Source organism: Anopheles marshallii, chromosome 2 (assembly GCF_943734725.1).
Source record: "Anopheles marshallii chromosome 2, idAnoMarsDA_429_01, whole genome shotgun sequence".
Classification (NCBI taxonomy): domain Eukaryota; kingdom Metazoa; phylum Arthropoda; class Insecta; order Diptera; family Culicidae; genus Anopheles; species Anopheles marshallii.
Window position 1 is genome coordinate 77,141,912 of NC_071326.1, and position 72,089 is coordinate 77,214,000.

Below are 72,089 nucleotides of genomic sequence, written 5' to 3' on the forward strand. Positions count from 1 at the left end.
ATTAAGAGCACTATCTTGCAAATCACTCCAACCGTTGGCTTATGCTTACAGGCAAAACAATCGGCCCGGGAGTGTCGTCTGGGCTTTCCGTAGGCATCTTTGTTGCTTGTTATGGGGCAGGTTTTGTTCGCTGTGTACATGTTGCCGTTGGAACGTGACGGTTGATCCGATTCCCGGTTGAAGTAAAGAGTCATCCTCCCTTTTGGCGTCATCTGTGCCACCTTCCGCTGGCATCCCGGGACGCGGTTGAATCTGATACACTTTGTTCCTTCCCTCCCGCTGTGCGTTAGTATCTCTTATCGCTTATCAATTCACCGGTTGGCCTAGTTTCGTCCTCTCCGGGGCTTTGTGAACGGGGCGGCTCTGATAAGGGAATCGCTTCGGGTGTACTTTATACATCGCCGGGAAGACTTGATTCCCATTTTTTTTTTTCGTTTCCCAGCCCGAAGGGCGAACGTGTGTGATTGTCTGTGCTTGCCCGTGCGCTGGGGGCGAGCGGTTGTTGATTACGGTGGGGCCCAACATCGAAATTAGACGGTTAGATTGTGGTCAGTCGAGCGTTCCCGAATGCGGACCAATTGAAACTTTAACCAAAACATTTACATTGTTGAACACACACGCGCTCGTTATTTATGTGACGCACCAGCCAGGAGCAACAGGTACCTCTCTGTGCAACAGGTACCTTTTGGGTCGATCGGTATCATTTAAAATGTTTCGCTCCAGTCTGTACGGTTCTCCACGCAGAGCTCTGCTTGCTTACCAGATTCACATACACCAAAAGCAACGAAACATAAAAAAAAGGTAGAACCAAATGCCAAATGCGAATAAGGCAAGAATCAGGATAATGAACGATGCCAGGGACGGGTACGTTCGAGAGCAGAATAAAAAAAAAAACAGCACTTTGAAGTAAAAGCAGGGCTAGCAATCGCTTCACCGATTAACCAGTGATACACCGGCGGCGACCGGAATCTTCGTTGCGACGTTCGACGAACCACGGCACGAAAGCGGAGGGCACAAAAATATCCTGTCGCTTTTGTGTCAGAAAAGTGAAGGGAAATTCCAACACACACATACACACACATACAATCATGCTGCAGCAGTACACCCCGCGGAGGGGTTTTGACGGGCGGGCGATCGTCGGCAGTGACCGTCCGGCAGTGGTGGTTCGAAATTCTGAGGCCACTTACACTTGTGCCAGCGGGGATACACACGCTGGGACACACAGGTTGCTCTTATGCGGAAAGCTCGCGCGCCAGGCAAATTATAGAATACCTGGCCACTCTAAGCTCCGGGGATACATTCAAACCCTGTCGGACGGTTCAAGACCGGTTTCCGGCAGGCCTCATTCCTTGGGGGTTGATTGAGACAACCAACTGGTATCGATGAGGAGCGAGAATAAGGGCACTGTAGAGCCTTCAGTGACATTCTTGGACGTCCCGAGTCATGGCCGCGATGGTTACAATGTTGTTTGAGGGGCTGCCTAAGCCTTGCTTTAGTCAGGGTTACAAGCTCAAGACACGGTTGTCAGACATTACTTGCGATATCCGTTTATTCCGAAAGTGATTTAGAATTATTAAGATGATCAATGTCATCTTAAAATAACTGTTCAAGCTTAAGAATTATAAGAAATCCCACATTCTCGATCGTCGTCTAAGAAAAAAACAACACATCAGCAGTTTATGGTTTGTGTACGCAGTGGCTACGAGCAATGAAGGTCGAACTTTAACTAACGAATTCTTACAATTATTTCTCTTTCCGTGTGTGTCCAACGGACTACTTGCGAATGCCTTACCCAACAGTATTAAAATAACCCTCTCCAGTGTGAAAAACCCAGTGAAACAGTCAGAGTGAAGAAGCGATCGCTTGCGATCACAGCAGCAGCAGCAGACTCTTTCGAGTGCACACCGTGTCCGGAAGGCACAGCATGAAACAGCTCGGGAACCACAGATACTATCCGTCAACAGCAGCAGCAGTAGTAGTACAACTTGCAAATAACCATACGGTGCAGCTGCCTCCAGGCTGGTCCGGAACGCCAGCGCGGTGCGATCAGTGACACCGTTCGTTTCGTGCGGTGATCCCTAACGTCCTCCAGCGTTCGAGAATATGGCCGCCACCGTGTGATGAAGTTGAAGAGTGACGCGCGCAAAACAGGCGATAGTGTGTGCGTTGTGCTACGGTCAGTAGGCTCTGGGATCTATTTCAGCAGTAGTGGAGCCGAGTGTAGGTTATTAACAACGAGCTATATCTCCAGTAATAGGCCTTTTGGGGTGAAGTTCTGGTGTTAGATCTTAAGAGTGCAAACAAAATAAAATCAGTGAAATCAACGAAGATTCTTATCGTAACGAGTTGATCACAGTGCGCAGAAGGTTATCCATTAGCATTCGGATATATTGGAAAGCAAGTGCATCGCGTCATCTTCACTACTCTTTGGCCTTCTGTGTTGCAGTTTGGGTAGAAGTTTTCCTGCCGGAGAACTCCTTCCACCGCTCAACCTCAACTTCTCGACCTCAATACAACAAAACCCCCCAAACGGTACAAACGCTTCACCTCCGTCGAAGTACCTCCAGAATACGGCTGTAGAGGATCCTCTGCAGGACACGGGATCCATTCGACAATCGATTCGATTCATTCGCACACCGTTAACCTCAGTTGTGGAGTTGGAATACCACAGCTAGTAGCGATTAAGCAGGCATTGATTTAGTTGGGTAAGGGGCGAGGAGAGTCACGCAAACCCGGTAAGCAACTCCCGACCCCACAGCAACAAGCCTTACAAGATGATGAAAAGACGATGGTCCAATAACGGGGGCTTTACCGCCCTGCGCATGCTGGACGAGAGCAGCTCCGAGGTGACGTCCTCCTCGGCCGCGCTGGTCATGTCGCCGGGCATGACGATGTCACCGACGTCGCTCGGCTCACCGGAGTACAACGATCTCGAGCTGTGGGGCGCATACGATGAGAACGCGTACAACGGTCACAGTGTCCTGTCGAACGGGAACAATAATCTCGGCGGCGGTGGCTGCGGTGCCGTCGCCGCCAACCAGCTGCTGATGAACGGCATCATGAACGGTGGCAACAACCTGAACGGTATGATGAACGGGATCGGTCTCGGGCCGGGTTCGGTCGGCCCGACTGGTGGTGCGCAGGCCAGCACCAACCAGATACAGCAGTTTGTCGGCAACCTGATCAACGGCATGAACCACTCGCAGACGATCATACCACCGCTGCCCTCGATCATACAGAACACGATCATGAACACACCGCGCAGCGAATCGGTCAACTCCATCTCGTCAGGTAAGTGTGGCCAGAAATGTGTTTTTTTTGCCATGAGTCATACATAAAAGGGGGGAACTTTGGGGGTTAAACGGATCTGCACCTTTAAAAAGGAGATCTTGTCCTTGAATGTGTGCGCTCATCATCACCCAGGTACGAAGATCATAATGGCCGGGGCTTCAGACACACACTCGGGGGGAATTCCTGACCACTGTTTTGCACCACCATCTCGAAGATTCTTACTTTCATTGACCTAGATCCGCTTGCGCGAGGGTGTGTGAGTGAGTAAAGGCTGCGTTTTTTTTTAAATGCTGTTACGGAGTCGGTTCATTGTCGTCATAAACATGAAGGCAACGCGTCATCTCCCCGATCAACCAATGGCAGGATGATTAAGCATCGTCCGTGTGTGTGTGTGTGTGTTTTTTTTTGCAACCTTGCTCACCGGAACTTTTACAGATAACAACAGCTGCTGCCAGTGTTGGTGTTACTCGTCCATAGATGAAAGCCATGTCATGTGGCAATTTCACGTCCATATTTTAATGATTCTATGAGCTATGTTTAATTTTGGGTGAGGAAATCAGGTGCGTAAAAAAAAGCACGCTCTTAACCGCTATGTGCTGCAATCAATCGAATCTCGTGTTGTTCTTCTATCTGCAGCCACCGGCAGTGTCAACTTTTATTGCCCGTAATAAATTATACTCTCACTTGTTTTGTGCGCCCCCTCGTGAATGGACTGTGTGCGGTGACATTTCAACAAGTCAGCCCGGCATGCACGGTGCTGTTGGCAGGTACCTCCTGCTTACTGTCAAGGTACATTACAGCCAAATACCCAATGCGAGTCTGTTATGAAAGCGGGGGGGGGGGGGGGGGGGGGGTCTCCATAAATATCTATCTCGCATCGGTTCTGATTTTGTTGCGCCTGTTGGGCGGTGGGGGGGTTGATAAATTGATCATAAATTATGCTACCAATGGTGGACGGCGCACACACACAGTAGCCGTTCTCCGGACCCATTTGACGAATCTGCTCTTGACCTCAATTTCGGCGAAGAACATCTTCACGCGTGGAAGATGGAGAGGTGAAGTTTTCGGGATGGTAGGTTGGTCAGATGGTAGTAGCGCGCGTATATTAAAAACAAACCTCCCTCGCCCAGTCCAGTTTGCAGCGGTGTACGGTGGTGAGCTATGTTTTGGTGGGTCCACCGTACTCTTTCTCTCTCGAGTCGCGGGACGGTTGTGTGCGTATTATTCTAATCTGTTACCGCCATAGAGCGGGGCCCTCTAATACACTCTGCGCACGCACTGCGTGGCCCGTGTTTGGGACGCGATGTGCGCCTGTGTGAAGCGACACTTGCGCGAGTTTATCAACGCGGTTTTCTAGGTCAGCAACCAACACAACACGGGTCAGTATTCGCATTCAAACATAGAGAGGTGGTGGGGGGGATGGGGGGGGGTGGATAGGACACTGTGTGTGTTTGTGTCCACACATGTGGAGGTTTTTTTTTCAACATTCAACCCCCATCAACACGATTGCCTTCCTCAAACCCCAAACCATCCTTCACTTTGGTCCAAGTTGCACGACCACTCACACACACACGCGCAAGTGATTATCACACAAAAAAAACCCACACGGAATGCTGCCCGCTATCGACGTTGGTTTTGGGTGGCGCTATGCTTTACAGAGGCATATTTTTCAGGGTCACCCGCTAGGCAAGATTACTTTTGATTGGTGTGATGTGAAAATTCGTTTCTAACACCAACGAAAAATGGGGGGGGAGAGATGTTTTTTAACCTGCGTCATTGCCACTTCACAGTGAATAACCCTTCGCTCCAAGTACACTGACGAGACTTTGCAATTCTTACCCGTGTTGCATGATTGTACAGGTTGCAATGACTAAAAGAATGTTTGAACCAATCGAATGTCACGCTTCAATTAAATATGCTACGAAAAATGCAATTGTTTGGAGTGATCCAAGAAATTCACTAACCTCACTTTCTCAGTGTCCTGCACAATTTGACCCCACGACCCCTAACTCTTGGGCAGATATTTCCATGAATAATCCAAGATTTATTGGCGATTGGTTGTGATTAAGAGGAGGGGTTCGAGTGGGCCCAGCAAGGTCTTCATTAGTTTGCCTTCGATTCTTCCCCTAGCAGTGGTTAGGAAGGACGATTAAGTAAACCCCACCGATAAGGTGCCGCACAGGGAATGTTTTTTTTGTTTCGCTGAGGGGCATTCTCTAATCCTAAGGTTAATCAATGTGATGGTTGGGTTGTGTTTTGTTTTGGTGCGAGCTTGCTCGCTGCTTTAGACAACGTATTCTTGCTTCGTACGTGAAGGAACTACCACAAACGCCGGAAGTACAATAACAATAGCCAATCAAACGCTTCACATGCATATTTATGCGAAACCTTTTATTCGTTGTGCAAACGAAGTGTTATCAGTGACATATGAATATGGAGGGTGTTATTTATTCATATTAGACCCAATTTCTAGAGTTTTTTTTTATTAAGAAGTTCCAGTTCCGTTGAGAGTTGGGTGAATCAGATTCATGAATCTGAATGAATGAACCTCCATTTCAAAGATTCATGAATCCTCAAGATTCAGTGCCACTAGCCTTAGCAGTTCTTGTGTTGACTTCATCAACATCGAGAAAGAATAAAAATAACCTTAAGATGATGTTTCTGGAGATGATTCCCCCAAGACTCATGAATCTTGAGGATTCACGAAGCTTTAGGGATCATGAATCTTGAGAGTTAATGAATCTTCAAGGTTCATGATTTTCCGCAGAGTCGACTCCTGATTTGGATGACTCCTCGTTAAAGATTTACAGGAATGATTCGTGTCAAAAGATTCATTAAGCACAACACTAGTTGCACACCGTAACCTCTCTTGTCTGTAAGAGACGCTTAAAGTCTTCCAGCCGGTTGGTTCCTCTTCGAACTTATCAATCAATTTGATAAAGCATCATTACACATACCCTACGGTGGCATCCTGGTGTGCGCCCGGACAGCCCCATTATCCCACCCATTCCCCCCCATCGCCGGCTAAACTGGAACGCCCGCCGTGTGTCTATTGTTGTTACCCATTGTCGTCCGTGGGGACACACGGCAGTGGTGATAATGGGGTAAAGGGAACGCATCTGAAATGAGGTTAGCTTTGAGCCAATTTGATTAAATGATTACCCTCATTTCTTTGCGTTCGGTTTCGTTGGGTATTGGTTTTTTTTTTTTTTGGTTGGTTGACTTCACACCGAGTTCTGGGAAGACTCCTGGGTGGTGAGATATTGTCATGTGCCTTTGTAGGTCAAGGAAGCAGGATTGGATGGGATGGCATTGAAGGCACTAAACTTATGCTCCAAGTGCGATGAAACAGTGAAAGTGCAAGCGAATGAAACACCCAGACGTGTAATGGGAATTCCTTGAGAATTTGTACCTATAATTGCCATGTTCAACACACATGACATTTTATTTCCTTCTGCCCTCCCTGTTGGCGCCTAACCATTCGTCCCCAACACATTCCAAAATGGTTCATATAAATACATTGTTTTGCTGTGGCTTTGTAATCCGTTATCAGGTGGTTGGTTTTTTTTTCACCCGCTTCGTTGCTGCTGTGTGCGTCTGCCGTGTTCACATTTCCCATTTCCTGTTCAGTGTATTTGTTTTGTGGCCCCCGTAATTGGCGATGGGCCACGGTCGTTAGTTTTGTTTTTATTCGCATTTTTCAAGGGCATCGACATAAAGCGCGTTGTAACGAATGGGGGGGGTTGCTACTTCACCTATCAACACCCACCCACACCGAACCGAATTTTAGCTTCCGATGGGTCGGTTTAGACATGCTGATAAAAAACTATACACACAATACTCCAGCACACACCGGTGCAAATGGTTGGTAAATAGAGCGGAACTCCTCCTTTCTAACGCCCGGTAGACGACGGCGTTCATCCATCGGCGCCCAGGTGTGGCCAGGAAAAGATATATAAAAACATAAAGGTTCTCATTGACATATTCACACACACACACACACGCTCATGCTCATCGTGAAGAAAACACCCCCGAAAAAAAACAACCCCTCGATTGAAAGAAGGAAATTGCATCGTTTAGTGCACCACCCGGCCACACTTCTCCTAACCGATCCTCACACACCCTGCTGCTTTTTATGTGTCAAGGTTCCACCATGCGAAGGTCCTCCTGCCCTTAATTTTTTCGGTACAGCTCTGTACGATTTTCCTCCTAACCCACCCACCCCCATTGGCTTGTTTAAAAATTCCGCAGCCTATACTGGCAAATTGCACACGATTGCATCATTTGGCGGGTGGCCAAATTTGCCTCCGAGTTTGTTGTGTTTTTTTTCACTTTCGCGTTTTTACCAAATTCTTCTCCCCGCCACGCGGTGGCCGTGCGCGTCCGGGGGAGGGTGACGGGGTGACGCATCATCAAAAAATACACGGGAAAAAAGAAGAAAACTAATACACACGCGATGCGAAGTAACTGGCAGGTATTTGGTCATCTTGGCACGGGTATGGGATGGTGATAAAGTTCAATGCCCATGCTGTACCACCGTTGGTTGCGGGATGTGTTTGTTTGTCGCGATCTTGCCGAAACCGAACCGTTTAGTAGTTTCTTGACCTTTAACCGGTACTGTTTGGTAGTTTGTATTTGCTCGTACACGGGTCTAAATTAGAACAAGAAACGAACTTTATAGTTTAAACGGCAATGAGCACTTTCGTAGATGAGTAAATAAACTCAGAATGAACTGGCACAACGCAAAGATTCATGATTCTCTAAAGATTAAAGAATCGCTAATCATTAATGTTTTTTTTAGAAAAAATAAAACGATGTCATTGTCATGAATCGAACGACTCTTCACGCTATTCAGGCTGTCAATGAATCTGTAAGTAGTCATGAATCATTTGAGACTCGACTCTAGATTCTAACGACTCTTCATCGATGATTCGTATTGGTTAACTTTTCTCCTAAGATTCATTAGATTCAAGATTCAAGTTAGCAAAATTCTTCACAGAGTCGGTGAAATGTCGGTCGGTGAATGAAAAAAATCATAATTTTCATTTAAGTTTCATTCGCGGAGTCGTGTGATTTAAAATAGTCTGTAAATCTATAAAATTCTGTAAAAAATATATTGAAGCCCCATTCATCCGTTGACTGCCAAAGAACGTTTGAAACGTTTAGGGCCTTTACACACTTTACACTTCAGTTTCAATTAATCATAAGAGCCTAGAATAGCTATAAGCGATTAGAATGGGGGCGTTGTGCCTTGAGGTTGTTGTGTCGATAAAGAAGAAGAAGAAGAATAGCTCTCTATGGCGAAATCGTTTTCTGGTAGAATTTAGGATGTCTTCTCTTACTCTCAAAATTCAGACCTCAGAAAGTCTTATCGCAATCAAGATATTCGCTGTCGAGTTGAGAGTTGCTCAGAATTGCTATGCATTGAATTCGGAATGTACGGTGTGTGTTTTTTTTTTGTCGTTAGAACGGCCTGGCCGTATCGACTTATTTTACCACGTAGCCGGATAGTCAGTCCTTGCTACGGGGGATTGGCCCGGATGGGATTTTGGTCCAGTCCGTTCGTGTGAAGACCGGCGCCGCTACCATCATGCCACCGGGCCGGACCAATGTACGGTGTGTTATGGCCCAATCATCCGAAAATGCGCACTCGCGATTTAAGCTGATGAATTGGATCACTATGGCACAATTTTAACCATCTCTCCACATAGTGCAACTGTAATTATTGCATAATGCTTTGAGTATTTACAAAAAAAAAAAACAAATCCTTAATCACTTGAGCCAACAAACCGTAAAAGAATGCAAAACATTTGTACTACTTTCTTCCGACCAATTGCATCTGTTGCCGTCAAACTGCGCATTTAAAAACCGAAAGTCCCACGGCTTGCAAATTCCACACCACGTACATCTCTCAAAAATCCGGAGCGATGCAACAATCGTCCGCTCCTCCGTTGGACCACACTAACCCAAAAAAGTTCGACGAACTTTGCTCGCCATCAAAAACAAAAAAAAACCCGAGCGTGCGCCTGTGTGTATATAAGTTGATTGTTTTATCTATTCACCGCAAGCTCTCTTATGGTAGCACCACATCATCACCCCCAACAGCTTCCGCGCACGCTAAGCGCTTACAGCACGGCAACTGCACACCGAACTGCTGGCGTCTTTTCTAATGCATCCGAGGACCGTGTTGTGTGCGATAAACACGGTGTGCAACAAAATATCAGCTCCATCCCGTGGGGGGGGGGTTAAAGTTTTTAAAAATACCATCCCCAATACCAACACAGAGGCACACCGCACCGGCGCGCGGCACATGTGTCTGCGGTGGCGCATCGTGGATCAGGGAGGATCGGTTCTGCAACGAACTGCAGTGATGCAACGAGGGGTGTGTGTTTTTTTATTGTTACTTTTTAATCCTTGCCCATAGTGCCCGGTTTTGTCCCCCCGGGGTGCGCCGGTGAAGAGGAGCGGAGGGCGAACCCGTCTTGAGGAACCGATACGGCCGTTTTTTTTTTCGGGGTCAAGTTCGGTACTCGTCGTGGGGTGGGTGATCATAATTCGCACAAAACAACGTATAGAAGACGACCTGTGTTACTACTACTAATGCCCGTGGGGAGTTTTTTTCTGCGTGCTACCCACTATCTCAAATTGCGCCAACCCCGCGTGCATCTTGTGGGAGGAGAAAGGACCCCGGGCCGGGAAGAGGGGGGGGTGGACACCGGTGGAAAGGAAAGGAATGAAATAAAACAGCATTTTTACGATGATAAACATTTGCGCCGATGAATTCCGTGGGGCCTCCGGGAACACGGACGGGGGCGCGCTGCTCTGTCGGAAGAGGTGACCATGGGTGGGGTGGAAGCATGGAGTGGAAGCATCGTGCAAGAAGGGGATGAAGGGTAGTGGGTTGGGGTTGGTGTTGCGTTTTGGGGTGCGCCCGATAGAATGTGAGACACGAGTCGGAGGGGGCGACCGGGTCCGTGTTTGGCCTTGAAACAATTTTGCCACACCGCACCACCCCTCTACATATTGCACCCCTCCTCACCGCATGCAACTCCCTTGCGGAACGCAGTGACGACGGGGTGGCCTAGTGTGCGATTATCATCATCGTCGTTGAATGTCGATTTTTTTTTGCGCTGTGTTCAATGCCGGGGTTTGTTGTGTTTTTTTCGGGGTGAGTTTGACACTCACACATCCCACCAATAGCGCGACACTAGAGTTCATTGAGTAGTGTTGGTTTATTTTTAAGCTGATCTGGTGTAAGTGTGTTTTTTTTTTCGAACACCCAATTTTTCATCTGGGTCGTTCTGCTGTAAGGTCATACGCGAGCCATAGACGAAAAGAGAGAGAGAGCGAGAGAGTGAGGGTTTTTTTTGTAGCACCAAGGGGGAAAAAACACACACATCATGCCCAGTGCGGTTCAAAAACCCAACTCCCCAATCTCCACGCGGGAAGAATCGATAGGCGGATGCGGGAACGACGACGAGCACCATTGTCTTATCGCAGCTTTCGGGGCTGATTGGTTTTTGTGCCCTTTCGATCGTCTCGCTGCAGCTCTCCAATATAATGTGAATGGGTGCTGTGTGTTGTTTGTGTGTGCCGTATACGACACCCGAGGTGCGTCAGGACTCAAGACTAGGTCACCTCATTTTTGCGCGCAGTTCTCGTACGAGTGGCAGAAATTGTTGTTTTTTCTCACCCAGTTTTTCGTTTGCTGTTTGATAACCGTTACAAGCAGTAATGGGTAAGCCCTCCGGGAACTGTGTAGAAGGCTGGAGAAACAGGCCTGAGAGAAAAAAAGATGACCCGTTTTTGTTTTATCAGTGACAATGCTGCCAAGCATTAATGACGGATGAAGATGGTTAAATATAAGATGACTAAGAGATGATCGTGTGTTTGAAGAAAGTTCTGGTGGTGTAATGTATTTTTGAATATTTGATAGAGTATTTAGACTTTTAGACTTAATTTCTCCATGAAAACCTAAAACTATACATTCGTTTTAATGGCTAATACCTTCATATATTATTTGAGCTGTATCTCAGCTGCATCTCAGCTGTAACGTTAGAAAGTGGTCGTGTTGGAAGGAAATTCACTTTTGTAGTTAAATTAAATTTCCTCATCTAAACACCCTAGCAGACGTTCAATTTTATCGTCATCCCATACTAATTGAGCTGTTACTTAGCTGCATCTAAGCTGTATCTTCACTGTAAAGCAAAAAGATCAAGTACACCCAATTATTGGTGGAGTGCTACCAAGTTGCGTTTAGAATTGGGGCATCAGGAATCCTATTTCGACACATCAAACGGACACCACACACATAACTTAACCCCAATGAACGAATAATCGAATGCGTTTCTCGGCTTGATTGATTTAATATCCCGCGTTAAAAATAGGTCAAGCCCTTTTTTAAAACGCAACACATCTACACAAACACCGCTCACACAGCCGAATGTGTTTCAAATGTTGTAGAATCAGACCCGACGTGTGCGTACAACGTGGTCCGTGCACGGGTTGTTACGCATGCGTAATTCTCAATCGCGGTTGTCAGTTAGCGGAGAGGAGATGGAACAGATACCACAACAACATAAAAAAAAACACTTCACAGTTGCACGGGAAAAGAAATGTATGCTACAACGTGAACCATCGTATATTCGGCCCACATATATGCCGTGAGCTGCTACCGCCAACGCCAACCATCATCATCATCTTCCCCCCATCGGGAAGATGCGGTCTATGGTCAGGAACCGCCGCATGGCAGCGGGAACATAAATCGGGCAGCAAACGCATAACGGAGGCAGCTTTGGTGCAATGCAACGTAACACACTGTTACTGCAACACTACGCGCCACTACCTCGGAGGCGGAAGATGGCGCTGACGAGCACAGCCGCCTGTGCGTGTGTGTGTGTGTGTGCTAATGGGATGAAGAAATCTGCTTTTTGTGGGGTGGTTCGTTTCGGATTCGTTCTAGAAAACCGTGCACTCTCTCGCAACATCCGCGATCTGAGCAGTGCGGATCTGTGAAGAAGTGCGCGAAAGAGATAGCGCCGGCAAGGGGGGTGAGGTGCGTAGAACGGGGACTGGGGACTGTGGTTTCTATTTTTGTGCTGTTTACTAACCGCCGGATGCGGTATGGAACGCTGACGGAAACTCGAAATCACGTCGGATCGAACCGACAACTGAAGCTTCCCCATCTTTTGCGGTGCATTAGTAATAGGAAGCGAAAGAGAAAGTGTGTGTGAGAGAGAGAGAGAGATGATCAGTTATATCTATAGCAAAAACCTTAAATATAGTTAAAGCATCTGTGAAGAATTCTTGAGTTATTCTCAAGAATTAATCAAAGATTTTCAAGAATTCCTTTGATAGTTTCAAGACTTATTCAGAGAATTTCAAGAATTCCTCAGAGGTTTTCAAGAATTCCTCAAGGATTTTCCAGAATTCTTCAAAGATTTTCAAGAATTCCTCAAAGATTTTCAAGAATTCTTCAGAGATTTTCAAGAATTCTTCAGAGATTTTCAAGAATTCCTCAAAGATTTTCAAGAATTCTTCAGAGATTTTCAAGAATTCTTCAGAGATTTTCAAGATTTTCTCAGAGATTTTCAAGAATTCCTCAAAGATTTTCAAGAATTCTTCAGCGATTCGCAATCAAAATCACCAAATAGACGTATCTGTCTTATTACTAGTGTCAACGGACAGGATGTATGGATCTGTTCCGCATCACCATCGCGTCCATCGCATTGGTGGTTTGAGGATCAGTTTTCCAAACTTTTCATCATCTTTTCTTTTCCGACGGAACAGAAATATCACCCCAGCTGCTGCACAGTAGCCATCATTCGGAGCGGGGCAGTCATTTTGCGGTTGTGCGGTGGCGGGCCATGCAGTGTGCAAGGACGTGCCCCACATTGGACAGGATCGAGTGATCGACACCACCATCCCCAAAGACGTACGAGGGGCGAGTTCTGTCGACTGTGTGGTTATAAGTATCGCGTGCATTAGAGAGTTCATTAAACCAAAAATACCGCTGTGTGTACTGTGCTGTATGTCGTTCACGTATGCGCTGCTTTGGCACAAATTGACAGGGCGTCTGTATGATGGAACAGCTCAGAACGGAGCTGATGATGGAAACGGTGTGCGGTGTTAGGTGACAACTAGTTTCGTGCGCGGGGAGATGTGTCAAGCTCAACGCGAAGCACTTGCACACACTACTTGCCAGTAGAGGTGGTAAATTTATCAACTAGACGATAAAAAGTAAACGCAAACGGCAAAATACAGGAAGTCATCTGGTTCGATAGAGCTTGGGTGGGATTATTTGGGGTTAGATTTCATCATCTCACCACTATCCGTGTAACGCGTACCTCTTCACTTCTCAAGATGCCTTCATGCAAACGTCATTTGGTAAAGTTACCATGTTGTTTGTTACAAAAACATGCCGATAAACTACGTCTCAATCCCTATATTTCCAACACACGAGCCTAGGGATTAACCGGATTGATGGATAGCTTCGATTTCAGCATGAAGTTATTTTGCTTTATTGACTTTCTTCCTTTTCGACGCAGGAAAGAAAATGAATCGCTGCTAGTCGATACATTTTTTGTTGTCGTCAGTTGCCGTTTTGCTGCTAAGTGTTTTTCGCGACCTCTATTGTGCTTGATTTACTACGGAACAACGCATTGAGGAGCGATATATCGCGGCCATATTACGTCATGTGATGTGCGTGTGATGTTATGGCTCTAACGTTAAGGAAGTGAATGGTGACCATCGTCCACACGCACTTGATGTGGGTTTTTTGGTGGATAATTTGTAGTAGATCTTGTGACAGAAAAAAAAACATTCACACATGAAACCACCATTTCGGCAGCAGGAAGGAAATCTATCCGTGGGCTCAGCCAAATCGGTAACCAACGATACCAACGCAGCTGCGTAGCCTACGCCGAAAGGAAATTTATAGCAAACCAACCATTCGGCCATTATAATGGGCACCAACACACTGTCGTTGCTAAGGAGTAAATTTTTCTCACCCAATTGCGGGAACCACCAGGTACTTTTGCCGGGAAGTCATTAATCATCCCGCAAATGAATGACACACTCACGAGAGCGCACCTCTAATCGGTTGCTCTTTTTTTTTGGGAGGTCTGATTTAGCCACCTTCTGCCACCCGAGGACATAACAACCTCCAAGATTCGATGTTTCTCATTGTCCCGAAAAGAATGTGTGTCGGATTAGCCTCTCGGCCTCCATTAGCGTCGTTCGCCCTGCTGCACGGACGGTGTTGCGTAATCGCCGAAAGGCAGTTCAAAGATGGTTTCGATCGATTTCGGCCAAAAACACATATGGGACGGATGTGGAAGATTTTTATTTTGTTTTCTCGATTGGTACTACTAGATTTTTTTGTGTTGGTGGCGAGAGGTAACTTCTCATCATTATACTATTTTTTTTCTTGGGGGGGTTCTATTTCCCATCCGTCGAGGAAACAGATGTTTTCGATGTTGCTTCGTGTCAACGTCAGGGTGGACAGTAAATTAGATAACCTTGGCATTGAGTTTACTGGTCTGACGTCTGTTTGTCTATTTTTTAGACCAAACATTAGACGAAAATCTTATTTGTTCAAGTAATTAATGTTGGTGTTTGTTCGTTAAAAAAAATGTCACTCCGATATAAAAATCATCTGCGTATTTCAAGACTCCGAAAGGAGAGAAAAACGGTGCTTGATGATTGAAATTGTACGCCTGTGTGTAAAAGGAACAACGCTCCATACGAATGTTGTCATCCTCGGTTAATGAAGAGATGCGACACTTTGGTGCGTGTCCCATGCAACGCGCTATTTCAGGTCATCTAGGCTCTGTCTGCCGGCCAACTTTGTCACATGTCCATCAACGGTGTCCATCCCCCCTTCTTTACCATACGCTTTGAGAACCGTTCCGTTCCGAACGCGTACAACGAATTCTTACATTGGCGAATATGTCCTCTTATACGCATCGAAATTGTACACACACACACACGCACACAGTCCTACTAAAACTGATCGTTGGCCTAAAAATCAATTACTAACCCCAAAAATAAAACCATCTCTGTGTGTGTGTGTTTTTTTAATGCGTAGACATTGGGAGACGCTTCGGAAGTTTCGTCCTTCTCGTACTACCCGCGAATATTCAGGTCGAATGCGTTAGGTGTCAAGATGTCTAGTGCTCTGCCCCATCGTTTGCGGGATTGACCGGCTTGAATGTGACTCTCACGCTCTCTAGTGATGGCTGTGGGCGAAGGCGACACGCTGATGAGGTTGGATTTTCTCTGCAGTGCGTGCAATTGACAATTGACAGCGGTTCGAGTGTGAAGAATTACAGCTGTGCTGTAACAGAAGGAAAGGAGATGGATATTATTGACGTATCGAAGTACTTTGTGTAGAGATCTACACTATTTCAGCTCTATTTCTTTTACGAATATGAATGAAAGCAATTCACTAATGTATTTTTTTTCCTTTTTGTATCATTACAGGTAAGCGGAGAACTCCATACAACAACCTCAGAGATACCTCAGACGCTCAGATCTCGGAAAGCTTAAGTACACCTTTTAAGACATTTTGGGCCGAATTCTAGATATAAGCAAATAGGAAGTTAAAAAAGAGGCCCCCGGTTTGTTGTCATTCGATGACACTTATCTGCAATCTTTTCTCCTCAACGTGTTCCCACAATGGGCGCAGGGTCGTCTAAGTGACGTCTGTTTGTTCTGCACCATTGGAGGAGGCGCGGGACGCGGTTGACAATTTCGTCTCAAGTTACCACGGCTAGGCGAAATCTATCCATCACAACTGCGGACGATCACTTAAGGCGTGCCTTTCATCCCTTTTCAACAACTCCACTCCACCCGGGAGGGGGGACACAGGGTCTGAATGGGATTGTTCGCGATTTCTTTGCACGCGAACACCGGGAATAGTGAAACCATCGCCGCCAACAGTTGCGCTGGCTGACACGGCGATAGGGTGACCCAATTACCGTGTTCGCGACATTGAACCACAAGTTTTTGCGGTACCGGTTTTGGATTTCACTTTCTTTGGGATGGTTAGGTCGTGGTGTGTTTTGGATCTTCGGCGTTCCTAAAGGTTTTTTTTTTTGTTCTGATGATACAAACCATATGGTCAATGCGACATCGGCTCATCAGTTTAAAGCTGTGATGATGAATATAAGGTCAGGGAAAGATCAATATAGAGCACGAAGATCTCGTTTTTGGACATCAACTAGCAGGTAGCGTTTGGGTACAGCATTCTTTTTTACTATTCGGATAAAGTTCCTAGTCAAGGTCATCTAGTATTGAGGTAGTTTTGGACATTAAAAAATGAAGAGCATGGAATTTGATATCGCCCGAAGCAACTATTATCAAAGAATACAGCCAAATAGATTCTACGAACAAAAGATGTTTCGACAAGATGTTGCCGTGAAGACTATTAAGGCATGGCATAATAGACAAGACACTAGGGGTGGTCCCATGGTTTCGGATAGGCTTCTATAGAGACGTTCTAGTGGGCACATGAAACTTGATACCCTCCGCCATAGACCATTAATTGGAAGGTGAAGTTTTCGTCGGACATTTTGTGTATCCATATCCCGGAAGGTACATCCAAAATCTCACTGATCAATTATTGTTACAGCTCAGTGACTTTTCTAGAAACTTTCCTCTCTTTTAGACTTGCGAGGTAGATGGGATATTCGAGGAGAATGTAAGGAGCTTTGCAGCTTGCAGATGGAAATTTTACACCCGATTAACGATCACCTATGTTCGCTAGCTATTGATGAACGGTTGTCGACAACAGGTTGCCCTAAAGCGATTTTCGTGGTGGAGCCAATTCCTCTCCATGCTCTCCAAAGATATGCGTGCCTTGGCGGACACTTCATGTTTGCCGAGTCGAATAGAAGAAGATGTTGAGCGATTCGCCGATTTTTATTTTCGCCTCTAGGGACCGCTTCTCCTCGGAATGGTCTTGCACTGATTTCAGCGTACTTTCCATTTTTATTCACCAAACGGCAGCGGGGACCCGTGTTTCGCGGTACTTGTCAGCGAAAGTGCGTGAGGGTCCATTTATTCAGGTTCCGGGAATAATAGAGAGCAACAGCGAAAAGAGCACCAACGGCCCAAAAGTAAACATCGGCAGAGAGCCAGGAGCCCCTCGTTGCCATTGGTGGTGTCAGAGTGAGCCTTCGGAAAGGTCCACCAAAGGCGGGCAGAAGGGGTCTGTTACCCCATTTGCGACTTTCCTTCCCTCTGTTGCTCGACCGGTTTCAGAATGCGGCCGCAATACCAGGTTTTTGGCCTTTTAGGACCTGGAGGGTATCTTGCTACGTCCGGCCAGTACCACATTTGGCAATAGGTTTGTGGTACCAACCGGGCTTCCACCAAAAAGGAGGACATTGCGAGGTGTGTGTATGTGTTTGTGTGCGTGTGGAACCGGTTGGCAGAGCGACCCTCGGGTGCTTCTCCGTGCAGGAGGGGGTGTTGTGTGCCCTGCAAATCCACCAAGCCCGCAGGGGTGTTTTTTTTTTTGCACGAAAGGGTTGCGGACGCCACTCTGCTATATCTTCCCGGAGGCGCACAACACTACTCACCCCATTTCACTTTCGACTTTTGATTTTATTTCTTCCACACCTTTCCTGTGTTTCCCTTTCGTTTGGCGGCAGCTTTCTCCTGCGCACGCACCCTCTAGCGGGCACCACTCGCTCTTCACTTTCGTTTGCCTCACACTTTCGGCCGTGGAAGCACTGCTTTCGGACGTCTAACTTTCGCCGTCGGCCGGTGTGCCGTCTGTGCGTGACATTTACGTTTGATTGAGCTTTCTTTGAGTAGGCTCCCCCCCCCAAAAAAAGACGACGCCAAAGATGAAAACCCCGTTGTAGTACACCACGTGAGAAATTTCGAAGGTAAATAATAGACGAGGCGCGCACAGTACGAGCGCGCGAGGTGTGCATAGTCGACGACGGTATCGATCGTCCAATTATCGGATCTACCTTCGAGCAGGCGTCGAATCGCTCCCATTGTGCGTGCAAGCGTTTATGGCCTACGAGGTGCAAGAGGAAAGATAATTAAAAGATTGATACGATGCTGCACGAGAGAGCCGTCGCACACACGGTGCCGTCCTAAAGATCTAGTCTCGCGCAGAGGAGTAGGCAAACGGAGGCAAAAAAAATAGATCTAGATCAGATAAACGAGACCACTCGCTAGCTAGCTCTCGTTCTTCCCACTGTTCCGCGTTGAATCCTAACCCTGAATGTGTGATGATCACGCGACGCGGTGTCAACCACAGCATTTAGCCCAGGCTTAGCGCTGGTAACTGGTGACACCCTTTCGTAACCGACCCGCGCCCGTAGATCGTCGCTCTTTTCGAAACCAACCTTCCCAACATGAATCATGAATGAGCGAGAGATTGCACGCCGTGGGGTTTTTGTGTTTGCTCCTTGCCCATTGCGTGGGGGAGGGGGGGGGGGAGAAGGTGGCTATAAGTTTGTGTTTGTGCTCACGTATTAAAAAAAAAAAACACACACACACATCGTGTACATCGTGCTCTCTATCTCTCGTCTGGTGTTGCGCGCTCACACTCTATGTTTTCTAAATCACCCGGGCTTGACCTACTTTTCCCGCACCCCAAGACCAAGCGCGCGCGCGCTACGATCAACCCTTCCCCGTTCGTCCGTTTGGTGTAGCATTAGCGAAAAAAAAATGACGGTGACGTAGGCCACCAACATCCAACCACCGCCTTCGCTTACAACCACCGGAGCATAAGTTTCACGATCACGATCACCGTTGCACACGAGCAGTAGCGAAAAATCGGGGCCATCGCGTTTGGCGAGTGAAAAGTGAAAGGTGTCGGGCGGACCCGAAGCGGGAAAGTGAGATTAGTTTTCGAAGCGAAGCGGGTGGGATCCGGTAGCAGAGAGAAAGAGAGAGGAGCAGAAAAAAAACTGCCCCCAAAAGGGCGGAATTGGCAAGCAGCTGAGACGTCGCGTCACGTGTATCTAAACCGTTTCACCCCCGTTGTGGGGTGTTTTTTTTTTTTTTTGTTGCAAACTTTTATTTTCACTTTCCTGCAGTCGCCAACTCGCCTCGTGGGCAACATAATGTGGTGAGCGGTGTGTGAGTGCAACAGGATGTTCCTTCGTTGGTTTTATCATCGCCGCTCCGCACGGGAGCCATCTTGAATGTGGCATTAGGGCTTAGGGCTAGTGGTAACTACTAATTTTAAAAACAGTCAATCACAGTTAATTGATCGAAACCCAAACCCTCGCAGAAGTGCCCTTGAACTACTTTTTAATCCTTACGGGGGCATATAGGTGGGGTGGATTTTTAATGCAGGGCTGAATATGACACTTGGTGGACGAGTGCGAATGCGAATTTTGGGCTGGGAAATGAGTGACATTTGCGTTCAGCATTACAGGCGGCTTTTGGGAAGAGGAGAACATACAAGTGTGCTTTATATCTTCCTTTACCAAGAGCTCTCTTTCCCAGGCGAAAACACAGCCTCAAGCTAAATAAACAATGTAGAAATAATTGCGATTTTTAGCCTCCAAGAAAAGGCCTCTGTACACGGAATAGATTTTCGTTGCGAATTGCGAGTGCATTTAAACAAATGATAGCCGAAAAAATTCACACGGATATACAGCTCGGTACAGTACCTTCGTGGGTTTTACCATTGTGAACACGCACCACCCAAATGACAATGAAGCGATAAAACCACCCCGGGACAACTTTTCCTTTCGTTAAATTTCGTGCCCATTGTCGCTGCCGCCACAAAATTGTTTTTTTTTTTGGGGGGGGCTGTGGAGCAACCCGCCGAATGGGGGGGGGGGGGGTCTAAGCAAACGAACTGCGCGGAGGTGAATCATTAATATTCCCTCTAGGCCTTCGGCGCTTTCCCAGACGAAAGGTACCACTTTCGTTTTCTGCGGCCGAAGCTTTACCGAAAACCGACGCCCCAGACGCTTTTGACGGATTCACCTTTCCAATGATGATGCTATTTTGCTTAAGCGCATTGTTGTTGTTGTTGTTTTTTTTTTCGTTGGTGGGGATGGAATAGGTCCGCTTGGATCGTACTTACTGTATACCATCATCATAAACCCATTGCATAAAGCCAGTCCTCCTCCCCTCCAGCCGAGGTGTATTTTTGGCTCTGCGCATTGTGCCCATATGACCTGGATAAAGCGCCGGTTCGCCGGTTGGCCTTTACTTGCGAGGCCTGACCTCGATTTGCAAACACTCCGGTGGAAGGGAGGTGCGTGCGTGCCGAGAGCGGGAATATGGAGAAGTGGGAGGACGGTATGGTGAGTTTTGGGCGCCATTGAAAGAGAGATTGAATGCTGCCGCCGTTGGGAGGAATTTTCTCCATAAATGGAGACGAGTGACGGGCGCGCACACATTTATGTGCCGCCGGTCCGAGTGCTGTTGATGGTAGACCTTCCAAACCCCCGTTCCTACCCTTGGGCCGGTTTTTGTTTCCGCAGAATAAACCACCCTTGCGTCCGTGCGACGGCTAAGTAGTAACAGTGCTTTAAGTCCTTTTTGGACCTTGCGAAGGTTAGGATTGAATGCGTTTTGCACATCTCATTACTGTTCAATTATCGCTGAACATTAAGGGGCGCAAGAAAAAGGAAGCCACACAACGGCGGGTTCCGACGTCATTCGATTCGAGATGGATGACGCAGCGTGACCATCGTGTCCTAGCGTTAAGCGTTGGATGTGACTGAATATATACGCAGAAGGATCTGCTCAGGACGTGCGGCGATGTGACAGCAATTAAATTGGGTAGTTGAGGAAGTGTCTAGCATTATCAAAAAAATGCATATTGATTGCATTATTATTCGACATTTAGACTTTTCGGAGCTGGCTTCGGTTGAACTACAAGCAGTTTGATAACGGAGATATTTCTCTCTTCTTGGCGTAACGACCTTCTAGGTCATACCTGCCATTTTTGGCTTACTAGATTTAATTTTTATCACATAGCCGGATAGTCGGTTCTTGCTACGGGGGATTGGCCCAGATGGGATTTTGAACAGGTCCTGTCGTGTGAAGACTGGCGTCACTACCAATACACAACCAGCCGCGCCCCTAAACGGGGAAATATCGAGTCCGTATTAAACCCCAGATTCGAATCTTGATTCAACTCCGAACTTTGAATTTGACTCTTGACTCATCTTCGAATTTGACTTTTGATTCATTTACGAATTTGACTCTTGGCTCTACTCTGGATTCGACTCTAGATTTATTGGGAAACAAGAGATAAATCCCCGATTCGGAACTGTTGATTCATCTCCGAATTTGACTCTTGATTCTCTGGATTCAACTCCGGATTCGATTCTTCTTTTCTCTTCAGATTCATCTACGGATTCGACTCCCTGATTCTACTTCGGATTCGACTCCGATTTCGACTTCGAGTTCGCCTTAGAGGTCGACTTTGAATTCGACTGCGGGTTCGACTCCAGATTCAACTTCAGATTAGGTTCTTGATTCTGCTCCATATTAGATTCCGGATTCAACTCTTGATTCGACTCCCAGCTCCACTCTGGTTGAAAAAGTAAAAAAAAAACAATAAGAAACAAAATGTACCTTTTAGCCATGTTGTCCCCTTACCCAACCAAGGTCGAATTCCAATCCGCACGAATAAACAATATCTTGGGTGAGGAATTTCTGTAACACGACTCTTCACCCCCAGAGGAAGTCCTTTTGTGAAGTCTTGGTTTATATTTAAATTTAGACATTAAGTAAATTATTTTTTAACACCTACTGCAGCCATTTTCAGACATAAGAAAGCCATCACCCCCTCGTTTGCGAAACGTTAATCACCTAAAAGGGTGGTAAAACGATTCACGCACAAAAAATAAACCCCCCTGCACAACACCATATGTGGGTTGTCCGACACAATGGCGCACACGGACAAAGAAAGGTCTTTCCTTTCTTGCTGCTGGACACTTGAGACGCGAACGGATGGAGACGTTGGTGCCCACGGGACTGCCAAATATAAAAATAATAAAAGTGAATATTCGCATCATGTTGTGGCCGGTGGGGTAGCCCCCGGTACCATCGTTGACACAGATTCCAATATCTTTGCCCACCGCACCCCCACCCCAGCACAACCAATCCGTTCGTGACCGGTACGTGTCTCTTTGTTGCAGTGTTTCCGTCAGTCAACGGGCATCTCTTAAACCGGATCTGTCTCTCTTTCCCTTTGCTACAACGGTACGACAGCAGTAGCAACCCAAAAAAAAAGGCCCCAAAGACCTTCGCAAACCCTCATGATTGGTGGATTGGTTCATCATTCGCCAGGGGTTTTTTTTTTTCGTTTTGCTCTTGCCTCTTGTTGCACTACTTGTTGCACTCATTAATATTATAATGCATCCACCCGCAACACCGATGGAAAGTTGTTTATGTTTATTTTCCTCCTACTGTGTTTACTGGCGTTTACTGTTACACTATACAGCCGATTACCGTTTTGATTGGGACCGTTCTTTTTTTTTCCTTTAAGCTTCGTGCTGCATTTTTGCATTCTCATTTGACTCTTTTTTGTGATGATTGGCGACAGGGGGTGTTGTTTTTTTTTTATTAAACATAAAAAGGCCTACAAGTCGAGTCACTGCAGTTTTGGATGACTGTTGTGATATTCAAGGTTTTTCTTTACAGTTATAAAATAATTGCGTTTAAAATCGCGTTTTGGGAAAGAAAACTGATGGCAATCCCAACCTACTTCGAATCTGCTAACTAGCGACCTAGCGGAAAACAATGGTGGTAGAGGGTGAGTGTGCATCAAGCTGTTTATCCTATAATTACCAACTTAAGCACAAACACACTTGCTGTCCTAAATTTGCCACAAAATGAGGATATCCGCAAAAAAAAGGTGCGTCCCTTTGTCTAAGAACAGTACTCTCCCGTCCGTTCAAGACGAAACACCGAGCGCTGTGAGTGTGTGTGTCGGTTTTACCTTTTTTCGCTTAAGAAACGGCATTTAGTACGCGTGTAGTGGGAACGCAATTGCACAAACACACCCCCCCCCCCCCCCCTTTTTTTTTTCCTCCCCCCTGTGTGTTGCGGTGGCGTTATCTTCCTGGAACATGGCCCGGTTCGTCTGCCGGGAAGCGAACGCAACATCTTCCGAATGTAGGTCAGCACGTTTATTTACACCCACCGCGCGCCGGCACTTGGAGCGATGTGCTGTCTGTATGTTCTACGGCAGCTCCCTCTCCAGAAGCTGTCCCAGTAGAACACACGCAGGTTGCTAGTAACGTCGGCGAGGAAGAGGGGGGGGGGTGTAATGTGATAGCACCTTGGTCCATGTTTTTCGGCACACACTGTTCCTCCCCCGCTGTACAAATATGGTGCTGGTCGCAATTTTGTTTTGTTGCCTCCCTTTGAGAACTATCTTTAGCAAAGCATCACTCTCGGGACCTCGCCCAATAGGGGCCCGATTAGTGTGTGATTTGCGGTAAAGACGCGAGTACCGAGCGAGAACACAATCCACCCCTTGACGCAGATCATGCGATAAGTGGCGGATGGCCGGTCATCGATGTTTGCGCGCCAGGTAAATGGCAAACAGTCAATAGTTTGGTGACTTCTCCATCACTTTGACGGTACCACACTTCACTGTATGTGGCCTCCGGTGAGTGTTAGTGGGAAGGTGCTAACAAAAAGGGGTAGGTCACCACAAAGTACGCCTCAAAACGACTAGAAAACACACATTTCCTTAAACTGTTTGATTGCTTTTCTGTTAAACAAAAAAAAAAAACATGCCCATTTTATAGCATCTTACGACAGGGGCGGGTTAGTAAATTAATGCCTGCCTTGGAGATCATTTCGGATGATTAATAGTGTTCGCCGGTGGGAAAATGACTCACGCGGACCGTTGCGAACCGGTGTACTCCCGGTGAAAATCAATATGGAAATTAATGCGCTGTCCCCTCCTTGGCTGACCCGCAAGATCCCGCAGTGAGCAATTAATTTTAATTATTATTACAGCACGCATGAAGATGAAGAGGGTCGTCTATTTTCAACAGCCGAATTGTTGCCAGTGGGGATATGTATTTATCACAGACCTCTCGTTTCGCGTTTGTTTAAAGTAGTTCTTTAGGTTCGGAAGATTTTTTAAACATCTAAAAGCAATGTCGGAAGTCATTTTAGAGTAATTTCACGCTGGCAAACTTCTGCATGTCGAGCTTAATGTTAATTCTTCATAAATTCAAACCGTCCGTATGTTAGCATTGCTGCAAGTAAATGTGCGTTAATGTATTATGTATTTCCTCGGCGAAAGGATTTCTGCTTCTTCACACAGATGTCACGGAGCCCACGATGTCACGGAGCCCACGTTGGGCAGCATGTGGCCGAATAAAATTAACCAACAAATATCCCGCAGTTCCCCGGTTAATAATGTTCGAGAATCAGCAAAGGCGCGCCATAAAAATCTCTGAACCATAAAACATTTGAATTCAGTGCTTCCCAGAGAGCTTGCATAAGTTTTGATAATGGGACAACATTCATCATATTCCACAGAGCAGCAAAAGAAAAAACCTCCAGAACCCAAAGATCTAAGGGTTCTGAGCTGTGCTATAAATTTTAATAAGTTTTATGTTCTAGAATGATCGTAGAAAAACGTGACCATAACAATGGAATAAAACTGAGGTTGATCATCAGCTTTTGATGCTAATTTTCGACATTCAGAGTTGGGCAAGGAGTTGCTGACGTAAAAGGACATCCAACATCCCTTTTGTCCGTCGGCTCCAAACGGGTGGCTTAGAAGTCGATGCTGTCAACGCCTGGGTTTTGTTTGTGTGGTTGCTGTTAAACCCTTCCGATTGATCATGCATTCCAGCACACACATCTCGCGCAGGGCGAGAAACAAAAAAAACAAAGGAGAGAGTAAGCCGCAGAGTGTCGTCTGGTGGGTTGCCCGTCATAGTTCTTTCAACGTGTTACACAACCACTCAGCTGTCAATCTGTAAAGTGTGTGGACAAAATCCACAACAACACAACCAACATGCCCCAAAGCGGGCGGACTGGGCGTGTGAGCGGTGCGATCATCGCGCGTACGGGATCGGAATAGCTAATGAGGATCACACACCTTTTTACGTTCAACTGTGTGTGTCGTCGATCTGCTGTGATGTGATTTTGATATGCAGCATAAAACACACCATGGGCCCGATATAAGCACACAGGCGCAGAACGCACCCCAAAATTGGCCAAACTATTTGCAAATTCAACTGCTCGAAAGGGAGGGAGAACCGGGAAGATTTGACAGCCGTGTCAAACCTCGAGATGTCACCGGAACCATTCCGAACTGGATGCGATCAGCAGATGGACATCGATGCCTTACTGCGGATGGGATTAACCTTTTTTTTCTTTTTGCGCCGCAATCAAACCTCGCGCCATACTGTTGACGTTTTCGGGCTTGACTATTTAAATCAAGCCGGGCCTCGCTTCCTCTGCGGCGGTACGGTGGTCCCATCGCCACAACCTCAGCCTCACCACCAACGTGACAGGTTGTTAATTATTCAGATTTAAACTACGCAACCCCGAGGTGTGTTCGTGCTTGTATCTATAATAGCGTCCGTTGGTGTGCGGACCCGAGCTAGAACTAACTTTCGAGCTAGAAAGAAGTTGTTGCTATTGATCTTGAATAGAGCGTAAACCGGCCGTGCTGCCCAGTTACCTGCGAGACCCTTAACCCTGCGTTGACATTCACCCTTAACCCTGCTGTTCACACACACGGACGGGGACCCCCTGTTTCTATGCTAGTGAGGGGAAAAAAAGGCAAACACCTTCATCACTGAGAAACAGTGTCAAAGCGTGGCCTACAGCCATACGGAACGAACAGCCACCCAGTCGATGGAGGCCGACAAACAAACGGTGGACAGGAGAGAAAAAAAAATTCCCTTGTAATATCAAAAGTCAGCCGAAGACTTCAAGCCCACATTAAGCCTGGTCTCGCGTGTATATGGGGTGGGTCAATGACCTTGCATGGGGCACTAGCACTAGGCCTATATGTGAGCGTCATTTGAACGGTGATTCGGAACGATGATGTTACGTGTGTATTATCCGCCCAATTATGGGTCAAAGTAAGGGATGACATGCAACTGGCAGTAGCTTTTATACCCCCTGCCCAGCTGCTGGCACTTTCTAACCGGGTAATTTTCAAGCTACAAAAAATCCTTCTCCATCTAGGATTAGAATTTCCTTTTCCGCGGTGTGTTTTCCACCAGTGGCCGGCCGGATACATTTAATGTACCACGGTATTGGCACTAAAGTATGTGTCAACTCATCGGGCCTCGGGCGGTGTATTTTTTTTTTTTTTTGGTGGCTTTGCTCCATCCGCATGCCTCTTTAATTTAGCCGACCGCAATGCTTGTTTACACCGTGCGTTGTCGCACTTCATGACACGCTCATCAATCAATCATAACGCTCACGCGCTGGCAAATAACAACGCCTTACGGAATTCGGCTTGTTCTCACTGGTTTTACGGCTTGTTCTTTTTGGTTTTTTGTTCACCCGCCATGAGAACCCACCCACACATACTCTGAACGGAGGGAAAGAGTGAAATGGTGCCCAAAATTTAGTTAAGCTAAGCCACAATGTGTGGTGTACGAAACAATCAATGATGGTGACCAGCACGGGAAATAATATCCTGGCGGCATCTAGTTCGCCCCACAAGGCATTCACTTGGGAGAGTAGGCCTCATTTGACTTCACGTGTGCCGTGCTGTGGGGGGGGGGGGGGGGGGGGGGGGGGGAGGAAGTGGGTTTGGTACAAGTAAACTCGCAGCTTTTCCTTCTGGTCAGAATTAGTTGCCAGGGTCGGTAAAATGTAGGGCACGGTTTTCGTTTACCATTTCGCTGTTGCTAGGATACCGACCGCACTTACTAGGCCTATACAGAAGCGGGGCGAGTTTTTTTACCGGGGCCTAAATTATACATTCATTCCGTTCACCGGGGGAACTGGCAAATAGTGAATAGTTCATTAATTCGGCACAGCAGCGAGTATTCTGATATTGTGCTTGAAACATTTTACACAAGCAGGTTAACAAGATAGACCAAGCCTTTGGTTTAATGTTGCTGCTTCGGAGCAACTTTTGGTGCAGTTTAAGCTAATGGAAGTTAGCGCTAAAGCGAAAATCAATAATTGATCCGAGAATCGTCCGATCCGAGAAGCTTCATGATCATTATTCGAAAGCTGGTAATTATTTTTACGAAGATTATGCCAGAAAGAGGATGTGTTATCACTGCCAAAACTGGTGAAGAAATCTACTCCATTAGCAGCGAAACGGCTAGAATCGAGAAGAGCCACCCTGCTGATGCCATCTCATAATGCTTTTGCTTCCACACCTACGCGCTTGCCATGTTTTTTTGGGGCATCAGACAACCGGAAATGCATCATTGGAGTGCAATTATTTCACGTCCGAAGGCGCCAAGGTTAATTTCGATTTCATGGTTTTCCCTCCACCCCAAACAAACCGCTCATAATTTCTAGCAAAAGTGATGCATTCGAGCATGGAGTTTGATCTAAATTTGCTGCCCACCACTTATGAGGTTTGACCTCAGCTGAGGGGTGGTCTTGGCCATGTGCGCCTGGCCGTCTTAACCTTTCGGTGTGCCGCGGAAGTGCAGAATCAAAATGGGGATCAATTTTCCAGCCCGAAATTTTCACGATGATTCATTATGGCAGAAACGGATGTTGTGCGTATTAATTTGAATGTTTTTAACGTTTATTTTGCCATTTGGTAAGTGAGTTCAATTAAATTGGGGGATGATGTTAAAAAAAGAAATCATTCCCGAGCGTAGAATAACAATAAACCGATTCAAAATCCAGCTTGCCGTCCCGCCACGCCGGGGGTGAGTCACTCATCCAACCTTAACCCTTGTAACGAAACGGCGATTTGTTTATCAATAGAAACAAACTCCAACCCACATTGACTATTCAAACAAACAACTAAAATTCACTGTTTTTTTATACCTACCATCGTGTAGGGTTTGACTATTCCTTAAAAAAAAAACTCCTCACTAAACCTTCAACCAACCGTAGGCGAAAGCGAGAGAGTGGTTGAGAGTATGTTTTTTTTTTTGGCAATCTTTCAACAACCTGCAACAAAAGCACTTATTGACACTCCAATCACGAATTTCTAGTCCCCCTCTCCTTCCCCCTGCGTTCACAAATAGTGCCCAAAAAGCACTAGAAAGGAGAGGGGAAAAAAGCACACTGCTGCGTATTGGGTGTGTATGTGTTGTATTAGCTAATTATTCAAATTAGTTTCAATTTCCGGTTTCCGGGTTGTGTATTCGTGTTTCATTTGTTATGCGGTTATAAATGTAAGGAGAAACTATATCTTCACCGCCGAAAAGGTTTCAGCTGCCTGTTGACGATGTTCATTTACATGTACAGTTGTTACATTTTTTTTCGTCAAAAATATTCAAACAAGTATTAGTGTTTGTTTAATTTTATTAAATTTTCATAATTTTTTGTTTAATTTATGGAGTATAAAACGAGTTTAATTTTAATTTGCACTCCTTTTGACGCTCATCATCATTATCAAACCATGCGTCAATGTCTCTTCTGTACTCCTACCGGCTCAAGAATTCGAGAATCGCCCTCTACCGATCACCTTCCTGACCTCGAAAATGTAAACCGGCCTGTGTCCCGTTTGTCAAACAACTCCGGTTCTCGGCCGGTTTTTTTCCCAAAATGAAAACAAATAATCAATAATACCAAACACACGGACTACCACGCTTAGCGCGCTACGTCAGAGCACGGCCGGGGTCAACAAACGGCAATTACACTACTTTAATCCTTACCAGGTCTTCCATACTGCTTCCTTGGCGTGTTGTTGTCGTTGCCAGCTTTCTTACCCCCCCAGCCTTAGGCCGCGCCGGTTCACTTTGCACGCGGGGTGGGCTTTAATGCTGCCCTGCGTTCGGCAGTTGCTGGGACACACCAGTTTATATGCGTAAAGGCAAGGCAGATTCACGTTTCGGAGCCGTGGTGTTCCGTTCCTGCTGTTGGGCGATCTTCCGCGCCGGGTTAAAATGCGTAAATAACAAAACAGAATACGATCATCCATTCCGTCTTTCACCAGTTCCTTCCGTTCGGAAACATTTAGAAAGGTGTACGGTTTAACGGAGGCGTAATCATCATTTGTTTGTGGTTCCTTTTCAACTTTCCGCTTGCCCCCACCCCATATTGCCGGCAGCGGAACTGGGGAACTCGAGCAAATCAGAATAATCGTGTGGCCTCGCTTGCCGGAGGGATAGCAGCTTATCCAGCTGGTAAGCCTAGTAGAACGCCCCACAACCTAGCGACACAACTACACCTGTGTGTGTGTGTGTTGGTGTACGTATGCCTGTGAGGTTCCGATTCTTTCGGGATTGGTTGTGGGCTTGAACTAGAAAATGCAAAGGCAGCGAAAGAATTGAAGGCACGATTTAAATAAAAGCCACGATTCTTGCGGGGTTCCTAGCGCACTCTCTGCAGCACACACACACACACACGGGATGATGTTAATCAGGGAATCACGCAAGCAATTATGTGGATGACGGGTGAGAGCTGGGAGGAATATAACCCAAGCAATAAAACGATCTGGAAGAGCAGAAAAGTAAAGCGAAAAACGAAAAAACAAAAACACATCGCGCTAGTCTTGACTATGAACTTCAAGACTCAGTTTCGCCTCCCGCTTCTCTGGCGTTTAAAGGTCGCGGAAAACGAAGGGGAACAGTGGAGGCCCCCGGTGGTGGTGGGTACATGATTTTTAATAAGCTCTTTCCTCCCCCCTCTGCGGAACACGGACTTGCCGCGAGACCTAGAAGAAGTAACATAGATGAAGTGAAGAGAGCGAAAAAAAAAAGCAAGACCTATAATAGTTTCAGCTTGTACCGCCCAAGAATAGGAAGGTACCTAGGGAAAATGAGAAGGCGGAAGGGAGTAGTGCGCCAACTTCTAGTCAGCGGGAGAGTTGTAAATATCGCAGAGGGACGAGAAAAAACTTGTGTGTGAATAAACCTGTTTAATGGTGTTTGTTTCTTCTTTTGCCACTACTTGGAGGTTTCTTCGCGAGTGGCAAGTTTCTTGGCAATATAAAGAATGACACTATAATTCCCTTTTCTTTACGCAGAAAAAAAATACTCTCACACACACACATACGCAGCGAATCGCTTCATTCAATGTCTATAGCTTGCACAGTTCCTCCCTAGAGGGAGCTTCTTCCGCATGTAGCGGCTATGATGAATAGTAGCACCGGGCGGCCCTCGTGTGTTGGGCCTCTCGATATGTTATTTGCATATGGTTTTATTCTGCCAATTTTTTTTTTGTTCATCATTAAAGACAAACTATTCGACAAGCAAGCGCCGGTAAGCGGACGGTTTCGTTGGGATTCTTCAATTCCTACTAACTCAGCGGTGGTTCATTCATTTGCCGATTTGTTCCGGCAGAGTGCGTTTTGCAGCGTTGTTTTTTTTTTTTTGTTGCTGTTGCCTTTTTTTAATCTGCTATCTCGGCATTAGTTGATGGGGGAATGATATTTTATGAAGAAAATATCATTCAGCCTGGTGAGAGGCTCGCCCGCCTGCCTGCGGGAGTGCAATCAGTGTACGAAGCGGAACGATTGCCGATCTGTTTTCTTCGTTTCATCACCAATTTATGGTTCAATTATTGTTTGCTATATTTTATTGGTTGATGAAATTCATTTTTTTATAGCAAAACTGATGATTGCCTTTTGCTCTTCACCAACTCCAGTATCAAAATGTCTACGTTCTAGCTTTTATCTTGCGCCTAACAACACTTGTTCTATGGAGGCGTTCGTTGCTGCTGCTGCTGTTAGGTTGCTCTGGACCCGCGGCGTTTCCTGACCAGTGAATGGAGAGCCGAGCCGTCCGGTTTGTGCGGAGTACATGTATAATTACGTGTAGGAGGGCATACCTTCCACCACATTACGCCGCACTGGTACGGACGGGGTTGTAGCGCTTCGGTTTGCACCTTGTTTCACCCTTCCGTCCCGGGGAGACATGGGTTCTATTATGTAGATTATGTAGGAACACACCTCAACTGGGAGGAGGGTTATGTGAGAGCCCGCTGCTGCTTGGGCTCGAAGCCGGACGATGTTAGGTTGTGAATCTGCGTTTTTTTTTTCTTGCCTTTCATATCCAGTGTTTCGATTTCCCGGTCTGGTGTGATGGTGGCACGGTTTCACGTACAACAGACAGGGCAACATTCGCGGTCTAGTCGTAACCTTAGCGATAGCACTCTAGACTTCCTTCCCCTGCATGCTCCATTTGCCAACGTTCCCTTCCCGGACACGCTTTTATTTGCTTGTGTTTTGCACGTGGAAGAACTACCACGGACAGCATCGTTTTGTTCCCATAGACGAGCACGGCACCTACTATAGACAAGCCACCCCCACCTCACCAAGCGCCACCGTACCGACCAGATACTCCTCATGTATGCGTCCGGCATTTCTGCTGCTTTGCGCCACGCTAAGCGAACGACTCGTACTCGGATAATGCGGGTTTCGAGCGTAGTTGGTTAGTGGAATACGCCACGGTGTGAGTAATAGCAACAGCAACATCTAAAGTACCTCGCTGAGAAGCTGTAAATAGTACAAAAGCCACAAAAAGTACATCTTTCAGTGTTACGATTCACTTTGCCGATGCTTTTATGCGATGTAAATAGTCTCGCTTGCCTCTCGTAAAGCTATCATAATTTGGTGTATGCTGTCCTAGATGTACTTCGTCTAGCTAAGGAGAACTCTTTCGTATAGCCTACAAGCTACTAGTGCCTGTGGTCTACTAATGAGCTTGTCATTGATACAAAATTAGTCATTTTACAGTGTCTTGCTGCGTGTTGTGGCGATCTCTCGCCAATGTTTGGAATCTAACTGACCTCGGCGGACACTCCACAATTGACGTCAGTAATGAGCACGAGTTTAATTGAACGGTCAATTATCGATCCGCAGCAATGTTGCATTAAATTCGCTGTCGGAAAGGAAGTGACTCTCGAACCCGTTGCCCCAAACCGGTGCAGCGTTACTCTCAAAGAGCTTGAGGAGGTATTCATAAGGGTACGTAAGGGTGTACGGGTGTAGATCTGCGACCGATCACGAAGATTCAGCTTACTTCGGATGCGTGGTGGCTAATACATGCACACATTTTCCATACCGGCAAGAAGAGCTCAATGAACGTGCAACAGAACTATGGTGGAGATCTCATCCACCGATCGGCGCAGCTAAACAATACCGCGAATTCAATGCGAAATGAGCGAACGCTGGCGGGATGTTTGGAAGGGTTGGCCGCGATTTTAAATGTACGGCTTCTCGCGCACAAACATCATCTCGCGCACGTGACGCCGATGATGCGGCGGGGCCAACGTCGACTGCCGCCGCCAATGACCTGAGTGCTGCGATCAACCGATCAAGATAGTGCGGTGCACTTTCCCGGTGCCTGACAACTGCCGATGGCGGAGATGGTGTATGAGGTTGGGTCGGAGGTAGCGACTCGTCTCCGCTGTGCGCTCCGGTTTTTTGATGCCCTTGTGGGAGGGTGAAGCGATCCCTGAGACCGCGCAGTAACAGGGCACAAACTCTCCCTTTTGGCGAGAGGTTGTTGAGATGGACCAAAGGGCAAGGTTGCAATAGTGTATACTCCACTCGACTGTGCTATGCTGACGTTCACTTCACAATCGAGCCCCACACAGAGAGAGAGAGAGAGATAGAAAGGCATACCGGGTGAAGGGAGTTGCATTGAAACCCTAAGACACGGGCGCGTCCAGTGATCTCTCTAGATCATTCGGTGGATTGATGAGGGGTTTTTTGAGTGGGGGCCAGCGTTATGTAAAACAGCGATACGGTTTGATGATCTTTTTCGTACGATGCTGGTATATTGATGCACGTGTGTGTGTGTGTGTGTGTTTTCGGTTGGGTGGGAGGTGTGGGACCTTCTTTGGAGGTTATTGCTAAGGCGACGGAAGGTGGTCTTGAATATTTCGAATGCAATCCATTGCCCAGATGCGCTTGCCTATTCGGTTTCTTCGAGGGTCATTTGAATATCGATCGTATCAGTTTCTAGCGATCGCAGCTGGAACACACACTGGTGAGGATTATTTAGACGTTTTATTCCAGGCGGCGGTTCGGATTTCTTGGCGTCTTGAGCCAATTGCGGCATGGTATCGTACACAGGAAATGGCTACTAATTACACACCGCGCTTGTACCATACGCAACAAGTGGATGCTGATCCGTAGACTGTTGTCTTCGGGAGACTTTCAAGAATTGCTACGTGGAAGTCGGATCGAAAACTGCAAAGCCCCACACAGGCCCACATTTGACGGCGCCGTTGCTCTCGACGCCGTCGGCGTACTTGAAAGATGATAGTTTGTTCATGCTCTTAACCATTATTCCACCAATCGCGCTGCAGCTGAACTGCAATTGTATATTCATAACTGCGCACGGCTTCATACGACGGTGCATGTGCACCCGCGTTGCCTGTCAGACGCAGTTTGGTTGGTGTACTATTCTTGAGAGCAAAAAAACCCTCCACCGGGCACACTTTTGCGCCATGTCTACTCGCTAGACTTCCTGTTTGGCGAACCGAGCGAGAGAGCGTTGTTTGTTTGTACGTTACGCCGCACATATGCAACAATAGTGCAGTTGGGAATGCTTTACGCTGTTTGCTGTCCCTTTTGCCTACCGACCGCGTTTAACTCTTTGCGGTCGCAAACGAAGCAACAAAAAAAAGGGAGAATAATGTTCTTGACACTAACCCCCATGAATGCTCGCATTTTTTTTTTATGCTTCCCTGCAAGCGCCCGGGACTAGCAAAGACGTACATGTGAGCGATGTTTGCCGGGAAGATGGATGCAACAAAGTTGCAACAATGGTGGGCCGATGCTGTTGAAGCAAATAGAAACGATCCTATTGTTATTTGAGATGGTGCGGCAGCTACTCTTTGTGGTTGTCCATGTCCTCACGTCCATCAGTTGTTATCGCAAAAGCAACCATTTGAACGCAGTTCATTTCAGTTCGTCAGATGTTTTGTGCACCTAAACATTCCCAATTTCATTTAAATAATCCAACAAATATTAATTTTTCTTTATTATTCTTCTCTTTTTAGGTAAGTCCATCACTTCAAGGTCGGCTTTTGTACATTAAAATGCACGTTGGACATTCAATTCGGCATTCGCCATAAAAGGACACGGACAGGCAACAAATTTGCGCACAAATTGGAAGAGCCGCAATGGCCGTTTCTTTGCAACTCAACAGCGCTCCTCCAGTACAGACACCCACATCTGATTCCAAGTTCCGGTCCAAAGTGGTCTATTTGTTGTTTCATTAGAATGTAATCACTGATAAACTTTTGGTCGTTAAAACAAACTTCCAATCAATGATCTTCTACATCTCTCGTGCTCTTTGATAAAGAAAAATGTATTTAAAAAATAATAAACATTGCATTAGTATTTCGGCACGTTGCAGTAGAGCGACTGCAACGGAAATTTTGCTGACCGGCATGTTTTCATGTTAGCAAAATTGGAAATGAAAACAAACGCGGCGTTGCAGATTGCTACAATGCAATAGTGGGGCCGCAATGATCACACCCCGAAAGCTGCACAACCTCCAACGGTTTAATGTAACAAATTGTATAAGCGGTTTTTGGGGAAGGTGGAAAGAAGTGCCCGATAGCGCAAGCAAGGATGTGCATGCCTGCCCAAATGCACGCACACGCCGTACAAGAAGACGCCGAAGTGCTGCTTTAGGCACAAAAAAGAACGTTTGTTTACATTTCGCCCCGGAACGTGGTGGCAGGGATTTGCGTGCAAAATATGCACTTTGCCCCCACCCCCGTTGGTATTAGCCTTGATGCAATACACAGTGATGCAAAATGCAACTTTTAGAACGGGTTGGCAGCAAGGGTGAGTGTGAGGAGAGTAATGTACGAAACAGCGCGTGAAATCAATTAAGAGCGTTGCAGCGTTTTCTTCTCGGTTTAATTCTGGAGAACGTCTTGGATATTCATTGCGTTGGAAGGTTTCTTCAAATAAGACAAAAGTTAAGAATTAGACGACAATTTGTTGGAAATTTAACAACACCAAAGGAGTAATGTGTATGCAAATGCTTCCTTCGTGTGTTTGTGAAGTACTTTGAGGCACATGACTCGTTGAATTGTTTGTTTATGCAGAATATCACGTTCAAGTTCAATGCGTTGAATCGTGTGCATGGCATGGAGGCACCAAAATCGAAGGAGATCATTAAGAAAAATTAAAAACTCCCATGATTTATCTCTTATTTGCCAGCTGGTATTGAATAAAATACATTCTTTTTATTTTTTTGCATCCAAATCTGACGATGAAGTTATGACTAACAACAAGACTAAGCGGCTATTTTCAAGATGTAAACCGCTTTACCGCTTTTAATTCTACCAAAGACATAGAAACGTACAAAATCTGACACGATAAATGAGCTTGCGTAGGCGCGCGCGTCTTTGCTTCTGTGTGGGAGTGCCTGATGCACTTCTGCTTCGTTGTGGTTCTGACCATATGGGCCCCAAACCGTTGCAATGTGCAATCTCTTTTCCTTTACCGGATGGCCGAAGGTTCGTGGTACGGTGACGGACGGACCAAGACTTCTAGACCAAGTCTGCAACGTGCGGCCCACGTTATCGGGCAAAGATTCTAATGAAGTAAACCGTGGGGCGCTCCAAAAAAAAAACCCCCATTTCCATGCATCGAATTATGAACACTTCGCAGTCAATTAATAAAATTGGTTCTGCTACCAGATTACGCGCGCTACCGGGAAAGGCAAGATCGTCTCAGATCATAATTGTACAAAGGTGTACGTAAGTTACAAGCTGAAAATAGGTATAAATCATTTCTCTTTCGCCTCTCTACGCCTCGGTGTTTCGGTGGGCCTGCTGTAGGCAGTAAGATTCAATTTTACCATTGTAGTAGCGAAAGGAAAATCTTTCCTTTTCCTCTCGATTCATCTTGTTTTCTTCCAGCAAAAGTCTCCTATTTCTTTCAATTGTTTTTTTTTTTGTTATCCTGCTTCTTCTGCGATCGTTAATGATGATGAAGCAAATATTTCGTTTTGTTCGAAATGCATCACTCTCTTTAGAGTCGGCGGAAACATTTTCTCCTCGCAGAGTACAACTCAGCATATAGCCTAGCAATGTGCAGAATGGACAGCTTGCTAGAAAAGAGTGCCTTGTCATGGTCGAAATAGTTGAGTTTCCGGTAGATGGGTACTGTGAAGCAACGGCAGTGCGTACGTCTGCCGTCTTGTCCACGTAAGAGCCGATTTTGTTTGTGATATAAGCCACCTGTTGCTATGCGACTCTTTGTGGCAGGTTTTGGAGGTAACTAGATCGTTATACTTATCCTAACCTCAAAGCCTTATTCTGAAAGCTTTCCGTGGGGATCTCCAGCTTAATCTTATAATTAAGCGTTGAAGTATGTCGAATACCGTGCTCTGATGTTCCTTAACGATCAGCTGTACAATTTAATACGCTTTACCGATTCCAACATGCTCTGTAGACTCTCGTCGTTCGATTTCGCTTCTCGTGCACAGTTTCCTGTTTAATTTGAATTCTCTTGCCCCCCTCCGAGTCTTTGGACGGGCTAGAAAATTCTGTGCATGAGGTTTCGATGGTTTCAGGCTCAATCGACGTTCAATTAATCGATCTTCTACGAGCTACTTTTGTTGTGAGTTCTAGACCGAGGGGGTGGGGGGGGACGCAAAACGAGTACTTCACTGTCCATTTCTTCTATGCGCGTGATTCTGTGTTGCCCTCCAGCAAGTCATCCAACCACACCTGCTACGAGATCGGAGATTTCTAGTCGACAACTTCCAAGGTGAAGTCTACGTTCAAGTTCCTCCTCGCTCTGGGCAGTAATTCTTGCTGCTCCGATCGGCTCTGTAAACCTACGAGTACCTGCCACGCTGTTGCATGGTGGATTTAGTACATGACTTTGCAAGACCTCTCCGTATGCAATAGTGGATGGCTTTGGAGTCGCCGTGAAAGACACTGGCACACACAAACACAAATATCCGTGAGATGAAAAGTGGTTCAGTGTTTGTTTAGTGCACGCTTTTCCTATGACAGTGATGCAACTACAGAGACACCGTGGGTAATTCTATGAAGCACTAAGAGTAGCCATGTCTTTTCCAACCTTTTTTACCCGTGGAACTCACTTTGCGGTATCATTGGTGTTGGTGGTGTTGAAGAATTCCCTGCAGAATAATAGCACCAACGTTTATAATTCCCTGCTACAGCAGGGTATCAACCTACTCTCTCACCCTGCTCATTGTGCGTCATAGCTCGTTGGCGATCTGGTCGTAAAACTAGTTCGAGTTGTAATTAAAATTAAATATTCTCGTATTTTTTATTGACGCAAAGTATGGTCAGTAACTTAATCACACAACAGCAATAACAACAACAACAACAACAAAAAAGCCAGCACGATTTAAAAGGGGGCTTTAAAAGTCAATGCTTTACGCCTCGCTCGGTACGCTGGTGGTGGAAGCTCGTTGTAAGCCGGCATGTGCGAAGGCAAGTCGTCTAGTTTATGCAAAGGAAGAGGTGGAGGCTTTTACTTTTCTTCCCCAACCTGATCGTTGGGTCTGGTTCAATCATCAATCCATAAACTTGCTGCACCGACCGCTGGCTGTACCGCATCACGCCTCGGTCCTTCGCCGGTGCTAGCTCATTCTTACCACTAGCCCAGTGAGAGGAGACGGTGGAAACTGCCAGTTCCAGTACCGATGGAGGTGTAGTATCGTCTCGGTGCAAAAGAATATCCATCCACGATTTCACCCGCTACGATGGGCGATCGTGTTTGGGGTTGGTGTGAAGGGATCATGCAGCGAAAGATCAAGCACAGACCTTTATCAGCGGGCGAATTGAAAACCAGTTTCGTATAGCAATGCGGTTGCGCTACCTTCACTCTTTTCGCGCACACCGTTGTCTGCATTGATGGGTGATGATTCCCCATGCCTCGCTATATATGATGAAGAGGTCCGCCCGTAAAGCGGAGATCGCAAATAGTGGAAAGACTTGTTCCGTTTCAATTCGCGCTTCACTGTACCGCCACCCTGACAAACGATCACGGCGCTCTGCAGTTCGTAGGTACTGTAGGCAGCTCCAGCAAATGTCAAAGTTTACTGCTGACCAGTGTGCCCTCGCCCAAATTGGACAAAAAACAACCTGTGGCTCATCAAACATCTTCCAATACCTCCCGTGGAAGTCGTAGAACAACATTACGATCAGCTTCCGCCCTTTTTGTTTTCGGACCGTTTGTGATTATCTACGGAGATCGAACGATTTAGCATAAAACTTCTGGTCGCGCCAGGAGACCGGCTGGTTGGGGACACAGCACCGGTTTGAAGCGGCCGGTCGCGAACCAGTCGGTCGTTCTCCAAATCATTACGCGCGATGGTAGCACCGTTCGCTTTTATCTACGCTTTCGTGGCTAATGAGTTTGCAACATGTTTTTTTTTTTGTATGTTGGAACACTTTTTGTGAGGTACATGTGTGGTTATAGCAGCATGATGCTTTAAAGAATCGGAGCTAAAAAAAAAAAGAGGCAACCTCTTCGATCACCATTTAGTTGGGCTTTCGTCGATTCCGAGCTAAAAATGGGAAGGCTAAAATGTGGAACGAATAAAAACCAGGGCTCTAAACCCGTAGGTCTCGCCCGCTCTTTCTATCCCTCGCGCTCCGTTGGCCCAATGGTCTCGTGCACACATCCTTCTTTCCACTTCGCGAGTGTTTGGTGAGGTTCCTTTTACTTTTCGTTCGATTATTTATAACTTCCTTCCTCCGGACGAGTTTGCTGGAGGTGGCGATATCCAGGGTGCTTTTGAAGCCTTCTGGGGGCCTCTGGCTTTACCGATCGCTCTTAAATGGTGAATGGTTGGAGAGTGGTAGTGGCCGGTGCCTAGAGAGAGAGAGAGATCCCTGGTTGCTTGAAGCGGCGAGATTCGATTCAAGGTCAGCACGTCCATTTCGATCGATCTTATCTTTGGACAACCGGAGGGTCCCACTGAGAGCATATGGAGGTGTGCGTCGCACTGGTTCACTGCATAGGTACAAACCTGCCCTTCGTGTTGCCTGAGGGAGCGGACCTGAGGGGGTTTCACATAAAGCTCTCGGATGTCTATGGCTATTGAATTTATGTTGAAGGTTCCCCCCGCTATTGCTGAGGTCTATTACTTCTTTCCAAGTTTGTTGGAGCAATGTCTGAAGGTTCTTTAATTCGCATATCGAAGGGGGGCTTAGAAGCGTACCCCAGCTGGCATACCGTTCGCTATCACACACTTACCAAAATCAGTGTACGGCACGATCACTTAATGCCCACCGGCATTGAGTTTGGAAAGTCATCTAATTGCGGTACTCTGATTCTAGTTTTCCCCTATGATGACCTCCCGATACGCGTTTTCCGAATGAGCGAAGACACATGTTTTCATGTGTGTAAAATTTAACAAAATTGCCCCATCTTTACGTTACCCTTTCCTCTTGGCGGGGCTTCTCCTTGGATGGAGGAGTTTCTTCCGCTGGTGTGTCCATATCTCGCATGCACATCATGAGCGCCAACAAAACAACTGCCGGAGCACGTGTTTCTTCACGCTTTGATGGATTGTTGTTTCAGTTTTCCGTCAAGTTCAGGGTAGTCTTCTAGCCTCCAAAGCTGGTTTCCTCATAGGTTCCGTCACATCCAATCCATTCACCCAGTTGGTGCTGTGTGATTGCTTCTTCCGAGCAGTTGCGTGGCGGTTGCTTCCAGCCATTTCAATCATCCGAACTACTCTTGACGTCAGGCTAACAGCAAATCACCGATTTTCACGCTAAATTACCGATCATTTCCTTGAAGAATGTCTGGTATCCGGATGTGGACACGCGTCGAAATAAAGCGTGTTCACTAATATCTCGCCAGTTCGCAAAACATTTTACAACTAACCCAATGCGAACGCAAGAGGGAGTCAGAAAATGCGCACCCCAAAATCACGCACGCACGAGAACCACCCGGCATCGTCTTCTGTTTTTGGTTTAATTTCATTCTAAATGCCGCGTAATGCGATACGTTTGGCCCGGCTTCGGGGTTTTGCATTATTTAACGTTGCATTCACCTTCACCTCTCGCCGGGACGGTCGGAATTTTTTGCGTTCGCGAGCGCGCGCGCGCCTGTCAAAAAATTGCATTTGAACCGAATGTTGGCCCCTCGCCTCCCCCGGTGTTTCCCCACATGGAGACAGTCGCAGACGTGGCATTAGCACTGGCACTCGCTAGCCCCGGCGCGCATACAAACGATTCAATTAAAGATGGGTTTTGTTTTGCGTCCGTTTCCCCTGACCGGGTGTATCGTCGCCGTGCGGTGTTCGGGTGTTGTAGCACTAGTCAATCGAAAAAGGAAGGAAATTAAAAAAACAAAAATCAAAACGCCATCACTGTTGCTTTTTCTTACCGTTCACCGGGGTTTTGGACAACTAAGCCTAGTCAAGAATTGCATTGGTTGAAAAAAAAAAAAACAAAAGCAAAACAAAAAATTAGAATGCGTCATGGCATGTCTTCGTCTCAGAAACACATTTCTCCACACTCGGTGGGTTGAGTTTCGTTGAGGAATCTAAAAAAGAAACAACCCAGGGTTTGGTCGTAGAACGGGAAGTGTTGCTAAAATCACAGCGAAAATACACGCGCGACTAAAATAAAAAAAACCTCCGCAACAGCAAAAAAAAGCGCCACAAAAAACTGCAGTTTTTGCATCGCCGGCGTCGCGATTTGCGTGCGGTTTCAAGCGCCGCTGCTGCTATCATGCATCCCAAATCGGTCTCTAAAAATATCTTTTGGAAATATATATCGTAGGATATTTTATTGACTACAGTGCGTTTCTCTTTCGGTTTTATTCTTTTTAAAGATCGCTTGTGTTTTATTTCCCGCTTTGTTTTTTCCTCTTCTCTCGCGTGCTAATGGTTTGGTTGGCAATTTTTGAAACCTTTTTATGTTTGTTTCTTTTTTTTTTGATTATTGTTTTGTTTTATAAAAAGTGTTTCTTCCTCCTTGCGGGACTACGCCTTACCCCCGGTTTAATGTTCTCATTTAGTGGCCATTTTATATGCTGCGTTTTCCTCCTTCTATCACCACGTACCGTTTCACTTCTGTTGGGTCTTTTGCCGTACAAACCGATATCAAAACGTAAGAAACAAAAAAAAAACAACTAAATGCACCCAAATGCTTCTTGTGTCCCATTGCTTGTGGGGGAGTAGAAGCAGTGCGATTGGTGGTGTGTGGCGGTGTCGTTGTTCTAACACACACACACACACCGCGACTGGTTTTCGGCCCCGGGTGTCAATGCACTTTTGGGCGATCCTAAAATGTCGCGGTGGACTTGAAATGTGCCCTCGCACCACCCTCGCGCATGCAATCCCCAAACGGGATGACGTTTGGGGTTTGGAATTAAGAATCAATCAACAACAAACAAACCACCATCATCGGGCTGGCATGCGGGTTTCGACGGAGGTCGGGTGCCGGTTTTAACTGTTTAGATGATTTTATTGAACATGTTAGCGCGTTTTAACGAAGAAAACTCCCGATGAACGATGACGAAAGTCCGGTGATGAAAACGAAAAAAATACGCCTGAAAGTATGCAATTTAAGTGACATATCCCTCTTATTAGGAGCGTTTAAAAGTACAAGACACACATTTGCCTAACAATTCCTGTACGAGAGTGACTTTCTGTCAACGCGACATTTAAGCAATCTATACATTCTTCTTTTCCGTTCCAAAAAAAAATTATTCGCACTTCAGTGATGTCTCTTTCTCACTAATGTTTGCGGTTATCTTCATCTCATCCAGTATAGTTGAGTGTGTCAGAACCTTCCATTAGCTATCATAACGTACAGTAAGTTATGGACTATTTAGCTTCATCAGTTTGCAGCACGCACCAAGGAGAAGGCTCGTTTCGAGATGTGGTTGTTGTTAAGAAAATGCCAAAAGCCTCAGCTTCAGCTTAAAAAAGAATATTTTCATAATGAAGTGCAAATGTGTGTAGGAAGTGGTCTGCGCCGCTGGTCACCCTCTCATGTTGCACTTTAATTTGTTTTGATTTCGTGCTGTTTTTTGGATTCCTTTTCCTCGACGAAAATAATTAGCTAAACAACAATAAATTGCACTGTGTGTTGGTTTTGCGGCAAAAAGACGGCACTCGTTTCGCGCGAATCGCGTGTCCACGTTTTGCCAGATAAGTAATGTTTCGACGACCACCCAGCATCCATTGGCCATAACCTTGCTTGAAAAGAGGCAATCAATTCATCATGTTGTGGTGAAAACCGAACCGAGCGTACGCGCCGCGTACTTGCCTTGCTACTAATCTCAAGATCAGCCCATTGGACATCGTGAAGAAAATGCTTCACACAATGGTAATGTCTGTTCCATGCCTCCATGTGTCATTGAGCGGAGGCCGCTGCTGTGTGCGGCCTGTACGCGCGCCGTGTTGTATTTCAATGTTACAACCTTGAAATGAATCATCAAATTACTTCATTATGCTTTTCCCCAGTTTTCTTCCATGGTCGGATAAATTCTTTCCCCCGGATCCGCTCTTGTTGGAACGTTCCGGCGTCTAAGTGCATCTGGGTGTGGGCCCTTCTTCACAAACCTCTCCGGGAATCGGCGATTATCTTAATGTGTTTGCTGTAGGAATTCGTGTACGGTTCCATATCCCCCATTAGGGCCTGGAGCGCAATACTTGTAACAGGCCGGCCACTATTGAAAAGTGATCCTTATCAGAGGGTGATTGTTGCATAGCTTTGTTGTTCCCCGTCAGGAAAAAGGCCTATAAATACACGTGTCAACTTATGGCGCACAAAAATTTAACACCGTCCGACGGAAGCGTTTTGAGGCGAACTCTGTCACCGGGTGTCACGTTTTGGATCGCATACCTTCCCTGAAGTAGCGAGCGTCAAGATGATGGTGCTCTTCTTAGACCCCATGTCCTCATACAGTGCTATAAATTAGAATAAACTGGATAGAGCTCAAAATGTTACAGAATGAAGATGTTAGGTTATAAAATTACAAAATTTTCAATTATTTTAAAATTACTTAAATAAATTAAATTTAAATTACAAACTTTTAGATGTGAAAAATTACAAAGAGAAAATTATTTTAGTACAAAGTACCAAATTTTAGTACACGCCCTAGACACTTATTCTGTTACCCTCACTGTATGCATGGTGACGTAAATAATTCCTATGTAAGCACACTCAAAGCTGACACTCTTGACGCTCATACCAAAAAAAAAAAACTGCCACTGAAGATAATCGCGCGATGAAGTATTTAAAAACGATTTTAAGCATTTGCAAGCCATCCTAAACGAGCGCTCGTGAAAGCAACAATTTCGCCCGTTAATTGATTGCACACCACCAATAGCTTCCGCGAACAAAACGCGAACGCGCGCCGTTTGATGTTTGCATTGCGCGAGTTGTTTGCAGAAATCTATCAAAAACAAAATTCGCCACAGAATATTGCCACCCTCCCGCCACACATCCCCACTGAAAACAAGCGCAAAGCCATCGAAAGCGAGAAGCACAGCAGAAAAACAAAGTCACCACGGTTTTCAATGTCAGACGCGCACCGAACCGACGGTGATGTTTCTTGAGTGGATAATTTTAGTTCCCCCTCACGAAGAGAGCGAAGCAGGCTATGTAAGACATTTTTCGCAGTGCAAAAGTTTTTGACGTCTGTTAGCAAGGGCCGTTAAGTCGAGATGAAGAAAGGACCGCTTGGTGGTGATGAGGAGAGTGCGTTTCGCCGATACTTGCAGATGTGTTTGTTGAAGGTGGGCCTTTTTCTCAAACGATTTTTGGGCGGCAAAGAAAGAAAGTACGATCGCATTATATTTGTGCCTAAAAGTAGCCAACGGGACAGTAAAACAGCAGTGTAAATGATTGTCTTTAACGCTAGAACTACCAAGATCTACCAAGCGTTTAGCCAGTCGAGCAGTTTCTTTTCGTCAGGCTGTATCAGTTGCTTGTGTGTTGTGGAGGCAGTGTCATAGAGTCCCAGAATGCATCGAATAAAACCATGTTTTTAGGTTATTTATGCTTTTAAAGCGGTTTAAAAATGTTTCATATTTTACTCTACCCGTGGTGCATGATCAGTGAAAGAATTTTCTTTAATTTAGCGGTAAATAAAGGGAAAATTACCAAGCCCTACAGACGCAAATGTAAACATGTCAAAATTGCTCGAAAGGGTAAATTAAGGACTGCCAATTTTCGCTTAATTTACCCTTTAATATCCCGATGAATTAATGGTGATTTAAGGGTAATTTAGCGAAATTTATCTCACTGAGTCTTAAAAAAAATACAATTTCGAAGATTTGGTCTACGTTTTTACACTAGAACTATCAAGCGTTTTAAGCGTTTTTTTATGGATAGTCTCTTTACTAACAATTTCGAAATATTTCAGAGTAGGTATTTAATAACCTTGCATTAACTACGGTGGAACTGTTTAAAGCCAGAGATTCGTGTGATGAAAATGACTTGTCCGGTAGTTCCAGTGTTAATGACGCCCCTACACTAAAACTACGGGACGAATCATTTTAACAGAAACGCTTCATTTTCATCATTTTATTTTTTGAGTATGCAAAATTATACCCTAAGTGAAGTATGACTTTTACATTTCCATTCTATAATACGAACTCAAAAACATGTTCAAACGTAATCCAGGTCTTTAAAATGGTGTTTATGATCATCAATGCACAAAACGCTTAAAACGCTTGATGTGCATAAGTTGCGTTTATTTAGATTTTAGTTTCGATTTTATTGAAGACCTCCCAAAAGCCGACCACCTTTTGCCATATTATATACACACACCCTCTGAGATCGGGTTTGCAAATTATTTTTTTTTGTGTTTACCACCGTTTCGTTCTTCTCCACACCGTTTGGTCACTTTCCGTTTCGTTTTGCAACGTTAGCATCAATCAACAACGCTGATCCTCCCCTTTTCCGCTTTTAGAGGAGGTTTACATTTTTTTGTGTGTGTTGTCACGTCTATATGCTGCGGTTGGTTTTATTAACTCGCTTTCTTTCCGCTTTCTAATGCGTTGCGACCGGTGTCGCGATGGTTTTACTGCCGATTGCACGGTTTTTGTGCGTTTGATGAGTTGTTGAGTCGATCGTCATAAATTTCCGAATCGACATATTCACGTCGCGAAAAAACGATTTATTGCCGTCACTAGCGGCGAATTTCCGGCGTGATCGCGAAGTGAATGTGTGGCGTTTTCTTTTGATGGAAAATATGCAAATATTTATATGGGCACATGGTGTGGTGCAAACCCGTTACCGCTCTGCGTGACAGATGCCTCATCCACGTATCATGTTCGATAGATTGTTGCGGTTGTGTCACCGGCACCGGCAAAATGGAAATTCACTTCAAGGACATATCATAACGCCCAGATAAAGCGAGTCTGTAACGTACGATCGTCTTATGACAAGAGCAGCGCTTAAACCACGCAGACCCCACCGTCTGGTTGTAAAAGGAAACGTAGATTAAAGGTGACGAAAGGGGCCGTGTGTGTGTTGTGTGGTGGACTTTGACTTTGCGAAAGTAGCATGGATCCGTTCCGTACCTGAGGCGATGCAACCGTGCGCCCTGTCGGTGTGGACACACATTCACCAGAATGTGTCGATTGCTCAAGTTCGAAACCATATCATCAAATTGATCGTGATCGTGAACAACTTTTGCGGGGGGGGGACACTTCGGTACTGGTTAGCTGCGGCAGAATGTCTGAGTTGTGACGGACCCCGCGAGAAGGGGTGGAAAAATGTCAATCACGCGCTTACACCCAAGTAAGATCGCTACACTTATGGCCGATGGTGAGAAGTCTTTGCCTGGTACAACCGGTACAACCTGACCAAGTTGGCTCATTAAGCGTTTCAACAGTTGCGCAGAGCGTGTCTGCTGGAAGGAGTCGTCGCTTTTGGTGACTTCTTGCACAGTTCCTGTGCAACATAAATCGATTAGTGTGACCACATACATAGGCGCTACAGCAGTGGAGATCTAAATAGACATCATAGATCTAATGTGAGACCGGTTCCGACAAGTTCTCGCTGTATATGACGCGTGTCCACAGTTGGTGTCCCAAGAAGAACAGCTTATGCTCGATATTTGAAGGTGCTTCAATTGCAGAAATCGACCCGCATGCTCACTCGCGCACACACGGGAACATAAAAATAGACTCCCCAATCCTCACAATCCTTCAAGCTTCGGCGGAATTGGAGTCACGATCAAAGGCGTCCGGGCCCGGGATTTCTTCCCAGCGTTTGCTGGGCCGAAAAGGGAACTGACCTCACACACGCTGCCCTTCAAAACGCGATGCTCCCGAAATACGCCACCATCCTGACCTCGTAACTCCATATCTCTCTCCGGTACGGTTTCAAGTGAACCGCTCGAGCCGCACAATTCGCATATCGAATTTGCTCGTGGCCAGCAAGTTTTAATGTGCGTGCAGTTTGCACCGTCTTCCTCTCAGTGTTCTGCACCATCCATGACGCACGAGTTGTAATTTAGGTTCACTTTCATGAGTTGCGCCTGGTTGCCCCGGCAGAGAGAGAGAAGGGTTCTGCTGCATTTTCTGCGCGTCTGTGCGCTGCTGCTATTACAATTGCCCCGGATGCGGGCAGGGCAAATTCATTGGAAACGGGGGATAGAATGTCAGATTATGTGTGCCGCCGCTGTGTGTTGTGGGCCAGAATACGGGCCAGGTCTTGTTGCGGCTCGTCTATCTCCCAACGGTTGCTGGCCAACCGGCCCCCCGCTACTGTCGGCAGTGCATTCTGGCGCAAGCGACAAGAGTCAAGGACGCACAGTGCCCTCATCGTCGTCCATGGTGTGGTGATGGTGGTTAACTCACACACACACACACACACACTCTATCTCACCCTCGAGCGTGCGCATGTTCGAGTGAGTGCACTTCCCATTTCACTTTCCACTTAAGCGCAATCTTCCCAATCGTTGTTATTGCTGGCTTGTTGCGGTGGGGATAGTCGTGATAGATGGTTAAGACCCCCTCCATTCGGGGGAGCGGGTGATGTGTATGTGTGCTATCCGCCATCTGAAACCCATTAGAAGGGAAGAGTGGCCTCCTCCTCCACCCTTCAAAACCCCTCCAACATCAAGAAAAACTAAGAACTCAGGCACAGTTTTCTTTCATTCTCTACCAAGTTACTAGCAGACACTTCAGCACAGCATCACACTGTGGCAAAGGACGCTGTCACTGTTGCACTACGAGCACACACAGTGCGTCGCAGTTTCGCTCTCGTGGCAACGATGATAAATTGCAACGCCGGCCACCGTGTGGTAGTGTGTTTGTCGGTTGTAGATTACACCCCGATGGGCAGAAATAGGCGACCAATGTCTGGGGCCTATCTTTCTCCTCTGGCGTAAGAATATGGGGGGGGGGAAGGTAGAATGCGGGGACACAGAATCGGTGAAACGAACGAACGTGAGTTTGCACAGTGCAATCGAGTGTGACAAGAGCTGTTAATAATAACAAGCCGCTGCTTGTGCTTGAAGCGGATTTGCATGAAGCGAACGAATGAAGTTGTTCTGCAGTTTCTTGAAGCGGAGGGAGTTGACCAAAAAAAAAAAACAGCGAGAGAGACCCGGGTTTTTTTTCGGACATGTTATTTCCGGGAGGATCTTCACATCGTAAAGGATGTCATTTGCTGATGAGTTGGTTTCGAATGCTTTGTTACATTCAATCCGCGTGATAAGAAAACCTCCCCCCCTTCCAAAGTGCCAAATTAATTCACCAGAAGAGTTCATCTCGTAAACATTTTATAACCATGATCGGACGCGCGGAGGTGGTTGGAGGGACGCTTTTTATGTCCCTCTCGCAAAACTTTAGTTCGTCAGCAAATTCTCCAAACAAAAATTCTTCCGGAATGGTAGCACCGTAGAAAAACAGCTCGATTCCGGGTACCCCATTTTCCAATAACTAATGATGATGATAATGATGCTACTGCCACGAAATGGTTACCCAAAAGGTCCTCCAACAAATCTTCTTGCGGTATGTGTTGTACACGCACATTTGCGATTTTTATTGCCTTTAAGATTCCCTCGGCCGCTCGTGCCCCGCGGCGGGAGTACTCGGGAATCCTGAAGATATCATTGCGAACGTTTGTCATTTTCGTTCGTGTGTGTGTGTGTGGAGAGGGAAAGAGCAACTGTGGTGGTGGTGAAGAAGACCACCGATTCTCGACATCATCCCGGGAAGAAGTCGTCGACAGTCAGGCGTCATCGGAGGTTCACCACGCCATATACCCTTTGGAACCCCACCCTTCCAGAGGTCCAGATTCTCGTAGCTGAAGACGACTACTGGTGCCGGTGCTGCTAACTGTGACTCTGAATGGGACGATGTCCCCACATGCCCACACGGGTACGCGACCGGGGTATCTATCTTTAGATGCATCTATCAACCACCGTTCCTTCCTCCCGCTGCACGGCTCTCCCCCTTTGTGCCGGCTGGTGGGTGGGAGTGTGCGCGGGGGTTTTTGTCGTACTTTATTCGCGCCCGCACACGCGTACGAACTGCAAGACACACGCACGAGAAACCCAGTAACTTACTTGCGTGCTCGGAGCACCCCGCAGCCACAATATGCAGCCGATGGCGTTCCGTGCCTTTCCGACTGCAAGAAGACGGTGGCAGCAAAGTTCCCCCTGTACGCGAGAGATGCCGGCGGTTCATACCCGATCGATAATTCTTTGTTTTATACCTCATGGGGCCACCCGTCCGCCTGCGCTCTCGCAGACGGTTATCTTCACACGCTGCTGCTGCTGCTGCCATTTACTTTCGTTCGTTTGTCTTCACTTTCTTTCGGGGCCCGTCATGGCACAACATGGCCGGGGTGTACTATGGTGCGCCACCACCATCTTCATCGTGTCGCTCATATAAACATTTTTCCCTGCTGCACACATTCTGTGTACCCCCGTGCTTCCCGTGCGCCCAAGCACCGCTGGCGCTCGGCGTCTGTAATATGTGCGCTGCCGGTGCTGCATATACACACCCCGACCTATGACAGTAATTTTTCGAGTCGGGCAGGACCGTTGTGTGTACATATTTTCATCGCATTTTTCTTGTTGTCTTGTTGTGTGTATGTTTGCTTTTTCTTCTTTTTTTTTGTTGTTGCTTTCGAGGGGGTGGCAATAATGTGCATCCGAGGAACGCGCGACTCGTTTTTACATACACGCTGTGGGGTTGAGAGCTCATTGAATTGGGGAGTTGTGTGTGTGTGTGTGTTGGGGTTTTTTTCGTTCTTCTTCCGCTTTATGCTTTCCATGCGATGGGCGCCACGGTCCCGGATGAGTATATGCGCCACCATCACACACCACCAGACTAACAAAAAAGGTGTAGTTGGTTCCCTTTTTTCATTCGTCAATTCACTACCCCCAAGCGCCCTTTTACGGTTGCCACTTAACCGTTGGGTTGGGGTGGTGTATTATTAGTTTCTGGGCGACATACACAGAGGGAGGGCGGTAATGAAGACCCACAGGGCCAACACACCACGCCACAAGTACGTTATTGCTGATGCTAAAATTGAATGAGATGAACCGTAAAAACAAAACAACATAAAAACACGCGACCGATGATGCATTTATGGGGATGCCAGGCAAAACTGCACGGCGGCTATTTTATGCACCGATGAGTGTGCAATTTGGTCTGGAGGTTTTTTTTTTTAATTAACACGGTTTAGTGTGAATAATTTCCATGGTTTGGTAAATGGTTGGATTAACCGAGCTGAAATAGGTCAGCTAATGATGACAAAGCTATCCTGCTGTTAACGTCTCAAAAACGAAGGTGGAAGTCCATTTTCACCGAAAGAAAACCGGTTGATTCCGAACTAAAACTCCACTCCACTGTCACGAAAAAAAAACGGTAGCTCTGTACCGACTGGTTGGACATTAAGTTACACAATGCAACAATACACACGACCAGCAGAAGAACCACCAAACCCCCCAAAAGCTTTGCTGCTGTTGTGCCTTAAACGTAGATACATCCGTGCAACAATGTTGCTTTAAGGCAAAAAAGGTACGCGGATGAAGTGCACAGGCCAGAACACCAGTTTGTGCGTTGTGCGGAAATTAATCGGTTTGCCTCCTAGGGTTCTAGATTTTGGTGAAGAATACGGATCGTGATTTACCGTCCAGTTGGGTCAAGAAGAGCAAGTCCTTGTGCGATATATAGCTCAGGGAGACCGGAAGGGAGGGAGAGAGCATTGGTAAATGACCGGTGATGCACTTTTTGGACCCTGGAGGAAGAGCAGCTCAGAAGCAGCCCAAAGAACCCAAACCAAATACACCCGCAAAATCTGGACCGGTTTGAAGTTCTTCAAACTCTAGACCTCAGACGACTTGAGCTATGAGGAGGAGGATCTACTTTTAATAGTTGTCCAACTTTAAGCTTCTCAAGGGTTGTTATACACATCACAGCTTCATCACCAAAGCGGTTGATCAGTTGGAATCGCCCACCAAAATCCATCCTTTTCCATGCCCAATACATCTTCGTGGCATCTTCGGAAGAGCTTAAAATGCGGCAGATATCAATACAGGAACAAGCAGACGGGCGGGAAAAACAACAAAAATAAACCCCCACTCGTTTATTAGTGTTTTGTGTTGGGGAAATAAATGTGGTGCAATAAAATAACTCATCGAAATCGTAAATGGTTGTCGGGGCGATTGTATCGAGCGGGAACCTTCGTTTCGGATTGTGCCCCCAGAACAGCACGGGGTATACAGCAGAAGCCATTTTGGCATTTGCGTGTTGGGCAAATTCTTGGGAACGGTGGATCATCTGCGTTTTTTAAAAAAGCCTTCCACCAGGAGCCTTGCATGCATCTTCCGATCCGGTAAGCTACCACTCTTTGTGGGCTGAGGCTCGGCCGTTCGACAGATGAGCTGCAAATTAGTTCGTTGAGATGTGTCACATTACGGTGTTGGGTGGGCAGGGGAAAGGGAGTTGTTTCTTGGCTGTCCATTGTGTCATTGTGGTGGTGGAGCACCCAGTTTTGACTTACTGCTCGCAGGAATATTTCCTCTTCGGGGTTCGTTGGTCCCGGGATCATAAATATGCAGATTATCATTTTTTGAGCGGTTCACATCTCGGATCGGCGAAGGAAGTCAACCGGCTGGTTTGGTTGCACAAAATTTTAATGATCTCTGAAACTGCTGGCTCCTGTTATGCGCGATTAATTGGTGGAAAAAGTTACTTTACTTTCTGAGGCACGATTTGATGGGAAGTGCACTTACTTCAACAGTTTTTGTACGGTCATTTAGTGGTGGAAGTTGGAATTCCCACCAGGCTTTATTTGGACGCATTTGAACACCTCTACGTGCTTGTATTAGATTACTGCAAACTGTGATCGTGATCAACACCACCACCACGCACGCTCCGCGAGGTCGTCGATCGTCCGACAAACTTTACCACAGACCGCCGCTCCGTCCGCTGACGTCATCGAAAGTCTAACGTTTTAATATCGAACTCATTCGGCATTAGCGCAAAAAAAAAGCGGGCTGCCGATGTGCACACCGAACCGGAATGGAACTGCACTCATTCACCAGGGACTGTTATTGATAGCTTGCGCAGGTTCTAGAATCGATGTCACTCACAGAGACGCAGGCCCCGCAAAGGGAGGGGTAGTTGTAGGGCAAGATTACATGATCGCGCGTTGGTGGAGACATTCCACTTGGTGCGAATGTGGTGGTGGTGGTGTTCACCTTCAGACTTAGAAATCCATGATCAACAACCACGAAGCAGTGACTGCTGATAAGCACATCACCGGGGTTGTGATGAATGGCTACCAGCTCTGTTAGTGTATGGCAGTATGCGACCTTCAAGGATCTTGCAGGTTACGGCTGTGGCATGCCGAGTTGTTTATCACTAGACACGATCAACATCGGGTTGGCGATTCTTACCCCGCAAAGATGAATCCCTTTGGAATGTTTCGCATAAGTTCCGGAACATTCGAGATATTTCGTCCATAGCATGGAAAATCCCACGATCGCCAGAATTCATTAACGCTCCGGAGAGATAATAGCCAACCGAAGCTCAAATCTCCATACCTTCATTATCATTTTTCGGTACCGGATAAGTCCCCTAAACAACACACTCACGAAGCCACGTAGGAAATGTCCTGTTGTGCGGGACCACCCAATCCACCATCTCCTTTTTCCCTTTTGTAATTCAATTTCCAAGGTAACGCACATGCATAAGTAAACGCTGCTTTCCAGCAAAACAGTGCTAAATCAAGCCACAAACTTACGCTGGTCAGCGTCCTTTGGTCTGTTCCTGTTTTTTTTCGGGGAGTTCGATTCAAAACATCTCATCTTTATTAAAGCCTGGCAGCTTCCGCACATTCCAGCGTGTGTACGCTCGGAGGTGTTTCTGTGTGTTTTTTTTTTGGTTGGGTTTTGGGTTTAGTTTAGAGCGTCTTTCCGCAACCGAAGGCAATGAACCGTGTCAAGGAAAATGTGGAGAAGTGGAGAAGTCGCGCTGAACAGCGTACCCCTCTTTCATATCCTGACACATTGCCGCGCGGGTTGATTAGTAATTTAGATGAACCCTTACTATGGGTGTCCATGGTTCGGTGTTTTCTCTTCCGCCTCTCCGATGTCAAGGATAATACCGTGAAAAAGTGGAATTTCATCTGCAGATAGTATTGGCTTTAAGGCATGGAATGTCAGCAATTGCTGAGGATCGTTGAGGTGGTACCGGTCTTCACACGACAGGACCGATATAAAATCTCATCCGGACTATGCCTTCGTGCGCAGAACTGGCTATCCTTCTTCTTCTTTATCGGCAGAATAACCTCAAGAGGTCTAGAGGCCTGCCATTTCTGGCTTTCTGTGATTTTATTTACACGTAGCTGGATAGTCAGTCCTGCGTCCTGGGGGATGAGTCCGGATGGGATTTTGGACTGGTCCGTTCGTGTGAAGACCGGCGCCGCTACCATCATGCCACCGGGCCGCCCTAACAATGACTATGGGTAAAGCCCAACTAAACCAGGAATGGCAGCAGACCTAGACCTCTTGAGGTTGATATACCGATCAAGAAGAAGTTGAGGGCTATTTGTTGTACTGCAGTTGTTTGAAGCTCCTCAAAAGCCGAATGGGACCTTCGTGTGGCTTAATAAGATAAGAATAGCTTCAAGAGCTTCAAGAGGAACTCGATCCTTCCGGAGTTCGTTCACGAGATGCACTTCTAGTCTTTACACTCCAGCAGGAGGACCTCACATGGTATCCCAGACATGCAGTTTCCGATGCATGCCAAATTCTCATTCCTGTTTGCTTTTGCTGCACGCGCGCCGCCTGGCAAAAAGTTAAATTAACGGCCTCTCCAAAAGTGAAAGGTGCCGGGTGGGGGTCCCCGATGCTTCGGTGTGTGTCTGCGCCCGGTGGAGATTTATGGAAGATTTTTAATTCCTACCATTACCAATCTCGCCCTATCGTTTCCCTCCCCCCCCCCGAACACTCGCAGCGTGACGTTTGCGTTTCGGTCGAAGGGTTCGGTATCCAAAATTTTAGAATGTTTTACCCGTCGTGGGGTTTTCGTTCGGTTAATGTTTCTTCCTTCATCTGGTGAGTGCGTGATTAGCTCTGGAACGGGGAGTCGAGCGCGAAACACTGCTCAAACAACACCAGCAAAAAGATGCATTTTTTCGCGGAATGCAACAACCGCGACGACACATTTATATATCTCATCTCTACCCCAAAAGAAAAAAATAAGACCCCGCTCCGGCCAGGAAATGTCTTACCGGCTGGTGCATGTTTTATGCACTGTGTGTTCCTTTCGACCTTCCTCCACAGATCCGGTGAACCGATTGTGTAGTGGTGATTTTTTTTTTAATTCGGTTGGCTCTCGCTCTCCTTTTCCCTGCCCAATCGAAATGTTTGCCATAATTCATTCGCCCCATGTGCTCCACGAGCTTGCAGCGGGGATTTTACCACCAGGCGCTTACAGGCGCAATTTTTTTTCCCCCGGTGATTCCATCCTAATACACTTCCCAACCCAAGGGATCGCTGGCTGTTATTTTTGCCGAGTAATCTTTCATCTCGCCCCAGCACTTCTAATGCCGTCCTGTGACATGCCGGATCGTTTTATCCCTCCCCGTACCCCGCAAGACAGACGACAACACAACCCAACGCAGTGTGTGACAGACGACAAAATTGCATTCCTTCTTGCGTTCGGTGCAATAATATGTGCCAGAAAGCGGCGCGGTCCCGCCGAAATCACGACCCGCAACGCTAATAAATAACCGGTCCCGCGCACACACGGGTTCTAGGTCGATTGGTCAAACAGACCCGCGGCGGTAGACTGATACGTGTGGGTGTCATTAATTTGGTGTAAAGACGTGTGTCTCACAATCAACAAACCTGCGGCACCCTTGTCGGGATCATGTCGGAATCGTGTCGGAAGAGATGGACAGACTTCCTGCTAGAGTGACACACGGTGTTTGAAACCGAATTCCAGTCCAATCCATCGGCACACTCGCGGCCGACCTTTAACCATGTCACCAGTGGAAAGATATACGGATTCAGTTTTATAATTAATTGGACGCTTCTGCGCTTCATCACCATCAGCAACACGCTTCGGCGTGCGTAAATATGTGCAGCAGTAGTAGCAGACACCACCGAACACAGCAGGGGGGGAGGGGTGCCAAAAAACCATTTCTTCCGATTACGAGCAAATCTGGTCCAAAAATCAGTCCACGGCACCGGCAGTTTGCAAACGCACAAAGCATAAAATGTACATTCTATATGCAAGAAGGTCAGGCAGGAACGCGTCCCGCGCGCGCATGAGACCTTTTAATAATGCGCACAACGTCAAACTGACACAATAAATACATCTGCGCATGATATAATGAGATTTTTACTGTTGTTACCGCAATCTCCCGTTCGCTCTCATTTCTCCGTCTCTTGTCCGCCCATCCGCCCCAAGAGCGTCTTACTTAATTTATTTCTTCGCAAGGATTACGTTCCGGAGTTCCTCCCCAATTGCCACCACTTTTAACTCCTCTTAATAAAATCACCAAGAAAAAAACACACCCGGGGGGAACTGTGGTGCAAATATGCAATTTTCTGCATTCGCATATTGTCAGCAGTAATAAACGTATAATAAACCCTCAAGCCTTGCAACGCCTACCGCGTGATGGGGACGCGTCTTAAATTTCCGAAAACTGTCACAAAGTAGTCGGATCGGAGGCGGCTGAGGTGTTGGGAGTTGAGGGATCCTGGAACCTGGTGTGCGTATCCGTAATGTCAGAAGAAACGAGTTCAAGAGCAACAATTTTTCGAGGGTAATTAAAACAGTTTTTTATTGTTTCATAATTCATGGTGTGATAGGGGTCTCTTTGCGGTTGTGGAACCACCGCGCTTGTACCACGCTTGAGAACCTTTTGTGTTTTTCTCCGGTGCGCGGCACAAATGCGCGCGTGCACTTTCTTATCAAGTTTCGTCCAAGCGCAGATTGCTCCGGAAAGATATCCAGAAAGAACCAATGCAATGAGTTTGGTTGATGTTCTCCTCTCCTGGCTTCTAATGTATTCCGCGACAAGCTCCAAAGGGGAAGGGTGGACAAAAACAAAAAAAGGCACACGGACGATGACAAAACACTGCTGCACATTGCAGTTTAATTGTGTCTTTGTTCTTGGAAAATGTTCGCGTGCGGCTTTGCAGAATTAGTCCCTGCAGCTGTTTCGAATGTCCCGGAGTGCTTGGATGCACTTTAATATCACCTCAGTCGATAAGATCTGAAACGAAATTTATCCAAGCAATAATAACTAACGCATAACCCATCTTCATCTTCTCTCTGTGTACCTACAGGACGTGAAGATTTGTCGCCGTCGAGCAGTCTTAACGGCTACACCGGCGATGGCAGTGAGGCGAAGAAGCAGAAAAAGGGTCCAACGCCACGGCAACAGGAGGAACTTTGTCTCGTGTGTGGTGACCGGGCATCCGGCTATCACTACAATGCGCTTACCTGCGAAGGTTGCAAGGGTAAGTAGCTGTGGTAGCAGTAGAATATCGATCCAAGTCATACTAAACGCGCGTTACTCCCCGCTTTGCAGGATTCTTCCGACGTAGTGTCACCAAGAATGCGGTCTACTGCTGCAAGTTTGGCCATGCGTGCGAGATGGACATGTACATGCGGCGCAAGTGCCAGGAGTGTCGGTTGAAGAAGTGTCTCGCGGTTGGCATGCGGCCGGAGTGCGTCGTGCCGGAAAACCAGTGCGCGATCAAGCGGAAGGAGAAGAAGGCGCAGAAGGAAAAGGATAAGGTACAGACGAACCCTTCCACCACTGTTAGTACAACGAACAGCAGCTACAAGTCGGAGCTGCTGCCGGTATTAATGAAGTGCGAATCACCGCCCACCGCAGCGATACCGGTAAGTAGTGTGCCATGTCATGTGCATGCCAAAGAGGCTCTTTACTAATAATATGCCATTTTGTTGTAGCTACTACCGGAGAAACTGTTGAATGAAAACCGACAAAGAAATATACCTCTACTGACGGCTAATCAGATGGCCGTCATCTACAAGCTCATCTGGTACCAGGATGGATACGAGCAACCGTCGGAGGAAGATCTCAAGAGGATAATGATTGTAAGTAACACTATATGCGTGGAGAAAGTGTTTCAGACGGTGTTGGATCTGAATACTATATCTCTCTCTCTCTCTCTCCTTTTGCTCACTAGAACTCACCAAACGAGGAAGAAGATCCCCACGAAATCCACTTCCGGCACATAACGGAAATCACCATTCTCACAGTACAACTTATCGTCGAGTTCGCGAAGGGACTACCAGCATTTACGAAGATCCCGCAGGAGGATCAAATAACGTTACTAAAGGTACGTACGCCATACGTAATATTGTTACCGTTTTGAGACAGTACATAAATGTGTTTCTCCCCCGTTGCAATCCACCAGGCGTGCTCCAGTGAGGTAATGATGTTGCGAATGGCCCGCCGGTACGACGCCGAAACCGACTCCATCCTTTTTGCCAACAACCGATCGTACACGCGCGACTCGTACAAGATGGCGGGCATGGCGGATACGATCGAGGACCTGCTACACTTCTGCCGGCAGATGTACACGCTCACGGTGGACAACGTGGAGTACGCGCTGCTAACGGCGATCGTCATCTTCTCCGATCGACCCGGTCTCGAGAAGGCCGAACTGGTTGAGACGATCCAGAGCTACTACATCGACACGCTGCGCGTCTACATCCTGAACCGGCACGGTGGCGATCCCAAGTGTAGCGTCACGTTTGCGAAGCTGCTCTCGATACTGACCGAGCTGCGGACGCTCGGGAACCAAAACTCGGAGATGTGCTTCTCGCTTAAGCTGAAGAACCGCAAGCTGCCCCGCTTCCTGGAGGAGATATGGGACGTGCAGGACATACCACCGGTTGGGCTGGCACGGCATCAAGAGCTGGTCGCACAGCAGCAGCAACAGCAGCAACAACAGCACCACCAACAGTCGGACAATCCGAACGCTTCCTCAATGGCATCCACCTCGTCGAACATTGTCGTCGTCAGCAACGGTGTACAGCTTGGATCGATGCAGCAATCCAGTCAGCTACAGCAGCAGCAGCAGCAACAGGTTCACAGTAATGGCGGTGTGCCCACGCTTCCCATCGGTACTAACGTGGGGGTGGTCAGCAACGGTTCCGTGAACGGCGGTAGCAACAGTAGTAGTAACGGCGCGAACGGCACCGGTAGCACAAGTAATAGTAGTAACAGCAGCAGCAGCAGCAGTAGTAATAACACCAGTAGCACTAACAACAGCAGCAGCAGTAATAGTAGTAGCAACGGACTGCTCTCCACTGTCGGAATGCTCGAACACGTATAGCTAGCGTAGGGCACGGTGCCCTCCGTCGTCGGCACCGTCACCGTTGATGCGTTGCAGTTGCACCGTGGCCCATCATCGTCTGCGGCGGGTGACGTACTGTTCGACAGTCACTATCCGCTCGCGGGGCTGATCGGTGCGACCGAGCAACCCGTTGGCGATGACGACGGCGACGACGATGGTGGCGTCCGTGCGGACACCGGTAGCGTCTTCCCGGACGACGACATTCTATTTATCGTAGAGAGTTAATTTATTTTAGCTGGTTTATTACCCTTCTGTCCTTCCTCATGTGCGGTTCAGGATGCTCCATAACAGCAGGAAGCTCTTTTCGGGTGCATTGGAAGGCCATTTGCACAAAATCGGTTAACAACATATATTTCGGGGGGAGATCTTTACATGAATTTTCTCGATTTGAACACACCCACACACTCTACGAATATGTGAAAAGGGTGTGGAGGGAACACACGCTCTCCAAGAGAGGTGGCGTTTGAGGTCGGGGACAGAAGCAAACAATATTTCATTCCTCCCCATTTATTACATAATGTAACATCTGTACAGTTAGCAGGTACGCGCGATGAGCGACGACACAAAGCAGCGATAGTTGAAGTTGGTTTAAGTTTAGTGAGTTTAGTAATTTAGCGAAAGTGAGCGCGCGTGTTTCTTTCTCTTACTTGTTTTGTTATTGTACTTTTTTGTTTTGCTACACACACACTGTTGTTGTTGCAAATGGAAAAAAACGTAAGCAAATGAAACACATTTTCATAGTGAAGGAAGGGAAAGAAAACCAGAAAGGGAATTTGCAATAGAAACCATTATATTGTCCTGTAGATAATCTGTTTCCCTCCGATGGGAGAGGGAGGTTTAGGGATGAGAAACTCTGCTATCAAAGGAAGGTTCGGTTCGGAGAGACAGAGAGATAGAGCGAGAGAGCTGTGCGCCGTAAACTGTGTTGTGAATGTGTGGAAAGGAGAGAATAACGATAAAGAAAGGACTACTAATTACTAATGGATAAGTTTGCAGGAATAGTAACGTGTTTTATACGATAGAAGGGAAGGGAGCGGGTTGTGTGCCACGGTTTTTACCCATCGGATACGGGGGTACCCGAGTGCACACACACACACACGCACGCGTTAGTAGTAGTGTGTCCTTGTGTGTATTTAAGCAGATAGGGTGTAACGATACTAATAAGCTAAGCGGGGGAATACACAGCATAGCAAGATGCGTTCAGATAGTGAGCGAACAGACACACTACTACGACTACTACTGCTACTACTACACTATTACTGTGGAAAAAGATGCGAAAGAAGGCGCACCTTATCAAGCATCATCCATCTCTTAACACAAACACAGCAATCGTGTTCCCATTGCCTGGTATACCAACAGCAAATACACACACACACACGTGAACTTCCAACTGGGAAAGTCTTCATTAACTCTACTGCCAGCTACAATGCGCTGCTATAGTGTAATAGGATGGTAGTAGCACCACTACTACTACTGCTACTACTACTAATACTGCTAAACTACTATTTACTTTTGAAATTTGCTACCGGAAACACTGCGAGAATTATTGTGAAAGGAACAAACAAACAAACAAACAAAAACATACACACAACAACGAAAACAAAACTGCTGCAAACAAGAGGAAGTAAAACAAAACAACATCCGACCCAGAATACTTACTGCCATGAAGAGAAGTAGATGTGTAGTAGAAGAAAGTAGAAACTCCTCTTCCCGCGATCGATGGACAGAGAAGAACACACTTTAAATGCCACAAAATGTTCACAGCATGAGCAAACAAAAGGGATTTTCGCTTCCTTGTTTAGTGTTTGGAGGGTTTTTTGTGTGTGTGTCAGGATGGACAGTCGGTAATCGTTAGTAGTATACTGTAAGTGTGCAGGATTAGGTCGTGTTGTGTGTGTGTGTGTGTGGGATGCGGGATTTAGTTGGATGGAAGCATGGAAGGGAATCGCGTTTTGCGGTGCGACGAAGAAGGGTATGTGAGCGCCGCACACACGTGCGGCCGGGGGAACCTTCTTTCGTATCGTTTGGCTGTGACTTGTTAATAATTTTTAAGAGAAGCATATATTATTATTACTATCAATATAACTAACTACTATTACCATATTGCACACCATACGAAAACACACTCACACAAACACAAATGCTATGTCAGCTTAAAGAAGAGGAACATTTAACCGACAATGCATGTGCGTATATTTGCGTGAACGATGCGAAGCAGTGGTGTGAGAACAAAGTGTCCCGAAACCAGCATAGTGTTGCAAAACAAATTGCAAGAAAGTACATGCACCCACTCGCGGAAAAAAGTGTGTGTCGGGTTGGAAAGGAAGGTTAGAATTAAGCTCTAGCTGTACTAAGGTATAAAAAGATTGGAAAAGCTTTCGTTTTGGTTAAAAAAAATGCCACAGGCACACACACATGGGAAGAAGATAATGGTGATAATCCCCCGCCCATCATTGCGATCGTGTCTGTAGTTGTTTTCCGATATTTGGAACGAATTAGTATGAAAATGCCGTGACCTGCTGTTTAAAAGGGCTGGAGGAGAGTAATATATGGGTACCCATTGCTTTTTCCATTTTTCTACTTGAAATGTAGAGTGTGTGTGTGTGTGTGTGTGTGTGTGTGTTATTTGATTCTTTCTTTTTAGTAAACATCAGAATCCAGTTAGTAACAAAAGGCAGGAACAACCAGGTAGTAGGGCTCAGGGTTTAAAGCACTTGAAAGCTTCCCCATTTTCCCGTCGATATCCCGGTTTAGAGCAACACAACAGCAAACCCCATGTTTCTTTATCCTTTTGTCCCAAACGGTACGAATTAAATTTTGAAAGCGTTATTTTAAATGAAGTAAATTGCAGCTTGATGATGAATGACTGTGCTAGACAAAATTGCTTAATGAATGGCATTCAAAGACCGGTTGGATTTGTTTCTTCCCACCTTCATTGAATCCGGGTTTTCGCTTCCCAACGAGGTGTATAATTTAAAACAAATTAGTAGAAAAAAAAAGATTGCTTGTCAAGAACAAAAGTAATGTTGCATTTACTTTATTTACATCTTAGCCGTTAGGAATGGATGTTTCTTAGCGTGCTTTTGTTACATTTTTACATATCTGTTTTTAGTAGCATCAACCGTAACAAACCGTCAAACGCTAATTCGCTTGAATTAAAACCAATTCCCTAGCTTCGTTCCCACACTTCGTTCTCTATTAAGGACACTTTTAGCCTATTGTCTCCATTTGGTGCGAAATCGATTGTTTACTAGCACGCGAAATTATATCAATTATTAGTCAAATGTTGTGTAAATCGTTTTTAGCCAAAACAAAAAAAGGTGAAAAGCCGCAGTTGCGCGCGTTTACCCTCCCTTTTTTACATTGATTTTTGACACCCTGTTGTAGTGAAATTTTAAATTAAATCACCATCCATATCCTCCCGTCCATCAGCATCTTTAATTTTCTCTCTCTCTGTTTTTTTTCCAGCGACGACAAAAAAGAAAAGTGTCGTTTGTGTGTAGAAATATTTTTCATAAAAATAACACAAATAGTAGAGAAAAACAAAACAAAACTGGGGAACAAAACATGAACAAGCACATCCGCCTAAAATGGTAATGCTTTGTTTGTTTTTTATTTTAGTTAAAGTGCATCAAATTTCATAATAGCACCGCTGTATTGTTTAATATAAAAAAATGTTTCTCAACGCGGAGAAGAAAACAAAGACATGAACAGTGAAACGAAACACGCGAATGCCGGTCACAATGGAAAGAGGATAGTTCTAGTAGAGTGAACAGGTTTTGTTTTTGTTTCGGAAACGGAGGTGCCTTTTGACAAACAAACAAATAAAACAAACAAAACAAAACAAAAGTCGCAAACAGTGCAGGAAACTAAAAAGGGAAAACAAAAAAGCAGCAAAAAAAAACAAATAAATAACTTGCAGCAAGTTTAATGAAGAATAAACAGTCACATTCATACAATTCAAACTTCAAAGCAAACAAACAAACATAGAACAGATGATAGCAGTAAATGAAAAACAAATTTATAAAAGAAAACAGAAACATAAGCAAACCAACAAACATACAAAAAAAACAACCGAAGATGTATTTCTGTTTTGCATGGAATGGAAGTAGGAAGTGGAACAAGAAAGCGAAACTAGTAAACACACAAATTCTTTAACATAAGTGCAGCTTTCATTTTTGTGTGCAGATCGGTGCACAGCATGGTACACAACAGAAACTTTACTTAGATAGGCGTTTGGAGGAAATGAATTGCGTGCGTGAAAGCGAGTGGGTTGTTTTAGAAGGAAACAGAAACTAAACACTGGATATATGGACTGATCACACACGTGGTGTGTGTGCGTGGTGGACGTTTGATAAGGTTTCGAGTGGGCAAATAGAAAACAACGGTTAGGACAAAACATCCCTCTCATACGAACGCGCACCGCCCCCACAACCTGTTCAATATGGGCGAATTAACTTTGTATAAAATTACGCCATGCAAAAAGGCTTTTTAAGGGACAAAATCTCCCACACACAAGTGAATGTTACGTCTATAGATCTATATGCCCGATATTCGATTCCCGGGTGCAGCTGATGGAAGATACTTCTTTACTACTAACAGTAAAGTAATTACACGAATTGTATACAAAAATGGTGAAAAGAAATGTGTAAAAATGCGCATTTGTGAAGAAAGGAGGAAAACAAAAGGGAGAGAGACACAAAATATGGGAAAATAACAAACACAAAAACGAAGCACCAAAACTGCGCTTGGGTTGTAAAATTATGTACAGCTTTTAAAATGTAGTAAGTCGTATTATTTTCACATTAAAACGTTGTGGAAAGTTGTGGCAAAATGGAAGAAAACACTCCTTCACCACCGGAGGGGGGCAAAGTAATTAGCGCGGATGATGCGGTTAAGGTTACATACAAACCACACACAAAAACAGTGGAAGAAACAGCCGAAAAACGTGTGCAAAAAGAAATGCTAAGGGAAAGAGTTGTAAAAAACGAAAAAAAAACATGCAAGAGAGAAGAGAGGGATACAGAGCAGCAGCAGCAGCAGCAGTGTAATAGTGTAATTTTGTGTAATTTCGTGTTAAGCATTGAACTGGGATATGTGCAAAATTTTCTCAAATACTATTAATGACTTATCGATAGTTACTTTTTATTATTATTGCTATATTATTTTATTATTTTTTTGTAATAAAATATTTCTTTTTTATTCAAATGATTTCATTTTCGTTGCTGTGTTTTGCTTTGTCATTACAATTACATGCAATATAATTAATCTTCATTAGTTTTGTTATAAGTTTTGAAGAATGTTAAATTATGCTTCCTTTCGGTATTAATTTAGCCCACTGTGCGAACGAAAGGTCCTAAGCGCGCCACCTATGAGTGATACTTTGAACCACTCGAGTGTAATAAGCATTGCATACACTCAGGCGCTTTTCAGTCATTTCAAGTTTTAAATCAATTTTACACCGTTGATAACCATTAGTAATGTTTGAGAAAATTATTCAACATCACGCGAGCATTTGGATGGACATTTTGAACATAAACGACGCAAAAGATTGATAAAGAGTGCCAGATTTAGTTTTCGGTGTTTGCTGTGGTAGTGATAATTACACCAAACCTAGTTGAAGTTTGTATGTGCGGATATATGGTATCAATGAATGAGAGCCTTTCCACACCTGGTCGGGAGGAGTAGTTAAAAGGGATGGACAAGTTTTACTTCGGGCCAATCACTGCCGTTTCGAAAACGTAGAATCATACACCTAGAAGTAATGATACAGTAACTTTATACACGCATGGATGAAAGCATAAACTGCACGGGGTGAAGGAGCTGGTACAGCAAATCGTGAAGTATCTTTCGGTAATATTTTGATTCTTTTTTGAATGATTTGTGCGCGTAGAAATGAGTAAAGATATTATGAAATTATGAAATAACACGGCACGACCATACTTTCAGATGAAGACAAGACTACGCTAAAACAGATAGTAAAAGTAGCTTGAATAAAGCGAAATGATTACTGTGCTCGTCATACTATTATCACACTCAGAAAAGCGGTCAATAGTGTATAGGTGAATCGGTCAAAGCTGGAATATTCTGCTCAACCTGTACACTGCATAATATAACAATATGTGCAATTTATTTCCAGCGATGTGTTAAAATTAAGAAAAAACGTTTTTAGATATTTTTTGGTATTTTTACTTACACTAAAATGCGTTGCGAATGTTAACAATACATCGATTTTGTATGTAAATTCAGTGCATTTATACAGTTATATATTTAAACATAATATTAAGGACTTATTTCTTTCTAAATTTATTTAATTCCTTTTTTACAAACATCGTCCATTGTTGGATAATTTTAACATAACAACATATCTTTACTTATTTTGGCGTGAATAAATTATACAAATATGGAGTCAAAATATTACCCAAAGCTAGCGAGCGATATGTGAGCGCGCCGTGCGCTCGTTTAGCTGGTTGCTTGTGTGGAGCCAATTCATCCAAGTGAGCTGCAGGACACAATGCACATAAAAAATAGAGCATGCTCGTCACATACCCACACACCCATCTCACATTTTCGAACGATTACAATCGAAGGAAGCCATTTACAAACGTGCAGCTGTAGCAAAATGTCACCAACTTGTCACACTGCGCTCTGTGCAAGTGTGTGTGTGCTGCGAAAACAGTCAACAAAGCCATCACTAAGCTTACAAGCTGAAGCGGAAGAACAAAGAAACCAACTAGGGTAATAACAGAAGTGAAGCAAACATCAAATAAATTTAGAAAAAAAAATCGAGTAAACAAAACAAAAAGGGAAGGATGAAACAAACAAATGCAACTTATTGTAAAACATTTGCCCATCATGCCCCTACCGTGGCTGTGGGCGGGAGAGTAAAAAGTCTTCAAACGCACACACACGCAACCAACCTCAGTGACGTCGTGTTCCGCGTGTGCGTGGGTTTTTGGGTGTCGATTATGATTAAATGCAAATCTTAACCAAAAAAAAAGAGGTGTAAAACACTCAACCGAGTGTGTAATTGAGCAAACAATTTTAACGCGTGTAGCTTTTATTGGGTGTGCGGGAATGAATGCTGTGCACCGTAGAAACAAACCCGAATAAAACCATAATATATAATTGTTTAAGAAAAATGAAAAAAAAACTGATGATGTTAAATCAGTGGGAAGCAAAGTGGCAGTAAGATTAAAACAAAATCCCTTTCAAAAAAATCTTATTACTGAAGAAATGTTCCATCAAATCTCGTCGCGCATTTTACTAGTAAAAGAACAACGCTACAACAAACAAACAACAGCTAAAGCGATTTTTCCTCTAATTGCACTCAAAAACATACATTAATGGGGAGCTAGACACAAGTTAAGAGCAAAAAATATGAGGAAGAATAATACATTTTACAAACGATAGTCCGTTTATAACATTCCATCAGAAGAGAGTGACACGAACACACACTTGCATCAAACTTAATATCTACATTAAGCGTGTATTACATTGGCAGCAACATATCTGTGTGATAGTTAGATGTTATACTGCTGCTAAACCAACGTTGGAAGCTACGTAAAAGGACATTTTTTACACTATGCTACCAATGTCACTGTAACCATCTAAAAAATCGAGAGATAGAGAGAGAAAAAGACGCGAAACCAAACAAAATTGATGATAACATTGTGTATAATGAAAATAAGAAACATTAATAGCACACATTTCGCTTTTAAGCGTCCGAATAAGAAGAAAACACATCACTGCCATTAACGGGAAAAAATTGGACGGGCTTTTTTTCGAACAGTCACATTGAACAAATCAGCTTAGAAAAGTGTTGAACGCACCACCAACAAGCTGCGCGTGCAAAGCAAATTGCATACATGTTGGCGCCAAATGTATGCAATCGAACGAATAGGCTATGGGTTTTACTTTTAAACAATTTTTTAATTATCAAAAAAATACCATTTTTTTTTGTTTGTTGACAGAATTTGTTAGTTGGAAGAAAAAAAAACCAGTAAGCTTCCATATTTGGTATCTGCCCTTTGGCAGAACATGTTAAAAATGTTATCACAGCGATGTGTTCATATAGTTTGGTTTAATTACAATGACGCTTTCAAAAGCGATAAAAATACAATACTGCCACAACGGATGCGCTGCTACGCTAAGTTACTGGACTTTTATTTCCTCTATTGTGCGCTGTTTTGTCTATTTTACTGTCTTATTTTTATTACGAATCCTTGAAGTTTAATCTGTACAACTCTTTTAAAGCATACGACAACACACCTTTCCCTGGCGTAACTGTATGCATTGAAGCGTCGAGTAGCGGCGCTCCTTTCCGCGGAAACAACAATCCCCTAAACCACAACCGAATCCGATCCTAAACCGTCATTAAGCCGGTGCTGCCCCTAACCAAAATACGTCAAAACATCGACAAAGCTGCGCTAACAACAATTAAGAAACTAACATCCTTTCCCCCAGCGTGTCGCGCAACGTTTTTTCGACACAAATTCTAACGAGATAAGGAAGAGATATTCATAAAATGTAACGCTACATGTGTAAAAAACCAAAAAAAATAATTAAAATTAACACGTTTTTTGAACAAGAATCAACAAAGAATATGAGACTGGATGGTACAGGCAGTGGGAGTGTAAAGGTTGGAAATGTAACCAAAAAATAGATTGTTTTATTTTCTTTTGCTAAATTAAAGTGTTAACTTGTCGTCTGGTTTGTTTCTAGCAATACGATACGATTTGCCATGTGGATTGCATACATGTAGGAGTTTATTTTAAATTAAGCGCCTGCAGACTGCAGTATGCGTAACAATTGAAATAAACGCCTTTCAGTAGGCAATCCGCATGACACAATTATTTTCTCATCGATTATTTGTTCTTATTTTATCCTTTTTGTACTACATTACACTTATTTATTTGAATTAAATTGTGCTTTATGATTTCTTTTATATGTTAACATCGTGCTCTCAGTTTTTTTTTATTTGTAATTGTCTGATTTTCTTGCAAATTTTTTAACTATAACAACCAACCAATAACGGGCAACATAAAACGAAAGATGACTGATTGCGGTGCTCTTGAAAGTAGGATTAAATATTAAATAAAACGAAAAAATACACACACATACACACATAAGTAAACAAGCCCTTACACAACCATACCAGTTGGAGTAAAAGATTAGTAGAACTTTAGGGAAGAACAAGTAAGCGTAGCATTGTAATTAATACAGTTTTTTGAACATGAGAAGAACCACCATCACCGTAAGCACACTTTGAAAGTTCACACGATTAAAACAATTTTAAAACGAGTAAAGATCGATACCACAACTCTCAGAACGTTCACATTCCAGTGGTGTAGTAGAAGAAGCATAGTTTTTTTTTATAGGTTTCCATTTTTTATGGCTCCATTCCAATCGACACGCATTTCCAAATATTTCCAAGCAAAATTCGTAAACTTTCCATAGTTCATAGCCCATATCTATGCTCGTCGAAACGTTCGGCGCGAAGAAAAATATCCAAAAAAGAAACATACATTACTGCAATTGGAATAACTGTAATTGGTATAACTATGCACTAGAATATTGTTAAGGTAATTATTCTCTCCCCCATTTCCCAAAACATAAAACAAGGACTGAGCAGAAAAACGAAGCATGGGCGGGGAAGGATAACATTTAATGAGACTAAAGCGAACACAGAAAAATCGTACAGAGTTTGAAGGTATGGGTAAACTCATCAAAATTAGACTGCTAAAACTTTTTACATAAAACAAAAACAAAACTAAAAAGAAAGAATGAAAAAAAAATCTGAAAAATACAACTTAAGTAACCAAGAAAAGAAAACTGAATTTGGACACAGCATCCAGAAGAAGTAGACGAAAGAGAAGCACTGCAGGAGATGAAAACTAAAGATAAAAATTAACAAGCACACACACACGCAACTTCCTTCCCCCATTTTATGCTTCGGTAGCGTATAAAGATAAAGTTTAGACGATTTTCATGCGGAAAATGACAAAAAAATGAAACTGTAATCCCCTAAAAACTGCACGAAAACGGAAAAACAAACACCCCTTAGCTTGTTCATTACTGCCCTGTCAAAGAGTACACAAAACGAACTGTCTCACTTGGGGGAAAAGTGTTAATCATGTCCGTGCGTTGCTTAACTGACTTATTGTGTACTAATTGTTTTACACTTATTTAAACACTTATGAAAATACATTCAGTAAGGTTTTATTAGTGTAATTAGATTAATTTTATAAACTGTTTTCAGAACAAAACCTTTATGTCAAAAGCCTATTTTGATATTGAGATAAATTACACCACTTAACTATATTGTGTTGATAGTTTTTTTTTTTTCATTAAAGTTAAGTTAAATCAAAAAATTACTAAGCTTAGGTAGATAATTTCTTTTCCCCCAACTTCAATCTACCTGCCGGCGGAAAGGAACGAACTGAAGATAAAAAGGATTGAATCGAAAGAGAGGTGTGACTGTTATAAAAAACGTTACGTGTAAATAGAACCAAAAAGAATGTAAAAATGGTTGCGCAATGAAAAACAGAAGGTAAACAACCGGGGAAAACCAAACAAAACCATGATCCGACAATGATATGCGTAATCCTGTACAAGTGAACAATCTTTGACCTGATTCCTCCCCTAAAAATTGTTGAGTTTTGCATTAATCCTTGGCGGAAATGGGCGATGGAGAAGAAAATATATAAGCATTCGTATATAACTGTGTTAATAAAGGAGGTGAGCTAAACACGAGGGACAAACGAACCAGCAAATGTACAGATAATTAGCCATCTAATATAGGCACCAGTATGGGAAAAGGGTGGGAAAAGAGATAAGAAAAAGAGCAAAACACCTGAACAGAAGAGATGCAAATGTAGGCAGAACAAAGGAGGCGAAGAAATGTGAGAAAGAAGCTTATTATTTTTATAAAACCATGTCAAACTGTGCAATAAACACAACCAAACAAACAGTAAACCAATGTCGAAACATGAAAGGTAGAGAAGCAAATGGAGGACAAAGTTTCGTTAAATCGAAACCCGGTACCCCCCAATTGTCACCAAACAAAACAACAACAAAAACCCATTTTTAATTTTTCCTCTGTATGTACTCACTCATTTCACATCTTTCGAGCTATGCAAACACTCATCTTGATACGTACAAAAGGGAAAAAAAACAAAGATAAACATGAAAGTGAAATAGGAAACTGTTACGCACGCTGTTGCATTTACCTCAATGAATAGTTGCAAACACAGAGAGAGAGAGAGAGAGAAAGAAAAAGAAAGGAAGAGAAAGAGAGCCACACACAAATCCAGCATCAAATACGAAGCAAACAAACAATAATTCCAACACAGCTACAATTGCACGCGAGAAAGAAGCGAACCCACACATAAATATATATTCTAAGGAATGCTGTGTATGGAATGCTGTCTATTTAAGAAAAAGAGGCAAAACCGAACATACAACTGTAAAGAAAGAAAGCAAAGAAACGTATAAAACTATTCCAACAAACAAACAAAAACAACCGATAGCATCCAAATAGCAACAAACAAACAAAAAAACAAACACACATACAATATTTAATAACTCTAGACTTAACAACAACAAAACACACACAAAACCAACTGAAACCAAACTCAGAAGTCGAACAAGAAAAACGGAAAAGTATATATATATATTATATTAAAAAGAAAACTTTACAAAACAAAATCAACAAAAAAAAAATCGATAAAAAGCTATGTAACTATATTAACGAGAAAACAAAACAAACATCAAAACTGGATAAGAAACGTAAGCAACGGTGCGGGATAGAATGGTGGTAAGGTGGCAGGAAAATGTAAAGTAAACCGGCACACGGAAAATACAAAACCAGAGAGTACTACATAAAGAAAAAAAGAAGAAGAAGCAAAGGAAGCAAACGAGAAGCCATACAGCTGTGGAGCAAAAGGGAATGGTAAAAATTTCAATAAAATATGTATTCATTATTAAAAAAGGTAAAACGAATCTGTTTTCATTGTTCATTGATTTTGGATTTGTTGTGTAAAGAAATGTAACATTTCATTCTTATCTATAAGGGATCTACTTTACCTAAAAGGATAATTCTTCAAGAATGTTATAAGTAGCTGTAGTTGATTTCCACAGCCAAGTACTCTTCAGTAAAAATATTGTTGCACGGCGCATCTGCGTCTGCAGACAAAGATCAGCATGTGCATCTTTACGCTTATCGTTCGGGGCTACTATTGGGCCCTGGATTAGCCTTTGATGTTGTGCCTCTGTCCTCTGCATACAAGATTCTGCTAAACAGGTACACAACATCGATAAGTTCCAGACATCTTGCGATCTCTTTAGGGCATCTCGTCTAACAAACCCCAGGCTGGAACAATTTTCTTTCTGAGACGCGTGGTGCAACGCTCCTTGGAGGACCATCTTATATCGGAAGGGAAAAATCCATTGAGGAGCTGCCATCGGCTATAGTTGACCTATTTGAAGGAGTCGAACAATTATTGAATACATCAGACAAATAGTTCATCATTGGCGAATGTTTTGCTACATGACTTCCGGATGTCCAGAATGCTCCTAAAATACAGATAGCATTGATTTCCATAAACTGCATCTGCATTTGCATTTGCAATGCGTATTCCAGCAATTCTGGTAATACTGGTCAGTGCAATTCAGGAAATCGAAGACTTCGTCTTAAAATTTGTTCAAGATTTTCTCAAGAAAACTCCTCTTTACCTGTCTCTTGACTTGTATGTCTAAAATAGACGAAATGTTCTCTAGTAAACATTTCCACCCGAATTATCCACGAATTGTTAAGGTCGGTTAATTTCAAAAACTGATGCCAAACTATATTATACAAACCCTGATATTGGACCACTCTATCTGAAGAATGCCTAACAACTGATCAGTCAAGTGTAAACTTCAATTAATGTACCTGTTTCTAATTGCATCTTAGCATAACATGCGTGAACGCCTTAAAAAGATGTCATCACGATGCGATTGTACTGTGACGCCCTTGCCAGAAGCCAACCTGGCCAACGCTACGGCACTGCCTGCAGATCCGTGGGAACATTATTTATCACATACGAATGGCGATCTCCCACTCTAAGCAACATTATGGGAACGAGGTTAGATTGTGGTTGAGCGCGAAGATTTGGATTCTAAAGACGAGACATTTAATCGCCATATAGCACCGCACAACACACCAGCGTGTGGGTTGTGAATCTTCTTATCACTTCTCGGGCAGCAATGACCCTGGGAACCGACATCGAAAATCATGTTCCTCCTGTTTGGTTCGATGAGCCTATCAGGGCCTGCAATGGTTACATGCGCTCTTGCCCAGTGATAACCCGGCAGTTTCGAGAGTAGGAGGTTACCGCAGGGGTCAACTGTGGAGCGTGTTGCTGTCGGTAGTCGGCTAGCCTTTTGGCAGCACACATGCAACATGGTTACCATCGTTATCAGCCCCACCACAGAATCCTCTAAAGTCGAGCGCTTATGAAACAAATCCGATCTCAAACATCGCACAGAGCTATATTTTATAACGCTGCAGCTCTTTTTCAACAGACTTCCAATCAATCGGTTAAGAAGCAATGTGAATCGAATGTCAAATGCGCATTGATAGTAGACTTGCGAGTGCTTTTAAATATTGACACTTTTAGTTATTCTGTTTACACTCGGTGCAGATTACACCCTATCAGATCGCAGAGGGGTCACATTGTGGTACCAAAGATTCTGAGTCCATCACTCAACGTGACGTGAGGGATGAGGAAATAGTAAAGAGAACATCTGCTACCGCTTATTAGACTGCAACACTTGAACTTCCAAGCATTTTTAGCTTATTGATGTGATCTCGACGTAGTACCTTTGTACGTAACGTAACTTCGGACAGCAACTCACGTAATGAGCT

General features: G+C 45.0%; 1 protein-coding gene across 1 annotated transcript; it reads left to right on the forward strand.

The window, feature by feature from the left end:
• The first annotated feature begins 2,774 nt into the window (after positions 1–2,774).
• Positions 2,775–58,159, forward strand: LOC128709447 (ecdysone receptor). The gene is made up of 6 exons (XM_053804444.1): positions 2,775–3,291; positions 56,135–56,308; positions 56,380–56,696; positions 56,766–56,912; positions 57,005–57,157; positions 57,236–58,159. The coding sequence occupies exons 1-6, from the start codon at positions 2,775–2,777 to the stop codon at positions 58,157–58,159; spliced, it is 2,232 nt and encodes a 743-aa protein (XP_053660419.1).
• The last annotated feature ends 13,930 nt before the right edge of the window (positions 58,160–72,089 follow it).

Bases quoted from the DNA above. Each gene is read 5' to 3' on its own strand.
- LOC128709447 (XM_053804444.1), top strand. From the start codon at position 2,775: ATGATGAAAAGACGATGGTCCAATAACGGGGGCTTTACCGCCCTGCGC. The intron at 56,309-56,379 runs GTAAGTAGCTGT...CCCGCTTTGCAG, and splicing joins TACCTGCGAAGGTTGCAAGG to GATTCTTCCGACGTAGTGTC. The intron at 56,697-56,765 runs GTAAGTAGTGTG...ATTTTGTTGTAG, and splicing joins CGCCCACCGCAGCGATACCG to CTACTACCGGAGAAACTGTT.